At 49.3% G+C, this 67,151-nt stretch overlaps 4 protein-coding genes across 4 annotated transcripts in view; 2 read left to right on the top strand and 2 right to left on the bottom strand.

The window, feature by feature from the left end:
• LOC105474322 (keratin, type II cuticular Hb1) overlaps positions 1–4,155 on the bottom strand; it is a 7,001-nt gene extending 2,846 nt beyond the window's left edge. The window contains exons 1-4 of the mRNA XM_011728894.3: positions 2,617–4,155; positions 1,625–1,833; positions 772–832; positions 1–12 (exon numbers count right to left, since the gene is read on the bottom strand). The exon at positions 1–12 is cut by the window's left edge and continues 84 nt beyond it. Of these exons, the coding sequence (XP_011727196.1) occupies positions 1–12; positions 772–832; positions 1,625–1,833; positions 2,617–2,985 (651 nt within the window). The 5' untranslated portion in view covers positions 2,986–4,155. The remainder of the gene's footprint in view (positions 13–771; positions 833–1,624; positions 1,834–2,616) is intronic.
• An 8,177-nt stretch (positions 4,156–12,332) lies between these two features.
• On the top strand, positions 12,333–20,573 carry LOC105474323 (keratin, type II cuticular Hb6). Its single transcript, XM_011728895.2, has 10 exons — positions 12,333–12,563; positions 13,382–13,754; positions 14,559–14,767; positions 15,560–15,620; positions 16,378–16,473; positions 16,687–16,851; positions 17,114–17,239; positions 17,513–17,733; positions 19,684–19,715; positions 19,854–20,573. The coding sequence occupies exons 1-10, from the start codon at positions 12,556–12,558 to the stop codon at positions 20,033–20,035; spliced, it is 1,473 nt and encodes a 490-aa protein (XP_011727197.1). The 5' UTR covers positions 12,333–12,555; the 3' UTR covers positions 20,036–20,573.
• Positions 20,574–25,737: 5,164 nt separating this feature from the next.
• On the bottom strand, positions 25,738–32,652 carry LOC105474320 (keratin, type II cuticular Hb3). The gene is made up of 9 exons (XM_011728893.2): positions 32,209–32,652; positions 30,406–30,614; positions 29,349–29,409; positions 29,120–29,215; positions 28,299–28,463; positions 27,908–28,033; positions 27,325–27,545; positions 26,747–26,778; positions 25,738–26,254 (listed from the first exon to the last, which is right to left on the bottom strand). The coding sequence occupies exons 1-9, from the start codon at positions 32,590–32,592 to the stop codon at positions 26,067–26,069; spliced, it is 1,482 nt and encodes a 493-aa protein (XP_011727195.1). The 5' UTR covers positions 32,593–32,652; the 3' UTR covers positions 25,738–26,066.
• Positions 32,653–52,673: 20,021 nt separating this feature from the next.
• LOC105474399 (keratin, type II cuticular Hb5-like) lies at positions 52,674–65,536 on the top strand. Its single transcript, XM_071070578.1, is given in 9 exon segments — positions 52,674–53,096; positions 55,697–55,905; positions 57,640–57,700; positions 58,749–58,844; positions 59,497–59,661; positions 59,882–60,007; positions 61,611–61,831; positions 64,613–64,648; positions 65,377–65,536. Coding segments are annotated over 9 exon segments (1,497 nt in total).
• The last annotated feature ends 1,615 nt before the right edge of the window (positions 65,537–67,151 follow it).

Below are 67,151 nucleotides of genomic sequence, written 5' to 3'. Positions count from 1 at the left end.
GCAGTCCACATCCTGGAAAGGTGGGGAGTGTTGGAGCTCAGAGGACCCTGGTAATCTAGCCCCCAGACTTGTCTCTCTGCCCATCCATTCCATGCAGCCAGGGGAAAGCAGTACCCAGTGTCCCATTCCCATGCCTCTCCTTCCCTTCTGCCCTTCCTGGGATGAGCTGGCATCCTCTGCCCCTCTGAGGACAAATCCTGTTTGCTTTGGGCATGACTCACCAGCCTTTCACCCCTCCTTGCCCTCCTGTCTCTCCCTTCTCCCCTCTCCTGCTCCAGGAAGCCTGCCCAGACTGACCCCGCTGCTCTCACACCTTGACCCTTTCCTGTCCTTCAGTAGTGCTCCAAGAGCCCAGTTCCTGCTGCTGATTCTGCTCCGTCCTCCCTTAGACCCTGGGATTGTATCTGTGCCTCAAGGTCCGACTCCCCAAAATGCTAGACAGACTGCACTGTCTCTCAGCAGAGACACTGTATCTGCTATGGCTCCAGGGGACTCAGCAACAGACCACAACCTCTGGAGCAGAGCAGGACACACAGAGGACAGTGCAGCGACCCCCTCACCCAAGGCAGGTGCTGATAGACGTTCCAAGGTCATTGCCCTATTTCAAGACCCTGGATGCTCCATCTAATGACCTGCACCTGGGCAGTCCTATTCTGCTGTGGAAAGGTCACTGTGCTCCACACTGAGGTTGAGACCCCCTGTGTGTCCCCAGGAAGAGCCTGTCATTCTGAGATCCCACAGATCTGTGCTTCTCAATCCTGTGTCACTTGCCTTCTTCAGAGCCACAAACTCGTTCTCAGCTGTTGCTCTCAGAGAAACCTCCTCCTCATACCTGAGGCAGAGCAGAGGGCAGAGAGGGGAGGTCAGGGCAAGGCATGTCTCTGCAGAGCCCCCATCACGTCACACTTCATCACAGCCACGGGGACAGTACTAGAAACACCCCACACAGCCCGGGCCTGGCAGACTAGCTGAGTGCTTTCCAGTTGGATGTGGGATGTGTCTGGGATTCTCTCTCCACTTCGAACTGGGGAGGAAGAGGGCTCACCTGGTACCTCCCAGTCCTGTTCCCAAAGGGTCTCTGAGGTCCCCCAGGAGACAAATAAGACTCAGCCCCCAACCCCATCCTGGGAGTAAACAGCATATCCTCCCGGGGCCTGTAGCCCCAACCTCCCTTCACTGGTGTGAATCCCAGCTCAGGTGCTGGACCTGCAGACCCTCGGAGCTTAGAACCCAAGGCAGTGGGAACACCCAGAGCCCCAGACCTGTCACTCGTGAGAGACCCTGGGCTCACATCTGACAGGTGCTACATGTGTCGGGGCTGAGGGTCAGGAGAGAAGCAGAACCCTGCAGAGGCTTCCTCCCCACCGAGCGCAGGGGAGAGCTGCTGGGTGATGTGGCTCAAGGAAGAGAAGGCTGAAGTGGGATAGAGACAGGTAGTGGGAGTCACAGCCCTCCTCTTACACAGGTGTCTGGGCAAAGATTCCACAAATGAAAAGACCCGGCCACCCTCGGTCATCCTAGCGGTCATGGCCACTCACCCTACCTGGGAGTTCTTATTGTCTAATGCAGTGTATTTAACCTAAACCCCATTCCTGTGCCCAGCATCCCTCCTGCTGTCACTCACTTCTTCTTGTAGCCCTCCAGCACCTCCTGCACGTGGTTGAGCTCTGAGGCCAGCCTCCCACTGTCAGCCTCCACGCACTCGGCCTCCCGCCGCAGAGTCTCGATGTAGCCCTCGAACAGGGGCTCCAGGTTGCTCTGGCAACACTCGCGGTTCTGGAAGAACTGCAGCTTTGTCTCCAGCAGCTTGTTCTGCTGCTCCAGGAAGCGCACCTGCCATTCAGGGTGGGAAGGAGGGGCAGATGGTTTCTGGTGTCCCCAAAGACAGCTCTGGGGACCTGGTGGAGGAGGGATACTTTAAAGGAAATCCCCAAATCTGGAGCTTATCTGCGATTGACTAGAGGTGGGCAGTGGGAGACAGAGTTTCTGGATTTCCTGGTCATGATCTGTGCCTAGATTTCCCACTCAGGAATGGAGCAAGGGCTGGGTGGTGTCAGTGCCTGACCCCAAGCAGATGAACACAGTGGAGGCTCAGCTCCTCACTCTGAAGCCAGGTGAGGCAGCATCCCTCGCAGGCAGAGTACCCAGGTTTGGATCTCAGATGGGATTTCTGGGGATGGTGCCAAGAAGAGGGTGTCTAAATTGAATCACCACCTGGAAGGGAGCTCAGCTGTCCCAGCTCTTCCCCTATGTCATCTGGAAGTCAGTGCACCCTACTTTCTCACCCTGGGGCTGCCCAAACCCCTCTGAGTTCAGCAGCAGCGGTCACATGTCCCGCACCTCCAAATCCCTGATGTCTAGCTTGTGTCCCAGAGCAGCCTGGCCACACTTTTCCTCCACTAGCTCCCCCTATCTGAACTGTCAGCTGAGTCTACATCTTGAGTGCCTGTGTGTGTCTCTGTGTGTGTGTGTCTGTCTGTGTGTCTGTGTGCCTCTCCCATCAGACTGGGATCTCAGACAGTCAGAGGTCTTTCTGTCTCTGACTCCATCCTCAGTGCCCAGCCTTGGCTGTGTAGGTGGTGGGAGTTCAGGAAGGGTGTGATCCAGGACACCCACCTTGTCGATGAAGGCCGCGAACCTGCTGTTGAGGGATTTGATCTGCTCCTTCTCCTCCTGCTTCACACACTGCGCGTTGGGGTCGATCTCCAGGTTGAGGGGCGTGAGGAGGCTCTCGTTGACGGACACGGTGGTGATGCATGGGGGGCTGGGCCCGCACACGCCCCCAGAGCGGTAGCCGAAGCTGCGTCCGCAGGAGCCGGCCCTATAGCCTCCGCACACGCTGTGGCTGCCAAAGCCCCCAGTGAGGCCGCGGTAGCAGGAGATGCCACGGTAGGGGGCGGCGGTGATGCAGCAGCGGCCAGGCCGGGGCCCGCAGGCCGAGATGCAGCTGAAGGCGCGGCCACCAAATCCTGATCCGCAGGTCATGGTGCTCCTGGATGTTTGAGTTGCAGAGGACAGGATAGGGTACCTGGAGTCCTGATGGAAACTCCAATGTGCTCCTCAGGGCACCGCAGCCCTATTTATGCGCAGATTCTGAAGGGGCTTGGCTGTGAAGATGGTGTTGGGGCAATTTGTGCTTTATGGGCTTGGGTGGTTAGCCAGGTCCAACGCCTCTCTAGACTGTGCTTTAATGGTGGAGTGGCCTGCACCCTTTTCTTTGTAAAGGATGTCAGCCTTGGGCTCTAGGGGGAGTCAGCATGTTTCATCTTCAAAGTGTCTTGCCAGCAGGGCACTCCTTCATCTGTAGGTATTGTGGAGGGAAGGAGAAGGCAGAGGAGAGGAAGAGAAGGAGGAGCAGGGCCTGGGGAGGGGAGGAGAAGGGAGGCCAGGTGCTGGGAGAAACTGGGAGGAGGAGATCTGTGTGTTAAGTGTGATGTGGGAAGAGGGATTTCAGGAAAGGCTGAGGCATTCATAAATACCCTCCCTTATTTCCATCCCAGCTGTGGCTCAAGTGCTCCTGAGACACAAATCTGGATTTCCCCGTCTCCAGATTTTTCAGTTGGCAGCTGAAAACCATCTCACTTTCCTACCATGGGAACAATCAGCAGATTTTGAAATATTTGTCTTTTATCTTTCTTATGATGAGAACTTTGAAACATTGAGAAAAATTGGAATAATACAACATGCATGTATTGATGCTCCACCTGGTTACCCCGATTCAACAGTTAACATTATACCGTATTTGCTTTCGCAGTTGCCCAATTATCTGAGTGGCAGAAAGCATGGCATGTAACCCTTAAATACATTAGTAGGAATTTCTTAAGAATAAGGAGAGTACTATTTTCTTATGCAGGAAAACTAACAATAATTCCAAAGCACCACTTACTATTCATCTCAGATTTAATTTTCCTAACTGTCCTAAGAATTTTAAAACTAGATTTTACATACTTTAATTTGTGGCTCTTGCCCTTGTATTTTCTATAAACTGGAAATTAAATCTTGAGCTGGGATGTCCAATTTGGTAGACAACAGGCAGATGTGGCTACTTTAAGTTAGTAAAAATTAAATAAGTTAAAAATCTAGTTATTCAGTTGCACAATCCACATTTTGAGACCTCAGCATCTACCTGTAAGTGGTGCCTACCTTATTAGACAGTGCAAATAAAGAACACTTCTTTATTATTTATTTTTATTTGATTTATTATTTATTTTCACATAAAATTCTGTTGGACAGCACTGGGCTAGAGGCTCGATTAGGTTTAAATTAAACATTGTTGGGTAGAATACCTCATAAAAGATGCTGTATAACTCTTAGTATGTCACCCTAGGAAGCACGAAATATCGGATTGGTGATGCTAAATTGAATCACAGCTGGACGCAGTGGCTCACACCTGTCATCCCAGCACTTTGGGAGGCCAAGGCGGGTGGATCACCTGAGGTCAAGAGTTCAAGACCAGCCGCAGTGGAGGAATTTAAGACCAGAGATGGTGAAATCCCGTCTCTACTACAAATACAAAAATTAGCTCAGTATGGTGGGATGTGCTTGTATTCCCAGCTACTTGGGAGGCTGAGGCAGGAGAATCTCTTGAACCCGGGAGATGGAGGTTGGATCACTTGAGTACATTTCCCCCTGTATTTGGAAAAACTGTGTAGAGAATTAGAATTAGAAAGAACTGTGTAGAGAAACATAGATCCTGGTTTGATAAGAATATGTTTCTTTTCAATTGATCACCTACTATGTGATCATCATTATATATCATAAATGATCTCTAATTCTCACATCAATCATATGAAGTATGTACCATTATCCCCATTTTACAGATGAGGAAACCAAGGGTCAGGGCGGTTAAATAACTTGCCCAAAGTCTCCCAGCTGGTAAGTGACAGAGCCAGGAGTTGCAATGCCTTCTTACCTATAAGCTGTGACAACCCCTCGACTTCCTAATCCTTGGATAAGTTCAAGAGGGTAGTGAAAGTTGTTTACAGGGGAATATCTGTGAATTTAGGGTGTGGGAGAATCTATCTAAGGAAGACAGGCAGAGTCAGAGTGGGTTGGGATGGTTAGAACCATGAGGGGCCCTTTAGGGACATGTGGCACATGGCGATGTGAGGCTATTTAGGGGCTGGGAAGGAGTATGAGTTAGATGTGCAGCACTCTATGGCTAAGAATTGAAGGACGGGATGGAAAACATCAGTTTTAGTTATTTGCATACCTCTGGTATATGACAATACTTTGATAGATTGTACTATGTTCTACTTACCCAATGAACCACCCCCACTCCAATAGAACAGGTCCTAGAAAAATTAGCTCATAAAGTACAGAGGTTTGCATTAAATTGAGGAGAAGAAAAGGGAAGTGAAATGACCTGGCTTGTAGCCCCCTGGAGCTGCTGTGCTTCAAGGGCAAAGGCAGAAAGAGTAGCCTTAGGGAAAGAGAACAGGTAGGATTGATGGGAAAAGAGAGGAGAAGAAAAAAATAGAAGAGAGTAGGGCTCAGGGTATTTGTGCAAAACATTCAGAGTGTGGCCTTGTGACAGGACAAATGTGGCAGGTCACAGATGGTGTTGAGCTATCTGGTCACCCCAGAGAAGAGTATGGCACTGCTATTCCTTTGTGAGTTCAGGGCAGCTGGGCCAGCACTTCTGAAGCTCTTTGTACCCTCATCTGCAATTCTGGGCACTGCCCACAATTGCGCAGTGATGTCCCCAGCAAACCAGCGGTTGGATGTCCTGAGGAGCACTATGAGTCAAAGTACATCTCATCCACACTTCACCTTTTCTACCAGTATAACTCCTTATAAAAACAGCATGTATAAACACAAGCTAATTACTAATGGCTGGTCCTTACTAAGCAATTTTAAAGATGTAAGAAGCAATTTAAAACAAGGTATGAAAAATTCAAACGTTGACACCATTTCATTGAACTTCAGGAATTAATTGCTGCTAATTTTTGAAGACCTAAAAAGACATTCAACTTGTTTTCTTCAGAGAAAAAAAACCTTGTCATGGGGAAGGGAGGAGGGGAGGGAAGATGGCAGAGAGGAGGGGAGGGAAGATGGCAGAATCTCCACTCTATGGTCTTGGCTCTGGCAAGGTAAAGAGGAAAGATTTTAACTTTATGGAGGTAACAATTATTTTTATTGTGAAATATTTCAACACAAAAGAATGTATAGGTGGTTAGATCTGTACCAATACCTACCACTTACAGGAAAAAATAGAACATGTGTGTATTTCAGGAGCTTCCTATGTACCTCGTTCTGATTGTACCTTACTCCTTCCTGGCCTAGGGTGACTCTTCTCCTGCATTCTGTGTTTAATTATTCCCTTGCTTTTCTTACAGTTTTAAAACCAATGTACCCATCTTGCAATGACATATTGTTTCTTCTTCCAGCTTTTGAACTTCACATAAATGGACTCATGTTGTATGGATCCTTGTGCACCTGGTTTCTTCCATTAAATGCTGCTTCCTGTAGCTGTTCTGTGATCATTTTCACTGTGGATTTCACTCATTGCATGGCTATACCACAGTTTATTTGCCTTTCTACCTCAATAACTGCACGGTTGTTTTCAGAGTTCTGTAGATCGAGCAGAGCTGCTATGAACATCCCTTCTCATGTCTTCTGGTATATTTGTGCAAGAGTTTTTCTGGGGTATGTGGCTTTTTTTTTTAAAGTTATGTAAGTAGTAGGTGTTTCATGTAGAAAACTATTTTATGACTATTCTTCCAAACTTAATAATAACATCTTTTGATGTTCATCTTACACCATGCTAGATACTATTTTAAGAGTCCAACATGCATTAACTCATTTAATTTTTACAGTTACCCTTTGAGGTTGGTGTTATTATTCTCATTTTATAGATGAGGACACTGAGGTCTAGGGAGGTTAAGGCTCAGGTTGTGTGTTAGTAGAAGAGCTTGCACCCAGAGCCTGTGTGTCTGATCCCAAAGGAAGGGATGCATTTGTCCCATTGCGCTCCCTTCTGTACTCCATCAACCATCAGTAATAAGTATCACACAGTAGCTGGTGTTTGTACATAACATACAAACACAAATACTCATCTTGCCCCATGCCCTCTGCAGGGCCATGGAGGTTGCTCTCAGGGTTCAGGGCCAGAGGGTATAGGAGAGCTCACCCTTGTTCTTGGCGAGCTTCCAGTATTAAGAGAAAAGCTGGACACATACCCAGATCATGAAAAAAAATGCAAACCCTGCAACACATCAATATGTACAAAAGTTTTCTTTGTGGATATATTCCAAGGGCTTGGCACATAGTAGGTGCTCAATAAATATTTGTTGAATGAATGAAAAGAATACCAGCTGCATATTAAGTGCTAAGTAATGGAGCCATCAAAGCTTGGTGGTTTATTGTGCAAAGCTATGTGGTAGGATAGGGTGGGGACACAAGAAGCAGATGATGTGGTCATTCCTGGGGGTGGGGGTGGAGAGAGGTGACCTTCCTTGCTGGGGCCTGAAGGAAGAATGAAGTGAGTGAGATGTGTCCTTAACCCAAGCAAAGTCCTTGGCTTGGGTTATAAGGGGGTGGTAGGGAAAGTCAGTCAATGAGAGCAAGGATCTTGAAGGCCTTGGGGCAGACTAGAGACCAGAGGCCAGATTGGAGAAGGAAAGAGAAAAGTGAATCAGAGGAGATTTCTAGGAAAAGAGGCAGAAATAAATACTTGGTCTTAGACTATTATTCTCAAGGGCAACTTAGAAGAAGAGAAGGAGAGTGCTGCATGGGTGGAGAAGAAAATGAGGGAGAGATCTTGGGAGATAGTCAGGAAGAGGAGGAAACTGGAGGACAGTGGAGGAAAAGTGGGAGAAGATCTGGGGAGTATGGTGGAGGGGTCACTCCAGGGATGAAAGAGCAGAGGAGGAGGTGGATGGGGGAAGCAGCACAGCACCAAGGGGAAGTGTGTGTAGACCCACTGGAAGAGGTGGGCACCATAGCTCCAGATTTATAGTAATGAACCCTCACAGGGCAGGGACATGGGGTGAGGGAGGTGCAGGTACTCAGCTGGTTAGCGGGATGAACGTCACCAGGATGGAGCTTTTGAGTCAGGCTCCAGCCCCACCCAGGCATCCCACAGAGGCCTTCTGGCCCTTTTCCAGTGGGACTCCTCTCTGGTGAGTTCTGATGTATAATTGGCCAGTGTCCTGGGCTCTCTTGGCTGAGAAGGCAGGGCTCTGACTTGGGCCTCTCCCCAATCACCCACCCAACTGGCCTGGGTCAACTCCATTATCAACATCTCAACAGCCCAGGTGTTGTGTAAGCAGTCTCCCCACTACCCCTCAACTTCCTTCACTGGACCCTGGCCTGCATCTGCTTTCTATGAGTAGAAAGCATGAGCCAGCTGCAAGGTTAGTAAGGGCATGGCCCTCTGGACACCTGTAAACCCGGCATGCAGATGCTCTAGATGTCAAAGGCTGCCTTCCAGCCCACAGCTGTGTAGCAGAGTCTCAGGGATGACACTGTCCCTGCTTATGAGGGCTGTGCCTCAACTGGCTTTCTCCCTCTGTCTCCACTGTCACAGCATCTCAAGATCCTCTCCACTCCTGCAAGGGCCCACAGGATCACCTGTTGTCCACCCACTAGCCCTGTCTCATTGTCTCTCACTGTCTGAAATGCCTCCATGCACATCTTCTCATCAACACTGTCCTGTCCGCCTTTTGCCTAAAGCTTGTCCTCACCCTCTCCAGGGAGCCTTTCTTGCCTTTCCCATCAGATTAGCTGCAATTGCACATTGTCCTAGAAAGGACACTGTCAGCAGTCATTGCATTCCTCAGCATCTGACACTATGTCTGAAAAATAACCCTCTTTAGACTTCTGGCCTTTCTCATGAATTTGAATATGCTCTACCAGACCGGGAGCTCCAGAACCCATGTCTCCTTCCTCCTCTTAGTGCCTCCTTCCCTCCAAAATTAAGACAGGATTGAGCATAGAGCTAGGAAATATCAGTCACAAAATCCCTGAGTCCCCCAGCTGGAAAATTTTATCTACTCTAAGCGGTCAACTATCTTGAGGAGTCTGCCTTATAATACCCTCCAGGGAGCAGAATGAACTGAAGGGAGCACTGAACAAGAACTTCCTAATGTTAAAATCACCTAATTTGCCCATTCTTTACAGGTGCCCCTTGAAATAAAGTTCCACTTGGGCTAAGAGACTCTGATCTCCAGATCTGAAGGTCTTTTGTTCACCTTATCTCCACAAAAATGGTGGCCACTGCAGAATAAGAAGTGTCTTTCTTTTACATAAAGCCTCCCTAAATGGAAGAGATAATGCAAGCTCCTTTAGAAAATAATGACTACTTGTCTCCTTCTGGGAAGTTCTTCCTCAACGCCAACTTCCATTTGTCCATCTGCAAAGAAAGCTTGCCTTCTCTTGTTCTCATTGGAGCACCATTGTACTTGGATGAATTATCAAGGTCGTATCTCCCAACCTCAACCCCATGAAATCCTCTGGCTACTGACCAATAAGGAGGTTTTAGGATCAGGCAAAAATAAAGATGAGTGAGTGTGCCATCATTTGATTTATGACTGAGGATTTCTAATGGTCTGTTAAGTCCAAATAATAAATACACACTTATGAATTATTCACAGATTCAGAATTTTCAGATTATCCAAGCTTCTCTTCTCATCCAGTAGTATGGTTGCCCAAGGATTGGTGATGTGTTCCTTTGCAAAGAGAAGAGATTCTTATTGGACCTTCTCTGAGGCAATCAGGCTGGAGCAGAGATGGAAGGAGGGGCATTTGTTTTGATGTTCTTTTCGAGGACAAAATGAGTAACCATGGCCAAAGGTCTAAGATCTTCTGCCCCTTGGACTGGCTCCCATTGTAGAATACAGTAGATAACATTTATTGAGCATTTTCTATGTGCTGTTAACCATTGTCCATGCATTATTTCATTTAATCCTTCTACAAGTTCTTTAAGATAGGCAGAGTTAATGGAAACTGGACACAGATGGCTTAGGCATGTGGGTGAGTATATCCCATCAATGCTGCAGATATGTCAGCAGCAGCAGCAACAACAACAACAACTAATATGATTACACACTTAGAGTATGCCAGGCTTAGTTCTAAGTGATTTACATGGATTAACTCTTTTAATCTTTACAACAACTTTATGAGGTGGGCACTATTATTTCCTTCATTTTAGAAACCATGAAATGAGGTACATGGAGGTTTAGTAATTGCCTGAGTTTACACAGCTAGAGAATGGCAGAGCTAGAATTTGAAACGAGGCAGTTTAGAATCTGAGTCTGTGTGCTTAACTAATATGCCATGTATTCAAACTTTTTATTTATTTATTTTTATGTTTTCTTTTTATGGGTACATAATAGTTATACATATATATGGGCTACATAAGATATTTTGAGATAAGCATAAAATATGTACTGATCAAATCAGAGTACTTGGAATATCCATCACCTCAAACATTTATTATTTCTTTGTGTTGGGAACGTTCCAAACCTACTCCTTTAGTTATTTTGAAATACACGATAAATGATTATCGTCATTCTATTGTGCTACTGAACACTAAATCTCATTTCTGTTATCTAACTTATTTTTGTATTCATTTACTAACACCTCTTTATCTTCCCCTCCCAATTACCCCTCCCGGCCTCTGGTAACCATCATTCTACTCTCTCTCTGATGAGATCAATTTTTTTAGCTCTCACATATGTGTAAGAACATCTGAAATTTGTCTTTCTGTGCCTGAATTATTTTCCCTAACATAATTTCCTCCAGTTCCATCCATGTTGTTGCACATGGCAGGATTTCATTCCTTTTTATGGTTGAATAATATTCCATAGTGTATCTGTAACATATTTTCTTTATTCATCCATTGATAACCACTGAGCTTGATTCCAAATCTTGGCTATAATGAATAGCACTGCAATAAACATGGGAGTGCAGATATCTCTTTGATATATGAATTTTCTTTCTTTTGGAAGTATACCTAGTAGTGGGATTGCTGGATCATCTGGTGGTTCTATTTTTAGCTCTTGGAGGACCCTCCATACTGTTTTCCATAGTGACTGTGGTAATTTACATTCCACCAGCAGCGTACAAGTGTTGCCCTTTCTCCACATCCTTGCCAGCATCCTTTTTTTTTTTTTTTGATAAAAGCCATTTTAACTGGGTTAAGATGATAATCTTATTGTGATATTGATTTGTATTTCTTCGATGATATGTTGAGCATTTTTAATATACCTGTTGGCCATGTATATTCTTCTTTTGAGAAATGTCTATTCAGATCTTTTGCCCATTTTAAAATCAGATTATTTGGTTTACTTGCTATTGAGTTGTTTGAGTTCCTCATATGTTGCAGCTACTAATTCCTTGTCAGTTGAATAGTTTGCAAATATTTCTTCCATTCTGTAGGTCATTTTCTCACCTTGTCGATTGTTTCCTTTGGTGTGCAGAAGTTCTTTTAGCTCTGTGTGATACCATTTGTTCATTTTTTGCTTTGGTTGCCTTTGCTTTTGAGGTCTCAATCAAGAAATCTTTGTCCAGGTCAATGTCTTAAGCATTTCCTCAATGTTTTCTTCTAGTAGTCTCAGTTTCATAGTCTCAGGTCTTACATTTAAGTCTTTAATCCATTTTAATTTGGTTTTTGTATACAATGAGAAATGGATATTTCAACTTTTCAGCTGCAACTATAGTAAGAAAAAATTTTACATAGTGACTGGGTATGCATATACATATACATATGCCATACAACTGAAATAAAAAGGGCATGTAACAAGTTATTCTCGTGACATATGGTGCAATTTACTATTTTCTGGTCTACTCTGCTTTGATTTTCTCATAATCCATTTCATTAAAATAAAATTCTGGTTGGTTCAATTAGTGGGTCAGAACATGAATTCTGAATAAACACTGCCCCTGAGCCCACTGCCTCCTAATGATTGTAATGAAGCCCTTCTGCTCTGTGCTCTGGAGTCTGCTGAGCTTGTACACATCTCTGTAACTCTAAGGCAGTAGTAGGAGGGAAAGCCTTAACCTATTTCCCAGGAGAGTCAAGTGCCTTCCCCCAGATTACACTGGGATATTCAGGGCAGAGCCTTGGTTCCTACCCAGCCCTCGTGAGTTCAAGACCCACACTACTTATACTAGATGGATGGCACACACAAATATAGATCTGTTCTCTGGCACCTGCCAAGGGTACTGACAAACTTCCATGCAGGAGTTTCAAGGAGTATAGTGTGGAAAGCAGCAGAGACTCAGGAGATGATGGCAGGGGCTGGATGCTCTCCTCATGTGGCTCTACATGATCTCATAATCTGAGCCAGACACTATACAGATTCATAACAGTGGTGCTCACCCTAGACCTTCTAGGCCCTGGAGGTTACACAGAGGCCTAAGAGGACATCCAGACATTCAATCCTTGTCTAGGGCCTTGTGGGAAGTAATTGTGCTTTCCTGGGACCAGTGGGCTAGTGTGTGCCCCTGAGGCCTCATGGGACACTCTGAGGGAGGGAATGCCTTCGCTCAGCCAAGCTGGCCAATATGGCCTAAAAAGGTGGCCTGAGGACTAGTATACATGCTAGTTGAATGTGCAGGTGAGAACCTGTGAGTGTGTGTGTGAGAGATGGTGGGTAGAAAGGTCAGCATGTGAAAGCATTGTGTGTGTGAGTGTGTGTGTTAAAGAGAGAGGGAGGTTGTGAGTAGGAAGGCCAACATGTGAGTGCATTGTGTGTGTGTGTGTGCACCAGAGAGTGGGAGAGAGAGAGAAAAACATGTTGATAGGTATAGATAAGGGATTTGGGAGTACGTGTGGAGGAATTGGGGTCCTGAGAAGGTGACTAAGTTAGAGATTCTGTAAATGTGGGGCTTTTGGGGTGCAGAAACAGGCCATCTGGTTCGGAGAAACCATCAAACGCCCCCCAAGTTCCACATCATGGGATTCCCCCTCCCAACTTTCCTGGCTAGTCCTATCAGCACCACGGACAGCGCATCGACAATGTCAAACCCGGCAGGACAGAAAGAGCAGCAGCCCCACCCCTTCCCTTCCATTCCAACCTGAGTCACTGCTCACTCCTTCGTCCAACGTCAGTTTCCTCAACTGTGTATTGGGAGGTTGAGGTGGGTGTGGGGGACGTGAGTTGGTCCTTTGAAGAGGAAAACTGCAGTTTAGGGCAAAGTATCATAAACATCTGGCTGCTTCTGGGCACCAATTAAGCACATTAAGTGGGGAGCGACAGCAGCTACACAACCCAAGCCCATAAAGCCTTCTAATTGCTCCGACCCACGTGGTCACAGTTTCCCCGCTTATATAAAAGGCCTACAGAGGTGCAAATAGTGAACGCCTGACGCCCCGACCACTGTACTCTCCATTTGGACGTCTCCATCCTCAGAACCTCCTCTCTTCCCCAAAAAGCACCATGACTTGCGGATCTTACTGTGGTGGCCGCGCCTTCAGCTGCATCTCGGCCTGCGGGCCCCGGCCTGGCCGCTGCTGCATCACTGCTGCCCCCTACCGCGGCATCTCCTGCTACCGCGGCCTCTCCGGGGGCTTTGGCAGCCACAGCGTGTGCGGAGGCTATAGGGCCGGCTCCTGCGGACGCAGTTTCGGCTACCGCTCTGGGGGCGTGTGCGGGCCCAGCCCCCCATGCATCACCACCGTGTCCGTCAACGAGAGCCTCCTCACGCCCCTCAACCTGGAGATTGACCCCAATGCTCAGTGCGTGAAGCAGGAGGAGAAGGAGCAGATCAAATCCCTCAACAGTAGGTTCGCGGCCTTCATCGACAAGGTGGGTGTCCTGGATCACACCCTTCCTGAACTCCCACCACCTACACAGCCAAGGCTGGGCACTGAGGATGGAGTCAGAGACAGAAAGACCTCTGCCTGCCTGAGATCCCAGTCTGATGGGAGAGGCACACAGACACACAGACAGACACACACACACACACAGAGACACACACAGGCACTCAAGACGCAGACTCAGCTGACAGTTCAGATACAGGGAGCTTGTGAAGGAAAAGTGTGGCCAGGCTGCTCTGGGACACAAGCTAGACATCAGGGATTTTGGGGTGGGGGACATGTGACCGCTGCTGCTGAACTCAGAGGGATTTGGGCAGCACCAGGGTGAGAAAGTAGGGTGCACTGACTTCCAGATGACATAGGGGAAGAGCTGGGACAGCTGAGCTCCCTTCCAGATGGTGATTCAATTTAGACACCCTCTACTTGGCACCATCCCCAGATATCCCATCTGAGATCCGAACCTGAGTACTCTGCCTGTGAGGGATGCTGCCTCACCTGGCTTCAGAGTGAGGAGCTGAGCCTCCACTGTGTTCATCTGCTTGGGGTCACTCAGCTCCCCAGAGAGCAGGCACTGACACCACCCAGCCCTTGCTCCATTCCTGAGTGGGAAATCTAGGCACAGATCATGACCAGGAAATCCAGAAACTCTGTCTCCCACTGCCCACCTCTAGTCAATCGCAGATAAGCTCCAGATTTGGGGGTTCCCATTAAGGCACCCCCCGCCTCGTGAGCCCCCACAGCCGGTTTGGGGCACCAGAAACCATCTGTGCCTCCTTCTCACCCTGAATGGCAGGTGCGCTTCCTGGAGCAGCAGAACAAGCTGCTGGAGACAAAGCTGCAGTTCTTCCAGAACCGCGAGTGTTGCCAGAGCAACCTGGAGCCCCTGTTCGAGGGCTACATCGAGACTCTGCGGCGGGAGGCCGAGTGCGTGGAGGCTGACAGTGGGAGGCTGGCCTCAGAGCTCAACCACGTGCAGGAGGTGCTGGAGGGCTACAAGAAGAAGTGAGTGACAGCAGGAGGGATGCTGGGCACAGGAATGGGGTTTAGGTTAAATACACTGCATTAGACAATAAGAACTCCCAGGTAGGGTGAGTGGCCATGACCGCTAGGATGACCGAGGGTGGCCGGGTCTTTTCATTTGTGGAATCTTTGCCCAGACACCTGTGTAAGAGGAGGGCTGTGACTCCCACTACCTGTCTCTATCCCACTTCAGCCTTCTCTTCCTTGAGCCACATCACCCAGCAGCTCTCCCCTGCGCTCGGTGGGGAGGAAGCCTCTGCAGGGTTCTGCTTCTCTCCTGACCCTCAGCCCCGACACATGTAGCACCTGTCAGATGTGAGCCCAGGGTCTCTCACGAGTGACAGGTCTGGGGCTCTGGGTGTTCCCACTGCCTTGGGTTCTAAGCTCCGAGGGTCTGCAGGTCCAGCACCTGAGCTGGGATTCACACCAGTGAAGGGAGGTTGGGGCTACAGGCCCCGGGAGGATATGCTGTTTACTCCCAGGATGGGGTTGGGGGCTGAGTCTTATTTGTCTCCTGGGGGACCTCAGAGACCCTTTGGGAACAGGACTGGGAGGTACCAGGTGAGCCCTCTTCCTCCCCAGTTCGAAGTGGAGAGAGAATCCCAGACACATCCCACATCCAACTGGAAAGCACTCAGCTAGTCTGCCAGGCCCGGGCTGTGTGGGGTGTTTCTAGTACTGTCCCCGTGGCTGTGATGAAGTGTGATATGATGGGGGCTCTGCAGAGACCTGCCTTGCCCTGACCTCCCCTCTCTGCCCTCTGCTCTGCCTCAGGTATGAGGAGGAGGTTTCTCTGAGAGCAACAGCTGAGAACGAGTTTGTGGCTCTGAAGAAGGCAAGTGACACAGGATTGAGAAGCACAGATCTGTGGGATCTCAGAATGACAGGTTCTTCCTGGGGACACACAGGGGGTCTCAACCTCAGTGTGGAGCACAGTGACCTTTCCACAGTAGGATAGGACTGCCCAGGTGCAGGTCATTGGATGGAGCATCCAGGGTCTTGAAAAAGGACAATGACCTTGGAACATCTATCAGCACCTGCCTTGAGCGAGGGGATGGCTGCACTGTCCTCTGTGTGTCCTGCTCTGCTCCAGAGGTTGTGGTCTGTTGCTGAGTCCCCTGGAGCCATAGCAGATACAGTGTCTCTGCTGAGAGACAGTGCAGTCTGTCTAGCATTTTGGGGAGTCGGACCTTGAGCCACAGACACAATCCCAGGGTCTAAGGGAGGACGGAGCAGAATCAGCAGCAGGAACTGGGCTCTTGGAGCACTACAGAAGGACAGGAAAGGGTCAGGTGTGAGAGCAGGGGGGTCAGTCTGGGCAGGCTTCCTGGAGCAGGAGAGGGGAGAAGGGAGAGACAGGAGGGCAAGGAGGGGTGAAAGGCTGGTGAGTCATGCCCAAAGCAAACAGGATTTGTCCTCAGAGGGGCAGAGAATGCCAGCTCATCCCAGGAAGGGCAGAAGGGAAGCAGAGGCATGGGAATGGGACACCGGGACTGCTTTCCCCTGGCTGCATGGCATGAATGGGCAGAGAGACGAGTCTGGGGGCTAGATTACCAGGGTCCTCTGAGCTCCAACACTCCCCACCTTTCCAGGATGTGGACTGCGCCTACCTCCGCAAGTCAGACCTGGAGGCCAACGTGGAGGCCCTGATCCAGGAGATCGACTTCCTGAGGCGGCTGTATGAGGAGGTGCGGGCCCAGGGGCCAGGCAGAGACCTGGCGGCCAGCAGAGAGGAGAGTTGGGGGGTGGGAGTATTGGACAGGATGTGGGTAGAGGTTGCAGTCCCTGAGGCTGTGTGAGGGGGCAGGGCTGGGGACCAGAGAAAGCCTGAGAAGGTGGAGTCAGGACATGGTGGGTGGGGCTGTGTTCTCAACTAAAGTCACGGCCCCCACCTCCTGCAGGAGATCCGCGTTCTCCAGTCCCACATCTCAGACACCTCTGTGGTTGTCAAGCTGGACAACAGCCGGGACCTGAACATGGACTGCATCGTCGCCGAGATCAAGGCACAGTACGACGACATTGTCACCCGCAGCCGGGCCGAGGCCGAGTCCTGGTACCGCAGCAAGGTGAGTGGCACAGGACACCTGCCTGCTAGACATGGCAGTGGGAGGGATGTGAGGTATCTATTAAATAGGCTTCCTTTTCTGGGGATGCTGGTCTCTGGGGATGAGAAGAGATGGCTGCCACTCTGAGGTTAGGGTGGCAGGGCAGGACTGCCATGTGTGGTTGCACAGGCTGAGCACTGTACAACCTGCATAATCATCCGTGGTGCCCTGAATGGATGGGAAGTCCCACCCTGAGCCTCATGAGCATCTCTACTTCCCCCAGTGTGAGGAGATGAAGGCCACGGTGATTAGGCATGGGGAGACCCTGCGCCGCACCAAGGAGGAGATCAATGAGCTGAACCGCATGATCCAGAGGCTGACGGCCGAGGTGGAGAACGCCAAGTGCCAGGTATGGGGCATCTGTGACCAAGGTCAGAGAGACCGAGGGCCTAACCATTGTCACACAGCCTATGTGTGCCCCATCTGGATCTCAGCATTCATTCTCCAGCCCCTTTGTCCATGTAGAGTCCCTGGTTGTGGTCTCTCAGTGAGTCCCAGGTGATGAAGGCGAGAGGCTGTGCTCTGGGGTGCTCCCAGGTTGGTGGGGAGCATGGTCTCATCCAGGTAAGCATCAGAGAGACCCAGAGATTCTGATCTACCTTGTTCTCTCTGTTGTCTTCAGAACTCCAAGCTGGAGGCTGCAGTGGCCCAGTCTGAGCAGCAGGGTGAGGCGGCCCTCAGCGATGCCCGCTGCAAGCTGGCCGAGCTGGAGGGCGCCCTGCAGAAGGCCAAGCAGGACATGGCCTGCCTGATCAGGGAGTACCAGGAGGTGATGAACTCCAAGCTGGGCCTGGACATTGAGATCGCCACCTACAGGCGCCTGCTGGAGGGCGAGGAGCAGAGGTGGGTCCCATAGACCTTTCCCTTTCCCAGCCGTGCCAGGGTTCTCAGCGTGCCCTGTCTTCACACTCCCGGCAGCGCTCAAGTTTTGTTTCTTAACCTCCCCACCCTGCAACCAGATAGGTAATTTGTGTAAGTCCCCTAAGTATGATCTAGCGCTGCTTGAGTCTCTCATGTTCACCTAGGCACTGATCTGAAATTGTGGTCTTGTTAATCTCAGTTGAGATCCAGTAATCTGGCAGCAGGTATTCCTGTTACTGAGAAGCCTAGTTAAGGCTTGGGGCCAGCTTGCCTGGGTAGTGCTCCTTCCCTTCCAGCTCTAGCTGCAAGTGCCTCTCAGGATTTCTTCTGTTTTTCCTAGTCTGGCCCTGGCTCCAGCTCCAGACCTGGGAGTTCAGATGCATCCCATAAGGACAGCTTCAGATAAATGACACCATCAACTCACATTTTTCTATTATAATGGCAATGAACATCCCAAAGGGGTCTTCTATTGCGGCAAGTGGGAATGAGTTAGACACAGAGTAAGGACTTACTCGTTGGGGCAGTTATGCCTTGCTCTCAGGATTTTTGCTTGCTTGCTTGCTTGCTTCAGAGGTGGGGGGAGCAGAGAAGACCTACTGGTCACTCAGCCTTCCTATGGCTGAAGGCCAGCTATACAGCTGGAGGGCAGCTATACAGCTCCTGCTCCCAGAAGGACAATGCTCCCAGAATGTGAGCGCAGTCTTTGCCCTTGGTTTCTTTCCCCTAGTTAGTCAGTTGGTTTCACTCCAAGCTCTTTTTTTTTTTTTTTTTGTGGACAGTCAGGCCCTTGGCCCTGGGGAGAGGCGGGTGAAGAGGGAGCATCTTGTGTATTTGGGAAATGGGGAACACAGGTTTGGGACCTAGAAATTAAAGTGACCACATGATGAGATTTCCAACAAACTCGAGTTGTTCCATTGGAAAGCTCAGAGGCAGGGGTCTGGCTGGGCCTGGGGAATTTCATAAGTGAAGAATTCTGGGAGGAGGAGTTTTCCAAGTCTGAATTTGGAAGTTGGAGAGACACATGGAGATGGCATTGGAATCTGAGCGGCCCACTCCTCCATCACACAGGGCTCTTGGAATGAACTCAGGAGCTTTGGTGTCTGTTGCCTAGGGAACCTGGGCATGGGACGATTTGATGGTGGCTGTGGCTTCTCTTATCTGAAGCTGATTTCACCAATCCTTGGCCAGTGTGCTTTCAGGGGAACTCCATTTTCTTCCCTTAGGGGAAGCTATGTGGGAGGGAAATGTGGGCTGGGTGGAAATGAGTGTTTGGGGTGACAGCCCTGCCTTGTCATTGGACATGTCCTCCCTCTGGGCCTCAGCCTTTCCATCTGCTGGATGAGACGACGGTGGTGGGCAGTCTCTGAGCCTGTTCTAAAATCCCATTAGTTTATCCAACAGTTTTGTATTGAGCCAGGCATTATTTTTAGGTGGTGGGGAACGGAATAGACAACAAAGTCTACCCCCCTGACGCCTATAATCTAATGACACCAATCAGACTGGATTTCAGAAGTTAAATCTGCTTCCCTCAAATGCACCTGCAATTCAGTCAGAGCCAACTTCCAGGCAGTGGCAGCTAATAGCTCTTAAGGGCTATGAGCCAGGCTCTAAGCACTGGACGCCTCTTATTTGATTCATTCCTCATAAGAGATCTACGAAGTAGATTTTCCTGATAAGGAAGCCCAGGCTGAGGATGGCTGAAGCTGGGGTTGCACAGCTCAGGAGCGGTGGAGAGCCAGGCACTTACAGGCCTTCTGTCTCCAGACCCTCACAGTGACCCGGGGCTACGCTGGCTCCTGGTTGAGAGCATTTCTTGCCCCCTCCCTTTGGCAAGTGCCCAGATGGAGGGCCACAGATGTACCCCCTCCACCTCAGTCGCGGGGGCCCAGCGCCTTTTCTGAGGCACTGACCTCTGCCCTTCTCTCCCCGCAGGCTGTGTGAGGGCGTTGGCTCGGTGAATGTCTGTAAGTAGTGGGGTCCGTCCCCTCCTCCCGCAGGGCGGGTCTAGGAGCCTCTGGGGAAAGGGCGCGTGGGCTCACAGCGAGCCACCCACTCAGGCAGCGGCTGCGCCTGACGCACGCCTCCGTCTCTTATTCCTGCAGGCGTCAGCAGCTCCCGCGGTGGCGTCGTCTGTGGCGATCTCTGTGCCTCCACTACTGCCCCTGTTGTCTCCACCAGAGTCAGCAGCGTCCCCAGCAACAGCAACGTGGTGGTGGGCACCACTAACGCTTGCGCCCCCTCCATCGGGATTGGCGCCTGCGGCGGCAGCTGTAAGAGGTGCTAGGAAGCTGCGGCCTCTGCCAGCGCCTGTAGCCATCATTCTCCACCCAGCCAGTCCTCGGGCCACCGGAACGCGCTGCCCTGGCCGGCCTCCCAAGAGCCGCCGCCAGCTGCGTGCACTCTAAGCGCCCTCCCCACCGCTCCGCTCTGGGAGCCATCCCTCGTCGCAGGAGTCCGGGGAGGCCCGGCCAGCGCCGTGGTCTCTCTCTCTCTAGCCTTTCCTGGTAGTCAATTTGTTGTCCCGAGGATTCATCCTTTTCTTCCGCCTACCTTCTGTTTTTTTGCTGTATGCATTGGTCTTGCCTGACCTCTTCCCCAAAGCTTGGAGGAACGGGGGAGGCCCGGGAATGTCCCTGTCTGCACGACCTGGGACTCTGCCCATGCGCTTCTGCCTGTGGAATGGAGACGTGCACCCTGGATGGTGGTTCTGTGACTCTGCGAGGGACAGGCCCACGTGTGGCCCGCAAGAGCTTCTGAAAAACTAATGACTCTGCTGCCTTCTCCTTTGTCTTTGTTTCACTCTGTGTTTCCAATAAACTCATTGTAGCGAATCAAGCCTAGTGTCTCAGAGTCTTGAAAATGCCAGGGCCCTCCTGTGATGGGGTTCCCTGCCAGAGCGCCTCAGGACCCGTTTATCCACTAGTTTTCAGTAGCTGAAAATGACCACAGTGGGTGCCACCCATCTGTCCTTGAGCAGCCCAGGCCTTGGGGAAAATGAGAGAAGACTCAGGGAGCCAGGGAGTCTTATGGGATCATGGGTTTCTCTAGACCAGGATTTCTCAACTTCAGCACTATTGACAGTGTGTGGGCTGGGTCATTCTTTATTTTAGGGCTGTTGTGTGCATTTGATAGGATGTTTAGTAGCATCTCTGGCCTCAATCAGCTAGATGCCAAGCGTCCTCCACCACCCTCTTGTGACAACTAAAAATGTCTCTAGATGTGGCCATATGTTTTCTAGGGGTTCTCAACCAGGGTGATCATCCACTGCCCCCACCCCAAGGCCTTCCTGGAGGGGAAAGTTCATGGGGAAAAAGACAGGTGAGAATGGAAGGAAGGTATGTGAGAGAAGGGAAGTATGTGAGAGAAGCACTGTGCGGGGAGAAAGAGCCTTGGGTTGAGAGTCAGGAGAACTGGGCTTCTCATTCCAAGCCTCAGTGGCCATTTGCCACATGTGTGACTTTGGGAAAATTGCTTCCAGCCCCTAATCTTCAGCTGCCTTGGCTGTGGAATGGAGAGATTGGACAGTATTCCTAAGATCCTTCTAGCTCCCTACGTGGGATTGTGTTTGAAAGGGCTATGTTAATGCCCTTTGAGTGCCAGTTCAGTCATTTACTAGTCTGTAACTGTGGGCAAATCACTAAGCCTCACTGAGCTTTAAGTTCCTTCAAATTTAGAGTGGGATGATGATATCTACTGGGCCGTAGGGAGGTGTTTCAGATATCTATTACACATAACAAGTCACCCAAATGGAGAGGCTTAAAGCAGCAATACTTTATCATGCCTCAGGCTTCTGTGGGCTTACTGAGCAGTTCTACTTTACAAGATGCTGTTTGGAGGGCTAGAATGTCTGAAAGGCCAAAATCTCACATGGCTGGACTTGGTGCTGGCCTCCAACTGGGAGTTCAGCTGACGTGGTTGGCCACGGTGTATCAGTCAGGGTCCAATCAGAAAATAATAATTTGAACAGAGAAAGTTTAACATAAAGCATTATTAACCATAACAGAGATTGGCCAGTAAAAAGCAAGAACTCTAAAGACCACAGGAGCTGCAGCCATAAGGAGCAGCCCCTACCCCCAGGGCTTTTCTTCGGCATCCAGAGATGGCTATCCTGCTTTCACTAATTGTCTCCTTGAGCACATTTAGGCTCTGCCTGATGCCTGGGCCCCAAAGTCAATGTCACAGGTTTTGAGTTTTGTTTCAGCAGCATCTCTCTGCCAGGTACCAACTTGCCCTCCACTTATCTATTGCTATGTAACAACACATCCCCCAATTTAGTGGCTTAAAACAACAATATTTTTCATAGTTGTGTGAATTGCCTGGGTAAGTCTTCTGCTTCATATCATTGACTGGGGCTCTGGCCCTGCTGAAAGGTCCAGGATGGCTTCACTTGTAAGGTTGGCATTTGGAGCTAGCTCTGGTCAAGAGTTCAGGAGCTGATGGCTGGGGCTTCTGTTCTTCCCTATGTGCTCCAATCCCTTTAAGGCCTCCTGGGCACGGAAGCTGCAGAAGGTGCTTTCCATCAGATTCTATTGGTCAAAGCAGTCATGCGGCCAGCCCAGGATCAAGGGGAGGAAAAACAGACTCCACCTTTGATATGAGCAGTGCCATGCACAGAGAGGGAGGAGCTGTTGGGGGCTCATCTCTGAAGATAGCTACCACAGGAAGATTAAATAACACAACACAAATAAGTTTGGGGTATAGTGTGGCATACAACAGATACTAAACAATTAGTGTTTATGACTGCTCTTGTTGTTATTACTATCATCATGACATCATAACAGTGCATTATTCCCAGCCTCTGAATAGCAGGGGAAGAATGGGCTGGTAGGAAATACTGGGAGCTGAAGGTTTGGCATCCTAGATTTGTCAGCAGGAGTGTGTGGCCAAGCTCCTTCAGCTTTTGGAGCCTCTGGTAGTTTACCCACTTGATAAAGGCAGGTGATAGCAGCAGCCCACTGAGTGAATGAGAGCTTCAGCTGGTGTACAAAGAAGGGTGGATGTCACAGCACTGTTACTCTGGGTACTGGCACTGCCACACTGGCCCTATCTCAGGCTTGTCAGCACAGAGGGATCCACCATCCAGTTAGCTCACATTCCTTAGCAGCCAGCAGGAAGTTTCCATAGAAGAGGCAGCTGGCTCTCTGTGAAGCATGGAAGGCCTCATGAATTGGCTCATAGCATCTACCTCTGCAAGAGGATGGGAAAAGTGCCTGGAAGGAAGGAGGAATGAGAAACACCCTTGGGTGAAGAGTTTTCATGGAGTGGAGTTGGAGCTGGGGTAGGAGGGGCCGTGGAGGAGGATGTAGAAACGATGTGCTCATTTTCAGCTTTTAGAGGCATTGGAGAGCAGCCCCCACTCTCCTTGGCGGCCTTCCTGATGCATCAGAGCTCCTGGATGGCCCCATGCTCCATTTCCAGCCTCATCTCTCTCTCACATACTGTTCTCCATGTCTGGAGCACCTCTCTCCTCCTGGTTAACTCCTTACTTCAGTTCACTTCTTGCTTTCAAATGTAAGCTTTGCAGGGACAAGCATCTTTAACTATTTTCTTTTCTTATAGGAACCCAAGCTTGTGTAACAATACCTGCTACACAGCAGGAGCTCAATAATGATTTGTTGTTGAAATAATGAGCTCCTGGTTTTCCTTTAGGTCTCAGCTTCAGTATTATCTCCTTTAGGAAATAATCAGCTTTGCCTGCTTAACAATCCTCTGGCTGTGATTCTTTTTTTCTCCCAGCACCAAGGCTCAGGGTTCTTCATAGCCACCCCCTCCTTGGTGGAGAGGTGGCAGTGGTGGTGGAGAAGATGGGGCTCAGGGACTCAGGACCAGACTCTCCAACAATCTTTTCTAGCCCCTTGAGCTGGTTGGGTGGAAGGGAGATGAGTCACCACCAGAGGCATGGAGCCTCTGGGTTCCCCCAGGTGGCACCTCCATGACTTCCCGAGGCTGGCAGTCCTTACAGTATCCTCCTTAACCCCCGAGAAGGGAGTGTTAAACCCCAGAGCAGAAATCAGAGCCCCTTCCCAAGAAAGGCAGAACTGAAAAGGCCCCTGGAAAGCCTCTGGTCCAACCCCTTATTTGACAGGTGTTCAGGGCATCTTGAGTCAGTGTAGGGGAGAAAGGTCGGGGGCAATGAGGAACAGGAAGCTGTGACAGGCACTGAGCGATCAGTCAGAGCTAGACATACAGGGGAAGGTACATTGTATTTAAGTCTGGACTTTGTTCCGGGGACAGTGGTGACCCACTGAAAGCGCAGCCTTGTGTTTGATGAAGGTCTCTTTGGCTGCTGTGAGGTGGGGCATGGAAGGGAGAAGAACAGGACTCCAGGCAAAATGGTGGTGGCTGGGTGTGCTGGCAGCAATAGGGAGAGAGGAAAGAGGGGCGTGGAGAGGTATTTAGGAGGTAGAAAAAGAAGTCCTTGGGGCTTAATGAATATTGAGGGTACAGGCATGGATAAATCATAGGTTCTGGTTTGGGCAACTGTGTTGATGATCTTGGTAAGAGAGACTGGAGGAGACTCCGGTTGAGAGGGTGGGAAGCAATGAGTTAAGCTGGAAGGTGTGCTGAGTTCGAAGCATCTCTAAAACTGACAAGTGGAGTTGTCTTGTAGGAACTGGAGCTGGTGGGTCTAAGCCGAGGAGGGAGGGTAGAAGGAGAATCATCAGGGCTCTGAAGCCCAGGTGGGGGATTTTAACCAGGGAGGACATTAACTGTGGGTGGTAGTTGAAGGTGAGAGACTGATGCGACTGCCTAGGGAGAGTGCAGAGAGGTGGGAAAAGGCCCCGGGGTAGTTGGATGTTTGAGGCAAGGTGCAGGGTGAGGTGTAAGTCAGTGAGCAGAACTGCCTGGGAGGAGCTGAGAGCCTGGCCTGGGAGATAAGGAGGTGAAAGGCCCGAGGCTCTGGAATTGGGAAGTGGTAAGGAGAGAAGGCACTGGGCAGCCCCTGGAGCTTGGGTGAAGGCTAAAGGGCCCTGGGGGTGCTGGAGATTCCAGGGGGAGGAATGGAAGGGGGTGGGTCCTCCAAGGACATCCTGGTGAGATGGGTGGGAAAGGCCAGGGGCTGGGTGAAGGGGAGGAATGAAGAGGGCCAGCAAGGAAGGCAATGCACAACACTGGAGGTGGGCTGCAGCCTTGCGAGGACAGTTCCAGGCCTGATTCCTTGAGGGTGGGGTGAGGTGCTTCTCAAAGTCTTCCAGAGCTTTCCAGAGCTTTCCAAGTGGAGGACAGGAGAGATTGGGCCAAGCAGCGGGCAGAGGAGCCTCTTAGCCTTGGTGTTGAAGCTGTGAGGTATCTCTGTTGAGGGCAGTGAGTGGGGCAGTTGAGGGAGTGAGTAGATGGAGTCCTCATGTCAGCTGTGGAGAAGGCTGCCAGGTTCTGAGGAGGTGTGTGCATGGGGGAAGGGTGGGCCAGGGGCAGGTGCCAAGGCTCTCATCTTTCCCTGTTTGGTGGGCAGCATGAGGAACACGTGGCAATGGGGTGGGGTCCAGACTGACAAAGGGTGGCCCCTGAGGGTGGCTCCTGGCCCTTTTGGCAGTTACTGCTATGGTACCTATGTGGTAGGATGGCTGGGTGGCAGAGTGAAGATATGCTAGGAAAAGAAAGTGGGGACTGTGTATGCAAGAAGGCGGCAAAACTCAAACACACACACAAGCATGCATACACGTGCATACATATAAACATGAGCATGCACGTGCACTGCCTTCCAGCTGATCCTCTGGCCTCCTCGGTCACCTGCAGAGCCAATTGGAAGAGCAAAACCCTGTGCCATCCAGACTGATAGGTGTGACAGGTAGAAGGTGCTGTGAGCACAGTCGGCACTGCCTGGTTGGGAGATGACAGAACCATCTGGGGATGAGGCCCTATCGGTGTCCAGGCTGAGAACTGGCCAGAACGACTCTAGTCTTGAGGCCATATCATCAGGCTGGGGTGCTCACCAGCTGGTGGGTGTGGGTGGGCCCCAGGAAAGCAAGACATTACGGCAAGAAAGCAGGTCCCCAAGTTTATTGAAAAAGGGGAGACAAGAGGCCAGAGAGGCAGGGGGAACAGTCTCACAGTGCTCCTTCCAGGAAGGAAGGCCCTTCTCCCCGGGAGGGGCAGAAGGCTGAGACAGGGGAAGGAATGGGTCCATTCCCCAGCCGCAGGCCCCTTTCCAGTGGGATGAGAGGTAGGGAGGAGCAGCTGGTGGGAATGAGCTGATGGTGTATTCTCAGAACACAAGGGGAAAAGCCAGCGATGTGCTGCTGTTCTCAGTTGAGGGTTGGGCAGTGGCACATCTGGCAGGCAGAAGGGGCTCCCCTGGCTCTCTTTTGGGCCACTTAACACCTCCCCTGGCTGCATGAGCCCCCTCCGCAGGTGGTGTTCAGCTGGCCACAGGGCTTGCACAAGCCGGTGCTCACCACCAGGTTCCCGTTGCAGGGGGCGCTGCAGACGCTGCCTGTCACCGGCCGGGAGCCGGACACACAGAGGTCCCCGCACACAACCCCACCCCGGGAGCTGCTGACACCTGTGGGAACAAGGGCAGGGTCAAGAGACCCCTGCTGGTGGCTGTCCCATCCAGCCACCTTCCTTTGGTCTGTCTGATGTGTCGGCCATCCAGGGAAGGATGCGAGGAACCTCCAGTTCTATTCAGAAGGTGTGGAGGGAACCCTAGCCTGGGAGCCAGCAGACCGGGGTTCTGGTCCTGGTTCTGCCTTGTGACCTTGGGGATACTCTATCTGGCCCCCAGCTTTCTCACCTATACAAGGTGAAGGTTATGAGTGTCATCTGAGGTCCCTTCTTGCAGTGACATCTTATTATTTTTCCCCTCCCTAACACATTGATGCTGTGAGGTTCTTTCTGCCAGCTAACCTTAGTCTCTCTTGTCGCATGACCAATCTATCCTCTTTACTGGGGGAATTATTGGAAACACTCCCCCCAAAGTCTCTGCTTATATTTGTAGTCAAGAAGTCCTTTGTCCCCAGTCTACATGTTCCTTTTCAGGGATCAGGATACTTACAGACATTCACAGCTTCAACACCTTCACACAGCCTGAGTGGGGAAAAAGTAAGGAAAGGGAAGATGAAAGAAGTCAGAATGAGGTCATCGAATTTCCCCTAGGGGCCGACATGGGTCATCTCAGGGCTATTTCTGACCCACATTTATGCCCTTGTGCAACTTAGAAAAAGTTGCCTTTCTGGCAGAAGCAATGTCAGGTCACACTATTTAGCAAGCAGAGTATGGTTGGATTTCAGCTCTCACTTGTCTCTCAGCTGTCATTTGTCTTTGTGCAGTGAACAACCTGAATAATCATATTTGTCAGGTCTGGATAGGCTCAACCTTCAGAAGGGGAAGGCCCTCTTGGGAAGACGAGGTCAGGGGTGGAGTTTGGCCAGCAACCCTGCCCTAGAATAGGTGATGTCCTAGAAACCAGACAGGGTATAAATCTCGGAAGAACTGAGAATGAGACAACTTGAAGATGTGGATCCGGGATCCATAGAGGCAAGAATGTCGCCTGGGCACTGAGACTGAGATAGGGAAAAATCAAAGGTGGGCAGGTCTATGCAAGTGGAGTGCTTAGGGCTGGGCTGGACCCACCTCTGCTCCTCGCCCTCCAGCAGGCGCCTATAGGTGGCGATCTCGATGTCCAGGCCCAGCTTGGAATTCATCACCTCCTGGTACTCCCTGATCAGGCAGGCCATGTCCTGCTTGGCCTTCTGCAGGGCGCCCTCCAGCTCGGCCAGCTTGCAGCGGGCGTCGCTGAGGGCTGCCTCACCCTGCTGCTCAGACTGGGCCACCGCAGCCTCCAGCTTGGAGTTCTGGGTATGGAGAGGAGAAAGTGAAGTTTAGTTTCCTGAAGTCCCAGCCAGTCTCCAATAGGATCATTCAGCTTCTATCTTAAAATACTGTCTCCTCAATCAGCTTCCTAAACCTTTCTTCCCTCCTCACTTATACCACACACACACACACACACACACACACACACACACACCCCACACACACACACAGATACTCACACACCTTGGCCAAGACAATCAGAAATATCTCAGTAGTTTCCTCATCTTACCCTGTCACCCTGAGGTTGCACTGGGAAGACTTTTCCAGAATCTAATTCAAATCCCTCTGCTGAGGGCTAACTCCAGTCTCTTCCTACACTGAGGGGTGGGCTGGGTTCACATACCTGGCACTTGGCATTCTCCACCTCGGCCGTTAGCCTCTGGATCATGCGGTTTAGCTCATTGATCTCCTCCTTAGTGCGGCGCAGAGTCTCCCCGTGCCTGATCACCGTGGCCTTCATCTCCTCACACTGCAGGAAGCAGAGATGCTCATGAGGCTCAGGATGAGACATCCCATTCATTCGGGACAGCACAGACGATCGCACAGATTGTGCAGCACTCGGCCTGTGCAACCACACGTGGCAGTCCTGCCCTGCCACCCCAACCTGAGAGCTATTGGCTTTTCTGTTACCATCCTTAGGGATCGGAATCCCCAGACAAAGAAGCCTTTTCTACTAGATACCTCGCATCCCTCCCACTGCCATGTCTAGCAGGCAGGAGTCCTGTGCCGCTCACCTTGCTGCGGTACCAGGACTCAGCCTCCGCCCGGCTGCGGGTGGCAATGTCGTCGTACTGTGCCTTGATCTCGGCGACGATGCAGTCCATGTTCAGGTCCCGGCTGTTGTCCAGCTTGACAACCACAGAGGTGTCTGAGATGTGGGACTGGAGAATGCGGATCTCCTGCAGGAGGTGGGGAAAGGAAGGACAACTCACCTACCTGGGCTTCTCCTAATCCCTCGATGCCTATCATCCTTTTGGCTCATTGGGAGCAAACCTCTCATGTTTGGAGAAACAAACCTGATGAAGTCGCATAACTTTCTGCACAAATAGGAAATCTCTTTAGAGGAAAACACAACCGTTTCTCAACTGCTTGCTTTTGGAATTATTTAGGCCCATGTGCAGCCAGCATGGTCCAGATGCTTTCCAGGGGCTCAGACCCTGTATGGGGGCCTCTTTCCCTTCTTCTAGACCAGCCCCATGAAGGAAGGCTATTGCTGCCAGAGAAAGTCCTGGGCCAGAGCAATGGGTTCAAGTCTGTCTGATGCTGTGTGGGGTCTACGCTGCAGTCCACTGGCTCAGGGGAAGGATGCAGGGCAGCTTCCCAGGGCACAGTTGTCTGGGGTGCTCACTCTCCTGCCCCTTACTAAATTTGTTCCTTTTTGGTGCTCCATCCCTTTGCCTCCCTGCTCCTTCCCTCTCCTTGCTCCCTGCCAACCCTCCAGCCATGAGCCTGGGTTCATATGCCAGCAGGCCTGGTTCATGCCTGTGGGTGTCTGGGCAGGGGGTCAGGGATCCCATGGGGGGATCTGTGCCCACCATGGCTGAGAGCCCCTCACCTCCTCGTACAGCCGCCTCAGGAAGTCAATCTCCTGGATCAGGGCCTCCACGTTGGCCTCCAGGTCTGACTTGCGGAGGTAGGCGCAGTCCACATCCTGTGTGGGGTAGAAGGGGCTGTGAGGCCGGCTCTCCTCAGAGGGCTATAAGGACCTGGCTGCCATGTGGCAAGACAAAGAGGATGGGTGGTGGGACTCAGGGCGAGCTCAGTGCCAGCTGGGCTTCACTCACCTTCTTTAGAGCCACAAACTCGTTCTCTGCTGTGGCTCGAAGTGTGACTTCTTCTTCATACCTGAGTTGAGGAGGGAGAACAGGACCTTGTCTGAACAGCTCTTGATCTTGGCCATGAGCATGCGTGCAAAGGAGCCTCCTTCCTAGACCTACCCCTGCTCATCTCCTGCCCCCAAGTGAAATGGGTGGGGCTCTGGAGGAACCAGGCTGCTGGCCCGGGCCTACTGGGACGAGCTGGAGAAATGAAGCACCCACTCCCCTGTTTTGTCGGAGGTTGGGAGGACAGGAATCTGGAAGCTGAGTGTGTGAATGAGTGTGGTTGGGGAGTGTGAGGTGCTATTTTTCTCACCCAGGTCTCCATCTTCTCTTCCTTCGAGCCCTCCCCTACCCTCACTCAGCAGCAGGTGGTGGGATCCTCACTCTGTCTCTCCCCTCCTGGCCTGAGCTGTGGGAGGCAGCTCAAAAGATAGGGAGGGAGGGGTATGCTGGGCCTGGGGAGTCCATGGAGAGAATGTTACTGAAGGAAGCTGGCCACCCCTCAAAACAGATTCCTTCTGAGGATCCAGTGCGTATTCTTCATATCATATATCACACTTTGTAGCTGAAGGGCTAGATTTATAACTCTGTCATGCCTGCCTTCCAGCAGACTGCAGGCTCCACTAGGACCCGCACTGTGTGGATTGCGTGGCCCTGCGTCACTGGCACCAGCACAATGTGCTGGCATGTGGTAGGTGATCAGATTGTGTTAGCCGAGTGAGAGAGCAAACTTAGGAAGACACATGTCCAGGACTTTGAGATCTGGTCTCAAAGGAACCAAGGAATACAAGTTTTTGTGAAAAATGGGTGGAGAAAGGGAGAGAGCATTGTTTCCCTGATCTGCTGGTGGAAAGACAAGCTGAGCCTCCATCCCCCACACCCAAGGGACCCCTGTGTCTCGGTACAGGTTATTCTCCACTCTCAGGCAGAGATGCCAGCTGCAGACTGGACACTCCTCCGGGCTCAGGGAGCTGCCACCATGCTCTTTCCTGTGCCCAGCATCCCTCCTGCCCTCACTCACTTCTTCTTGTAGCCCTCCAGCACCTCCTGCACGTGGTTGAGCTCTGAGGCCAGCCTCCCACTGTCGGCCTCCACGCACTCGGCCTCCCTCCGCAGAGTCTCGATGTAGCCCTCGAACAGGGGCTCCAGGTTGCTCTGGCAGCACTCGCGGTTCTGGAAGAACTGCAGCTTTGTCTCCAGCAGCTTGTTCTGCTGCTCCAGGAAGCGCACCTGACACCCAGAGGCAGAACCTAAGAACCTCTTCTTGCAGCATCATAGGGCAAGAGGGGTTCCCAGCACCAGGGCCTGAAAGTCCCCAACTCTCTGACCCAGAGTCTTCCCTGGAAGGGGTTATGTCATCTCTCTCAAAAACGCCACCAGGGCTTAACCAGTTCCCCACCTGGAAGCTCTTCCTGGGAGTTAATCTCTTCTAAGTCAGTTTACCTGGTGTCATGGAAAATGCTTGGAGTCCAGATTCTGCTGCCGCTTGTTAACAATGTGCCCCTGGATAAAGCACTCACCCCCTCTGTAGAGTGGGGAGGTTAAAGCTCACCTTACTATGAGGATTAAAAGAACCCTTAACAGAAAGGAACCCCACACTGAACACTTACTGCTGTTCAATCACACCAAGCCAGGTGGACCTTTTTAGAAAGGCAGACTGTAGAAGTTGAAAAATAAAGCATGTGCCAATTATTCAAACCCTATAACAACAATGCAATTAGAATAATAGTTACCTGGAATATGAGAGTAGGAATGTCCTATGCTCCAACTCCCTCATTTTACTGATGAGGAACTGGAGGCCAAGGAGGTTCCCCGACTGCCTGAGAGCTCACAATGGCAGAGAAGAGCTCAAACCCTGATCTTCTGCTCTGCAGGGACATCTCCTCTCACTTTGATAATTATAGGAAATTTTCACGTTCCTCTCCCAGCCACGAGGTTGGCCCATACTCCACCCAGCTTCTTTTGTCTAATAACTTGGCCACACCCTTAGTAAGTCCTGTCTTATGCTATTCTTGGTCTCTCGTGCTATTAGAAATTCCAGATTTTTTTTTTTCCGATCCTTTCTGGTGGGCATCTCTCTAGTGTGATTTCTCTCTTGAGGTTTTGGCTCTGGAGGGCTTTTTCCAACCTCAGAACATCTTCCTAGTCAGAGCCTTTTCTCCCAGTCTCTCACATCACTGCCACAAGGTGGTTGCCTGGATTCGGTGGAGAAGGTGCCTGCAGACTCGAGTTGGACACTGACTCCACAGATAAGTTCAACCAAATCCAGACTGTGCACTGCCTGCCTCCCCATAAAGCCCGTGAGGACGGGGACCATGTCTCTTGCTCACCCTTGGATCCTAAGCCCCAGGAGCAGTGGCTTGGACAAACTACTCTAGCCCTGGTTCAGCGGCCAAATCACTGTGTGGTATAGAAAGAGCTCTGTGCCGTCCATGAGACCCACTTCCAGACACTCTTCCAGCACCACACTTACTAGCCCTGCCTTGATGGAGACAGCACCTCCTTGGCATTTAAGCAGTTATTTGGCTTCAAATGCCCTGAGTGCCCACAGAGTGATCCTTTGCTCACTAGGTGATATTATCACTCAGTATGGAAGGCTCTGCCTCTCGTTCTGCTTTTGTGTTTTCAGTTAATCTCCCCCATCAGTCTGGCAGCTCCTGGCCCTATTTTTGTTTTCTGTCTGTGTCCTAGAAATATGACTATCTTTCCCTTTGGCCTGGGAACTTCTGTGGGCAAGTTCTTGCTTTTGACTTCCCTGTCAGTGCCCAGCCTGAGTCCTGAACATGAGTGGGGGTTCAGGAAGGGTATGATCCAGGACACCCACCTTGTCGATGAAGGCCGCGAACCTGCTGTTGAGGCACTTGATCTGCTCCTTCTCCTCCTGCTTCACGCACTGCGCGTTGGGGTCGATCTCCAGGTTGAGGGGCGTGAGGAGGCTCTCATTGACCGACACGGTGGTGATGCATGGGGGGCTGGGTCCACACACGCCCCCGGAGCGGTAGCCGAAGCTGCGTCCACAGGAGCCGGCGCGGAAGCCGCCGCACACGCTGTGGCTGCCGAAGCCCCCGGAGAGGCCGCGGTAGCAGGAGATGCCACGGTAGGGGGCGGCGGTGATGCAGCAGCGGCCGGGCCGGGGCCCGCAGGCGGAGACGCAGCTGAAGTTTCCAGGGCGGAACCCACAGCCCATGGAGATGAAGCCACAGGTCATGATGGAGGTTAGGAAGTGTCTGGACAGTGGAGAAGATGGCAGAGGATGGAGCCAAGGTCCCGAGCTCCCTGGCAGATGGCAAGCCCTTTTATGTGCCGGGAGCAGCTGGCGTTAAAAGAGGGAGCACAGAGACAATAGCTGAATTTTATTGGCTTGGCATCACCCTGGCCTCTTAAGCTAGAACCCTGCTTGCCTCTTCAGTGTGGCTGCATCAACAATCCCTGGCCACCGGCCTTGTTTCATCTTCAAAGCCCTTTACAAGCTTGCTCCTTGCTCCTGCCCCTCCCATTGGAACTGCTGTGGAGCCGGAGAGGGGCTCCTGAAAGCATCAGCCGCATTCCACCTCCAAGCTAGGGGAACGGGTGCAGTGACCGGGGTGAAGCCTGCTCCCTGAACCCTGTTCTGAAAGGGGCAGAGCTGGGCTGTGGGCCCTGGACCCACGGCCCAGCCCTGGGGTGGAGTGGCTGGCCTGTCCCAAGGAGGAGGCTGCCTCCCAGACAACCTCTTGCTGTAGGCTTTCCTGTCTTTATCTCAAAGGCAGGTTCCTTCCCTCGTTGTCAAGATTGGCCTCTCCTATCCTATTCCTGCCCAGAGCCTGGGCAGGGATGGGAGTGGGGGTAGAGATTTGGGTCGGGGGAGGGCATGGTCTTTGCACTTTGGGTATTCCTAGTGCAGGGACACCATCTGGGACACGGAAGAAACTGATTCAGAGAGTTCTGGTCAGAGCCAGGCTATACTTCAGAGTTCCAGGTGTCATTGCTGATGGGATGGGGAGTGTGGAGTGTGGAATACCTCAGAGCTCCAGGGACTGAGCAGGGGAGGCTTCATGGAGGAGAGTGGGGACCTGGGATTGAGGAGGATTGGGGTGGGGTAGTACAGGGTTGAGAGATGACCAGAAAAGAGTCCGGCTCTGATTTGCAGACTAGACTATGTGTATTCATTTATTCAGGAAATACTTATTTGGTGCCCACCAACTAGACACTAGCCACTGTGCTAGGTTCTGGAAATCCTGCAGAGACCTGGGGTGCTTGGAGGTAGCATGCATGTGGGGGAGCCAATATTTGGCTAGGGAGAAAGACGAGAAGCCGTAGGTGGGGGGAAGGCCCCCACAATGTCCAGGCTGACTGATGTTCTTTAGGGTCCCAGGAGGGAAGCTCAGTGATGGGGTCTTGAGGTGTATGTTATCACCAGGAAGGAGGGAAGCTGCGGGAGGTGAGGGACGTCGGCAGGGTCCTTAAATGAGATCACTGTCTCACCTCAGAGAATGTACTGGGTGGGAGAAGGGTGCTAGCTCATGCAGCTGTTCCCAAAGCCAAGCTCTCTTACTTTGGGCCCTTGTTCCTTTGGGTGAGGATAGGCAATGGCTTTGATGGATGGACAGTGGGACCAAGCCAGGAGGTTTACCTTAACCCAGAGACCTGAGCCCATCAACACTTCCAAACACACATCTCTGGACTGCTTTTGTCAGGAGAGGATGAGGAGGACTCCACTGATGGACCTGTGTCCTGACCCAGCCACAATCCAACACTGACCCAGTCTGGGCTAGTAGTAACCCTCCTGGGACTCTCATCTTTTGCCCTTCCCACTCCCACTCAGGGTGAGTGGGCCAGTTATATCCTAGAGTGGAGATCTGGGAAGAGGGGCCCATATTCTCTGGGCCTGAGGGAGGGCAGGTGATGGTGCTGTTGAAGTCTCTTTGGGAGCTGGACATCTGCCATGGATCCAAAAAAAGGACTCTCCTAGCCCCTCCTCTTGGGTCCTGTGGACAGCCTTCCAGAGTCTGGGTCTGTGGGCTGTGTGATAGGGGATCCTGGTATGAAAGACACACCAGGGGAGCACAGCCTGGGGGTACCTGGGGGCCTGGAGGTGGCTGATTGCAACTGAGTGGCTAGAGGGATTTTGAGGGCATCTTTGAGGGAGCCTGGGCTGGCTGGTGCTGTCATGTTCAGTCTTGGTTGGGTCAAACACATGCTAGACAGCCAAGAAAGACCAGGCTCTTCACCCACTCTGGAACCAATGAGCACCTGGAATGCTCTCTACACATATCCAATGATTATGGGGGATTGTTTCTTGGTGAAATGCTGAGGACTGCAGGTCAGTGAACCCTCTGTGAAGCATTTCCCCATCACCATGCTGGAAACTGCGCTGCTGTCTTCTGACCTGGCTCATCTGTCTCAATCCAGCAAGCTTGGATCGTGTTGGACCCCTCCACCGAGGGGCTCTGTATAGACATATGACCTCCTTGGGGTGGGGGAGCCATGACCATGCCCACCCCTGCCCTGATTGGAGCTGAAGATAGCATGGACCCTGGAGATAAAAAGACCACATTTCGAAGCCCAACTATGTCTCTTACTAGCTTTGTGCCATGGCACAGGCATTTTCCCCCGGGTCCTTACTTGTGAAATATAAATGGCAATCCACAGCTTGCTGGGGGTTGGGAGGACTGAGCGAGTGCCTGGTGGTGGGAAGCGCCACCCCCACCTCACTTTGTGCTAGCAGGGTAACTGGGTCTTGGTTGCAGGCACCTGGCAGGGCCTTGCAAAGGGACAGTGTACACAGCTAGTGAGATGCAGAGTACCATTCCTGGGTAAGCAGAAAACAGTTTTACAAGGCAATCATTGCCACCTCAGAAAGCCTTAATTAGAGCATCTATTTGTAAACGGCTCAGAACAAAGGGAACTGCAGACCAGGAGTCCCTTGAAAACAGACTTAGACAGGAAACTGACAAAGAGACAGCAACACCCAAATCCCCAGGCTGCCTCCTCCCTCCTGGGCTCCAGGCTGTGATTGGTTCCTGCCCTAACCATGGGCCCATAAAGGGTCCGGCAGAGCCACAGGCTGTTTCAATCAGCAGGACCTGGACTCTGTGCGTGCCCTTCACACCTGGCCTGGGTTGGCCTGGAGGAACGACCGCTTGCCCTGTTGATCTGGTCCTCAGATTCCTGCCTGCATCTCTTGGGGTGCAACCCCCTGGCCTTATTCCTGTGTGTTTTTCTGGTGGCTGCCTGCCTGTCTGCTAGGTTTCTGATACCCTGGTGCTCTGACTTTTGTCACTTCTTTCTTGCCTTCACATTTTGTTCCTTCACATTTTGTTCCTTCACATTTTGTTCCTTCACATTTTTTGTTCCCTCTTAATGGGTTTTTGATAAACAACTCTGAGATGAACATTAATAAACACATCTTTGGGCACATGTCTAGTAATTTCCTTAAAACAAATTCCTGGAGGTGAAATCGTTGAGTCAAAGGGGACTGTTCTGGTCTTCTCCAGGTGTGCCAGGCCACAGGTTGCTGACCTGGCTGTGGAAGCGACATTTCCATGGGAAGCCTGCTGCAGTGAAATTGTTAGATCTGGGAGTCCTGGAAATGTGGCTGCAGCTCTCATTTCAGTCACAATGTGTGTGTGACACGTTAGCTAATCTCTGTAAACCTTGTGTCTTCATCTGAAAAATGAGGATTCTAATACTGGCCTTTTGGGCCTTTGTGAAGATGACCTGGGGAGAGGGGTGCATGTGAAGCCTGTGGAAGGTGTGCAATCCAGGAGGGCAGAAGTTGCATGCGGCTTCCTGGTCCAGGCAGGAAGAATTCTTTGATACCTCCAGTTTTGCCTTTTGGCCTTGAACTCACAACACACCTCCAGAGCTGATAAGATATGGCACCTTCACATACTCACTACTATTTACTAAGCAAGTTCTCTGTACTGAAGAGGAAGGAGAGAGATTTAATACACGGCCCCTGTCCAAGGATCCAATAGTGTAGTTGGGCAGATTTGTAAGTATGCACAAGTTGTATTCTGGATGAAGCAGTTCTTCAAGTCTCCTCTTCCTCGTGGGAGCTTGCTCTGGTCTGGAGCAGTCAGAGGCTTTGTAAGAAAAGTCAGACTTGAGCTGGGATTTGAAGGATAGAGGGGTTTGGAAAGGTCAGAAGGGTCGAGGCAATGCCAGGAGTGAATTGAAGAAGACGTGTTCACAGGGCGGTGGATACCGCTGTTGAAGCTTAGAGGATGTCACACCTAAAGGATGAACTTGAGGCACATACCAGTGAAGACTGAGAGCAAGACAAAGGCGTCCATTCTTGAGGCCATGCTGTAAAGTACTAGAATTCCTGGCCAAGAAAAGAAATGTGTGTAAGAATTGGAAGAGAAGAGATAGAACTGGCATTATTTTCAGACAATGGGATCAGTTGTGTAGAAAACCCAACACAGTCAACAAATACAGGGTAGAAGTAACAGGAAAAGTTGAGCTGTGCTGCTAGTTATAAAGTCAACTTGCAAAAATCAAAAGTGCTTTTCTTTATCAGTGACAGCTAATCAGAAAATATATAGAAAATATTGGCCGGGCGCGGTGGCTCAAGCCTGTAATCCCAGCACTTTGGGAGGCCGAGACGGGCGGATCACGAGGTCAGGAGATCAAGACCATCCTGGCTAACACGGTGAAACCCCATCTCTACTAAAAAATACAAAAAAAAAAAAAACTAGCCAGGCGAGGTGGCGGGCGCCTGTAGTCCCAGCTACTCGGGAGGCTGAGGCAGGAGAATGGCGTAAACCCGGGAGGCGGAGCTCGCAGTGAGCTGAGATCCGGCCACTGCACTCCAGCCTGGGCGACAGAGCCAGACTCCCTCTCAAAAAAAAAGAAAAAAAAAAAAAAGAAAATATGGCTGGGCACAATGGCTCATCCCTGTAATCCCAGCATGTTGGGAGGCCGAGGTGTGCAGATCACTTGAGGTCAGGAGTTCAGGACAAGCCTGGCCAACATGGTGAAACTCTGTCTCTACTGAAAATACAAAAAAAAATTAGCTGGGCACATTTGTAGTTCCAGCAACTCGGGAGGCTGAGGCAGGAGAATTGCTTGAACCTGGGAGGCGGAGGTTGCAGTGAGCCGAGATTGTGCCGCTACACTCCAGCCTGGGTGACAAGATTGAAACTCCATCTCAAAAAAGATACCATTCCTAAGAGAGATTAAAAACAATAAAGTATTACATAACTTTATAAAGTATGCACAAGATCTCTAGGAGAACAATATAAAACTCTATAATAATAATAAAAAAACCAAGAAAATCTGATTAAATGGAATTACACTATATTCAGGAATACTTTGACCTAGCATTCTAAAGTTATAAATTGCCCCTAAGTTAGTTGGCAAATTCAATGCAAACCCAACAAAAATTCCAGCTGGATTTATTTTGAGGAACTTGATAAAATTAATTTTTTTCTGAAAGAGTAAAGTTTATTTATAGCAAAGCCAGTTATGAAAAAGGAAAGCGAAGAGGAGTCTGTGGACTCGAGATAAAATAGTAATAATAAAGTGTGCAGCAATATGCCAGTAGACTAATGGAGCAGCACAGACACTCACAACAGGCCTCTTCCCATCAGTGAAACCTGGTATTTAATGAGGGTTGCAACAAGCAAAGGGCCATTTATTCAGTCGGTGAGATTTGTAAAAAAATAGACACACCATATGGAAAGCATAGAGCTGGAGTCTAGTTCATACCATGTCCCATGGGAAGCCTCGGATGAATTAAAGGCCAGGACAGATAAAGCTAAAAGGCAAGCAGAAGGCCATGTAGGAGAATGTCCTTACTTATGGGTGGGGAAAGATTTCTTAAGCAAACCTTAAAAATCAAGACCAACAGGTAAAAAATGGATCGACATGACCACATTGAAATGAAAAATTCCAGTTTAGTGAAAGACTACATAGAAAAAATTAGTTGGTAGTTGATAGCCTGGGAGAAGTTTTATATGTGGAGAAGTTCCTTATACACATGTGTGTGTGTGTGTGTGTGTGTGTGTATAAGAAACGTCTACATATGTAAGGAATGCCTGCAAATCCACAAGTAAAAGAAAGGAAATCCAGTAGAAAACTAGTTAGGGATCTGAATAGACAGTTCATCAAAGGGAAAGCCCAAATGGCTAATAGGAATATGAAGAAATGCCGACTGCCCCCAGTCCTTAGAAAGATGCAGATCAGGCCACGAGATGTATTTGCACCATCAGAATGGCAAGGATCAGAAAGGTGGATGTGGAGGGGTGGGAGGATGAGAACCCTCTGGCACTGTGGTTGGGATCGTGGAGTGTTGTAGACATTCTGCAAAGCAACGTAGAGTTGTTCAATGAATTCAGGCATGTGTAAATGTGTAAATGACCCAGCACTCGCACCCCCGAGAGAAACCCAACCCCACATATGAAAGCAGCCCTTATGCAAAGAACAGGCTATTTATTGTGGCATTATGTGTAGCAGAAGGAAGTTGGAGGCACCCTAGCAGATGAGTTAGAGAGCTTTGCTGGGGCCAGCCTGAAAATCAGGCCCAGGAGCCTTCAGATGTCTTCTGCTGAGCCTTTGGTGCCTGGGGAGATGCATCTTGAAAGTGGAGCTTTTGGGAACTAAAGCTGCGAAGGCATATAATGGGCTGGAGGAGGGAAGACTGGCTCAAAAGATCTGTTTAGAAAGTTAATGTCTGGGGTGGTGGCAGTGGGCTGCCCAGGGAGGGGTACACGGCCGAGTGCTGAGCGCATGTAGGGAAGCCCCTGGGAAAGTGAAAAAAATCCAGGCAGGGAAGAGCCAGGAAAGCCACACTCCACGCTGATCAATGTAGGAGGGTTTCTTGTAGGAAAAGGGCTTTCCTAGGTGGCAGCACTGGGTACCTCCTGATGCCAGGCTAGGGTGCCCTCCCGTGGGAACATTGTGGCAATCCTGGCAGTCCAGGACATCTTTTCTAAGGCACGCTCTGCAGCAGAGCCATGACTCACACGGCTTCTCTGAGCCACAGAACTCAGGGCTTTGCTCTATGAAATGGATGCACATCATGCAGGTGTGATGCAGCTGGGTGAGCTCCAGTTCCAGGGTAATGACAAGCATTTCGGGGCCACGGTTTTCTTCCTGTTCATCTCTGACACTCCTCCCGTAAGCCTTCTGAACGATTGGAGGGGTTAGCCCTGGAGGGCGTCTTGTGCCACCCCACCCTCCGTGCTGTACCACTCCTGCTGGATCCCTTCAGAACAGGGAGGCTCTAGCTAGGCTGGGCAACCTGAAATGGGCCTTATGTTGAACCCTAAGCCAAGCCCCGTGCTTGAGCTTGTTGGTCACCCTCTGCCTCTCTGGTTATGCCCCACACATTAACCTGGTCCCCCAAAAGTCTTGCTCAGCACTTCCCAAGTCCTCTCCACCCTGCACCCCACCCACTCCCCTGAGATACACACCCATCCTGCTCTCCTCAGAAGCCCTCACAGTGCAGGCTTTCAGGGACCTGGGTGCGTTAACACCCCTCTGGGTGCTATCTGGACCAGCAGTGTCCTCTGGAAGCAGTGAGGGGCTGGGGCTGGCCACTCTTCCCCTCATGGGGTCTGAGCAGCAGGGGAAGGGTGGCCACTGCTCTGGATGCTGTGAGTCTGTGGATGCTGCCTGAGGGTGCAGGAGCTCCTTAGAACAGACACAATGAGCTCTCCCTGCTCGGACTGCAGTCCCCAAGTAAGACAAATTTGGCTGTTAAAGTCACTAAATTTGGGGACTTAGTAACTGCTGTAGTAAAGTGGAACAGACTTACCTGGATTCCATAATTTGCAATCACTGTTGAGTATTGGCATCATCTTATTCCAGAAATTAAGAAAATTGAAATTCATTGTAAGGTTTCAGTTCTAAGCTCTATTTAAACTTCTTCTGTCTGCCCACCTCCCCAACTAGGCCACCTCCCCACATGCCCAAACTAGCATATTTATGGCTCTCATGGCCTGGTGGGATGGGGGTCTTTTCATCACACATTTCCACCTTCCTTCTCTTTTGAGATTTGCAGCATGTATTGAGTCAGGGGAGGGATGGTCAGGCAGGGCTCCCTGCCTAGGAGATAGCTTGTTAGGGCAGCAGTCTCCGTGGCTGCCTCTAAATTTAGGTGGTGGCCCACAAGCCTGTTGGAGGGTTGATTTCACAAGGTCCCCTACCCTGGTGCTGCCTTGCAACATATGGCCACATCTTGCCCTCCATGCTGCTGGATGGCCTTCCATCTAAGTTGTCCTCGGAGACCATCTTTTGGGCCTGTGGCTAAGAGGGGTGGTGACCAGGTGTGTGCAACTCTCTTAGAAGAGGAGGGATGCTGACAACCTCTTGTGCTCAGCTTTAGGCCTTGGCTGCAAATTGGGGAACACAGGAAAAATGCATCTGCTCTGCCCTTCCTCACAGAGTACCACAGCAAATATCCTAGCTTATTGTACATAGCCCTCCATAGGATTTTAGGGCTACTTATTCACCTTAGAAATCAGAAGAGCCTGCGTCTCCCTTCCCCATCAGATGCAGGAGACTCTAAGCTGCTCCCTCAGATACCCACTTTCTTCAGCCTGGTAATGTACACCCTCTTCTCAGAACTCTGCACCCCAGAAACACTGCTTCTGCCTCCATGCTGCCTCAGGTGTAGCTGCGCCCTCCCACTTCTTGTCCTGGGTCAAAGCTCTTATTCTGCCCTGAGCTCTCTGTCCTCTCCCTCAGCTATCAGTCTCACTTAGTTTGGAAGCATCTTAGAAGCAGGGTTCTAATTCACAGACAGGGACCTTCTGCTGATCTAGAATTATGAGAGAAACAGGTGTTACTTTGTAAGGTACTAAATACATGAAGTTTCACTTAGAACTCTTCTGTGGGGACAAAAATATTTCTAAAGTGAATTACTGGCTTTCAGGCTGCATTAAGTACATTGGATATAATGTGAAGTTTACTTGGAGGCTCAGGGTTGCAGGGACCACGGTGCAGCCCCCATGGGCTCTCAGGGACCATCTTGTGCAAGCTTTTCCTTTTATGGACTGGGAATGGCATTCTCTCCTTGCTATGTTGCTGCCTCATCTTTGCATCAGCCAGCAGGATGGCGACTGTGGTGCAGCGCTTCACTGATTATGACGTTTTGCATCTGGCCTGCACAATGACCCTGAGTTTGTCCTGCAAACCAGAGATGGGTAGAATAATTTGTAACTAAGCTAAATTAGGACCCCATGGCGTGTGATATTTTCAGGTTCACATTGGCTTGAGATGCCTGTGAGACTGTAAGGTGGAGATAACAGTAGAAGTTACCATTTATTGAGCATGTAGTACAGTATATGTTACTCACTGTGCTAAATACATTGCACAATTATCTCATTTAATCCTCTCAACCAGCTCAGGAGGAGCTTGGTCAATCTTGATGCTTTTAATTGACTTATACTGTATACAGGGAGGGTATTGCCCAGAGAAGGGCACTTGGCTTGTGTTTGCCATTCTGTTGTCTTATCTGCTTATTCCTGACACAAAACTGTGCCTTGGATGGTGATACGGTTTGTCTGTGTCCCCACCCAAATCTCATCTTGAATTGCAGTTCCCATAATCCCCATGTGTTGTGGGAGGAACCTGGTGGGAGGAAATTGAATCGTGGGGGCAGTTTCCCCCATGCTGTTTTTGTGATAATGAGTTCTCATGAGATGTGATGGTTTGATAAGAGTCTGGCATTTCCCCTGCTTGCACTCATTCTCTTTCCTGCCGCCCTGTGAAGAGGTGCCTCCTGCCATGATTGTAAATTTCCTGCGGCCTCCCTAGCCTTGTGGAACTGTGAGTCAACTAAACTGCTTTTCTTTGTAAATTACCCCGTGTCAGGTATTTCTTCATAGCAGCGTGAGAATGGACTAACACAGATGGCAAGATGGCTTTACGTTCAACCTCCAGGAAAGCAGAGTTCACTTAATACCAAGCTCTCAGTTGAAAAGCATTTTGCAGAGGGGTTCCAAATGCCAACAACCATCATCCTTGTTGCAGGGGGACCTGTTGAGTGCTTGTCATTAAATGGGGAATAGTGGCAACTGAGGACTCCCCTCTGCCCAGGTGCTGTGCTGTCACATCCAGCTTCCTCTGGACAGTCAGCCAGAGTGATGTGGGGTTTAGGAGACTGGCCTTGGGCAAGCTGGCTCTTGTACTCACCTGCTGGTGACCAACCCATTTAGCTGAGCCTTAGTGACCTCTGGAGTGAGAATACTACATCTTCCGGAGACTGTTGTTAGCCTGGCCACCAGATAGTTCTAGGTCTCCCCATTTCCAGACAAGTGGCAGGATTGCCTTTCCCTGCCCTTTGGTGTGACTGGCTCCAGTCAGTGAAGTGTGAGCAAAAGTGATAAATAGCCTAGCTCGTCCTAGGCTATTCCAGTCCTGATGCTGCATTGTCAGTGTGATCCCCAGACCTCTCTGTCCCTCTGCCACAGCAACTGGAAAAATTCCGGGGAGTAGTTGCTCCGTCATGGCTGTTCCAGGGACCTGGAGTAAGTTTATTAAGAAGCAAAGCCCTTAGGCAACAATGGTGGATGTGGAGGATGAGTTAGAAGCAAAGCACTGTTGTTTTAAGCCACTGAGATTTTGGGGCTGTTTCTTGCCACTAAATAGCCTAGCTGATCCCAGCTGACACCCTCCCACATTGGGTTAGGGGAAGATTAAATGAACTGATGCCTGGAAAGCATTGAGCACATTCTGCCCATCACACATACTTGATACAAGTTAGTGTTTTCTATGTTTCTTCGTTTAATGTCACCTAGGCATTTCAACCTCGACATACCCAAAACTGAGCTCGGACACTCATCCACAAATACCATGCCTGCACTTCCTCCTGCTCTCCATGCAGTGAGATTGCACCACTTCCCAGTCTCTCTCACAAGCTGCCAACCTGAGAACCATCATCTGGACTACTTCTTTTCTCTCCCCTGGCATCCAATAAATTGATGTGCCTTCTAGATACTTTGTGGTTCTTTCCATTTCCTCCAACACTGTCTTAGCTCAGGCCTATGTAATTTTTCATTTCATTTCATGTATTGGCTTGTTAGCTGGATTTCCTGCTTAATTTATTATGCTCCACAATCTGTTCTTCATCCCACTACTTAGTTGATCTGACCATGCATCCAGTCTCTCCCTCTTCTCACCCATCCATCAATTCGTTCATCCTGATCCACCCACTTCTGTGTGTCACTACCAGTTGAAAATTCTTCACTGTTGACAGGAGAAAGTCCAAACTCCTAGGGGTGGTACACAGGTCTCTGTGTCCTGGCCTGGCCTATTTCCGACCTCACTTCTCATCACGCTGCCGGGGAACAACACCCAGTTCCAACTATGCTCAGCAGCACTTCTCTGAGGGTCATTCTTGATCATGCCTCTCTACCTTTGTACACGTTATCCCCTGGGTCTGGAAACTCAAGACTTGGTTCAGGGGGCCTTTCCTTTCAACAGAGCCAGGCATCTTTGCACATCTCTATTAAGATGTTACAGTACTCATCACAATGTACTGCAGATGTTTGATTTTCCATCTTGTCCAGTAACTGTGAGCCACATGAGGGCAGGGACTCACTGTGGTCCATTTTGGTGTCACCAGTGTCTAGTGTGGTGACAAATAGGTACTGGATAAGTAATATGGATTGAATGGATGGATAAGTGGATGAGGTTGGGCCAAGGACTCATGGATGAGGAGGAAGATAGGCACTCAGTGACCACTATGTCACCCCTATAGGCCACAGAGCACCAGCTTGCATGGCCATGATACCATCAACAGGCACATTCAGGTAGGTACTAAGTAAAGGCTGGCTGCCAAAGATGAATGCCAGGCAGGGCAGCTTGGGTGGGCCATGAATGGGGCTGCCTTTGTTTTGTTCTCTGTTGACAGGGACCTCCAGTCCTGGTGGTTTCCCATCTGGGGAGTATGGCCAAAAATTGTCAGCTTTCCTTCAGGAGCTGAGCATATCGGAAGATCCAAACTGAGATCTACCCATCTGTGTTTTTTGTTTTTGTTTTTTTTGGACACCCTTATAATGTTGCTGATGTTAGTAAAAAATCCAGCTATCCTTAAGCTGGAGGCAAAAGAGAAAGGCCATGTAGTGCATTCATCTCTCAGTCCCTAGAATAGAAGATTCTTAGCTTTTCTTTGGCAGTTTATCCAGCATCTTACAGCTCAAAGGCTTGCTCTATCTTGCAAGGTGAGGCAAAGAATCGCAACATCAGAACTTTGTTCCTCAACGACTATTTGGAAGAGAGTTGCCCTACGGACAAGTGTACACTCTCAGTAGTGTTAAGTGAGCAAACAATAAACTTTTATTGTGTTTGAGCCATTCAGTGGTGTATAGGACTGTGTGCAGGGGCAGTGGGATTGTTCCACCCTAGGTATAGACCATAAGAAGTAAGTTTTTTGTACAGAACTTAACAACAATAATAAAATAGACTAAAAATTAGTCTTCATTATCACCAATCATCAGCAATTCTAAACAATGTCAATGATAATAAATTCTTCTCCATCAGAGCATACTGCTTCCATCCTCCATTCTCCTTTGATGATTTGTCATCTGGGCTATTACATTTTTTTTTTTTTTAAACAGCAGCGAGCTTTGTTTATACTACGTGAATACAATAATGCATTTGGTAATCCAGGACATTCTTCCTGCCCTGCACTTAGGTCCTTCTGGGGAAAGTGCTCTCAGATGCTTATCTCTATATAAAGCTGCCATGCTTTGTGCTGTGTGACCCTGGATACAAGATTAGCAAGATTAGGCCAGAAATTGGGCCAGAGGTAACCATGACCAGCATGGATATCAGGGAGAAAGCCAGTCTTGATGGGAGACTCTGCTTAACAGGGGTGTTACATATGAGATGCAGATCTACTAGCCCAACCCAGTTTTCTATCTTTGAGAATATACAAGCACAGCCCCCTCAAAGAAAGCAGGGGCAGCTGCTCCTGAGATGACACCTCACGTGGGCTAGTGGAGATGCCATTGATACTGAACAATGATAAGCCTTCTTCCATTAGTCTTTGCACACCGTGGAGAAGAAACTTGATGCTACTGCTGAGATAGATGTCCTTTCTCCCTAATGTCCTCCGTTAGCCTCACCATATTCTCCCATCATCTAAATTGCTGAAACATGGGTCTTCCTTGAATCCTGAAAAAGCATGACGAATATAGGGAATTAGCAGGTTAACATGGAATGTCAACAAAAAGAGATAATTGTAAATTCATAGGCTGTTGGGGTGGAACTCATGACTTAAGGACAGACTATGAAGAAGGCATTTGAAAATGTTATGAAATCAAGGAAGGAAGTATTTAAGTGATGATAAAGGAAAGAGAAAAAGAAACAAAACTGCACAGAAAATTACCTCACCAGAGAATGGAGATGATGCTTTGGAAACTACAGACTGTAAGACTTTAATATTGTTGAATGAAGAATTTCCTGTATCAGAATACATGCCAGATACAGATACCTGAACACGGATGTTAGGGACAGAGCACCTGCAATTATTGACGTCCATTCCCAGCAGTTTTGTCTCCCAGAGGGCAGAGGAATCCACGGGACTAAGTCCTTTCCTGGTCCAAAAAGGTCTAATTGCTGACATGACAATAAATAAACCTAAGAGAAAGATAGCTTGTTCCCTGCTTTTCCATCACAGCAATGGAATAGTGTTTTTGGACATATGAATATTTACCGTAACTCTAGAAAAGTGTGTTTTACAATTGAATTTCAAGAAATTACTGGTAAGACACAGAGACCCTAGGAAGAAATAGAAAATAAAATTCTGCAGGTACTTTCATAAATAATTTTAATGAAAAAGGAAAGAGCTAGGCATGTAAAGAAATCAGTGTTGCTAAAGAGAGATATTTGAATCCAGATTTTTTTTTTTTTTTGATGGAGTTTTCCTTTTGTTGCCCAGGCTGGAGTGCAATGGTGCAATCTCGGCTCACCGCAACTTTCACCTCCTGGGTTCAAGCGATTCTTCTGCCTCAGCTTCCAGTAGCTGGGATTATAGGCTTGCACCATCACGCCCAGCTAAGTTTTTGTATTTTTAGTAGAGATAGGGTTTCTCCATGTTGGTCAGGCTGGTCTCAAACTCTTGACCTCAGGTGATCCACCCACCTCGGTCTCCCAAAGTGCTGGGATTACAGGTGTGAGCCACTGCGCCTGGCCTAAATCCAGATTTTAAAAGGCTACCTTTATAACAGCCTGAAGGCAGGCTATGTAATATCAATTCCAAAGACAACAAAGTAAGTTGACTTTTATTTTCTGCAAGTAATTCTTGAAACCAGAAGCAGCTCAGGGATGCACAGGTGAGGAATGGGGCACAAGGTGAGGAGGAGGTCTATTGGTTGAGGAAAAGAGTGTGACATTAGCAAATAGAAGAAGCAAAGGAAAGCACTCAGGGCCTGATTTGCTTCTTTTTTCCTCATAAGAGTGAAAATAGTCACTCTTGAAAAGCAGGAGAATGTCATGTGGTGAGCTAGAGGTCAAAGGCATGACATCGAGGCTTCATCTTGATGCCTTAGAGGCCTAGGGCTCAGATAATATCACATTCAAGGGGACCGAAAAAACATGCAGAAATGATGGAGAACAACTACCAGAAATCTTGGGAGAGCGATGTCAGCAGGATAGTTCCAGCCCTTGACCTCCCCAGAGAAATACCAATTTAACAACCTTCTATGGACAAAAATATCTTTATGAGAGCTCTAGAACCCAGGTGAGAGGTTATAGCACCTGTGTAGAGCAAAGAAATAAGAAAAGATGTAAGGTGTATTGAAAAAGCGTAAGAAGGATAGCTTCACCGATGTCACCCTTCCCCCAAGCTTATATAGCACAGTGCAGAAAGAGAGAGCGGAGAGAGAGAGAGAGAGAAAAGAGAAAGATCCTCTCAGCCTGGGAGTTCTGCTGTGAAAGGGAGAATGAAGTGAACTTCCAGCTTTTCTACAAACCCTGGCATTAGGCCCATATACCCATAGATTCTGGCCCCTGGCATTAGGCCCATCTGTAGACCCTGGCACCAGGCCCAACTGAGCATCCTAGATCCTGGCACCAGGCCCACTCAGCTGCAGACCCTGGCACTAGGCCTATCTGCCCACAAACCCTGGCACTGGGCCTACCTATGGGCCTTGACACCAAACCTGCCAGTTTGTGGACCTCAGCACTAGCCCCACCTGAGGACCCCATCACTATGTCTGTTTATGGATTCCAGACCGTAGCACCAGGCCCACTTGTCTGAGGACCTTGGCACTGAGCACACCCTCCTGTAGACTCTGGCACCAGGCCCACCCAGATTGCTGACTGGGGTGACTGCTGAAGGGCTTTCCCTGCCAAATCCAGCCTAAAAAGAATGGAAGAGGTGACTGCTTCTTCAAATGCACAGACATCAATGTAAAGCTACAAAGATAATGAAAAATCAGAGAAGCTTGATGCCATCAAAGGAACAAAATAAAGCCCCAGGAACTGAGCCTAATGAAATGAAGATCTATGATCTGCTTGACAAATAATTCAAAATAATAGTGTTTGTTTATTTATTTATATATTGATTTGAGATGGAGTCTTGCTCTATTACGCGGGTTGGAGTGCAATGGCGCAATCTCAGCTCACTGCAAGCTCCACCTCCTGGGTTCAAGTGATTCTCCTGCCTCAGCCTCCTGAGTAGCTGGGATTACAGGTGCCCACGACCACACCCAGCTTATTTTTGTATTTTTAGCAGAGACAGGGTTTCATCATGTTGGTCAGGCTGGTCTTGCAATCCCGACCTCAGGTGACCCACCTGCCTCAGCCTCCCAAAGTGCTGGGATTACAGGTATGAGCCACCATGCCTGGCCCAAAATAATAGTTTTAAATAATTTCAGTGAATGACAAGAGAACACAGATAGACAACTAAGCAAAATTAGGAAAGCAACACATGAATAAAATGAGAAGTTCGACAAAGAGATAGAAACCACAAAAAAGAACTGAACAGAATTTCTGGAGCTGAAGAACACAGTCACTGAACTGAAAAAGTCAGTAGAGAGCTTCACCAACCTACCCAATCAAGCAGAAGAATGAATCAACAAGCTCAAAGACAGGTCATTTGAAGTTAGTGAGTCAGAGGAATGAAAGAAAAAGAAAAAAAAAGAGTAACAAAAACTGTGGGATTTTTACAGGACACCATAAGCAAACCAATATACGCATCATAGGAGTTTTAGAAGGAAAAACTCCTATGATGAAATATTTATTGAAAGATGAAATATTTATTATATGTATGAAATATTTATTGAAAGAAATAATGGCTGAAAATTTTCCAAATGTGGGGAGGAAAATGGACATCCAGCTTCATAAAACCCAAAGACCCTAAATAGTTGAAACTAGAGAGGTCTTCGCTGAGATACATTGTAATTAAATTGTCAAAAGTCAAAGACAAAAAGATAATTTTGAAAGTAGTAAGAGAAAAATGACTCATTACTGTCAAGGGAACTTTCCTCTTCACTGACCAAGACTAGTAACAGATTTCTCAGCAGAAACTTTGCAAGCTAGAAAGAGTGGGATGATACACTCCAAGTGTGCAAAGTTTTTACTTTGCTCCAAGCAAAAGTTTTTATTTGCCACCAACCAAAAAGGTCTGTATTTGGCAAAATTGTCTTTTAAAAATAAAGGAAAGATAAATACTTTCTCAGACAAACAAAAGCTGAGGGAGTTTGTTACCACTAGCCCTGCCTTATAAATGCTAAAAGGAGTTCTTCAAAGTGAAACAAGAGGATGCGAAACAGCAACATGAAAGCATAGAAAAATATAAATCTTACTGGTAAAGATAAATATATAGACAAACGCAGAATAATATATTGTATTGGTAATATGTAAATCACTTTACATATCAGCTCAAAAGTTATCAGCTCAAAATAGAACAGTATAACTCTAAAAAGTGTTGGTTATACAAGGTGAATAAGTCCAAGAGATCTACTGTACAGCATAGTGCCCATAGTTAAAAACATTGTATTGTATACTTAAAAACTTGCTCAGCGAGTAGATCATATGTTAAGTGTTCTTATCACATAATAAATAAATAAATAAATAATAAATCAAGAGGGTAGAAGGAAACCTTTGGAGATGATGGATAGGTTTATTGCATAGATTATAGTGACTGTTTCACTGGTGTGTACATATCTCCAAATTCATTAAGTTGTATAGATTAAATGTGTATAGCTTTTTGTATGACAATTATTCCTCAATTAGACTGGGTTAAAAATGTAAGCACACACATAAAACAAACAAACAAAACAAAAAGGAAATGTTGGTACTTAGGGAACAAGAGGGAGACTCTGAGTTTGGATAGATAGTGATCTCTTGATTCTTAAGCCTGGAAAGAGGACAAATGCCAAGGTGACTCTCAAGGATTTCCAATAAAAGGGAGACCACATGGTTTCCTTAGGAAATGTTGAAAGTCAGCCGGTCCAACCCTTGCTTGTACAGTTGAGAACACTGGGGACCAGAGAGGGTAGGTGACTTGTGCCAGGCTGCATGAGTCAGCAAAGCCACGATGAGCATTTGGGGCACCTGCCTTGGCACTTATCTCACTGTGCTACTGCTTATCTTTGTTGCAGAGACAACTTTAACCTACCAGAAAATGTGGAGGCGTTCTTGACTCTTCCCCTTGTCTTACATCTCAAATCCAGTAAGTCAAGAAATCTAGTTGACTCTTTCCTCAAATTCTATCCATAGCTGGCCACCTCTCATGCCCTCCAGGGATTCTCATGCCCTCTTCCCTGGCAGGAGCCTCTGCCATCTCCTAGGATTGACCCTTCTCCCTCCTTCCACTGTCATGTCGCCTACAGTCTGTTTCCCAGGCAGCTGTCAGAGTGATCATTTAAACAAGTCAGGTCATGTCAGTCCTGTGCGCAAAACCTTCCAAGGCTCTACACGGCACTCTGTGTGGGAGCAGATGTCCTTACAACAGCTCACTGGCCTTCCATGACCTGTGTGGAGACCCCTTATTGCTGTATCTCTCTGACCATGCCCATACTCACTCCCTCACTCTCACTGCAAAAACCACACCAGCCTCCTTGCTCTTGGTGGGAACACCAGGCCTGTTTGTTCCCACTGTGGCTCTTTGCGCAAGCTCCTTCCTTGGCACATGTGGCTTGCCCTTACCCCCTTAAAACCTTTGTCCAAACGTCCCCTTCTCAGTGGAGCTTACTCTAACCACAGTTGAAATTGTACCCACTCTTTCTCCCAGCTCTCCTGACTCCCCTTAACCTGTTTCTTTCTTCTTTCTGTAACACTTATCACCATCTAACATATAATTTATTTATCTAAGTTTACTATTCACCTCTCCCACTGTAATATGAACCCACAGAAATATGTGTTTTTTGTCTATTTTATTTTCTGGTATATTCCCAGCTCATCTAAAGGTGGCTGGCATATAGTGCGTGCTCAGTAAATGCTGGTTGACTGAAAGAAACAAATAGAGACCAGCACGAGACAGGCCCTTCCAGAACATCAGCTTTGAATTCCAGTTTCTGTTTTGCTTCCCTTGTTCAGTGTGTCCACCATGGAGAAGCCCTCTCACCTTCAGACACACTCAACTCTTCCCCATGGGTTAGGGTTAGTGTGGGAATTGTCCTTCCGTGGCCAGCAAGCGGCGAGGTAGCCACATGGCCAAAAGAACAAATGGATGGAGGACGTTGTTTCTTGACAGAGTTCAATTTATAGGGCGCCTCCCCAGGCCTCCTCTGCTGTCTTGGTTCCCCTTGGAGCTCTGTGCTGCAGATGCAGAAACAAGGCCCCCATCTCAGACTGATGCTTCCCGGGGCTGGGCCGGAAGCTGCTCCCTCTGTGTCCATCCTTACACTCTACTCCTAGCATGTGACTCTGTCCTCTGTGTCTTTCTCTTGTGAGGAATGTGTGCATGCATGCATGTGTGTGTATGTGGATGTGTATGCGTGTGCACGTGTGTGAGAGAAAGGGACCAGGAAGACTCCTACTCTCTCCTGAGCTGTTTGGCTCTTTTCTTGTGCCCCTTCCCGAAGCCTGTTTCTCTGAGAGAGAGTTCCGGAAGATTATTTTTTATTCTTGTCTTCACACACAGAGAGCTCTACTCAGGGGCCTGGGGCTGAGGCGGTTTGCCATAATTGCCTCCAGACTGCTGCTGTGCTGTATAAAAAGGTAGGCACTTTCCCCATTAAGTCCCATTTCCATCCTGTTCTTGGTGTGACACAGAAAGTGCCCTATAGGAAGGGGTGGGAGGCAGGGGTGGGCAGTCCCTGGCCGAGGGCCCTGCTTTGTGAAGGATCTCATGCACTGCTTAATTTCTCTAGGAATTAGGGTTATGCTGTGCCTGGAGACTCTGCACCCCCGCCTCTGTTCTCCCTAAAGATGTTGCCATCCTCTGGGACGTGGCTTCGGTCTTGCCTCCTCTGTGACCCTCTGGCCAGCTATAAGTGACCTTCCTAGGAAGGCTAAGAACATGCTATCTGTGCCCCTTACCTGGTCACCTTTCCTTCTCTGGCTTTGACTCTTCCCTGCCTGTCTCTCCAGTGAGGTCAGGTTCTTCACAGGCAAACTGTCCACCTAGCTTTATTTCCCCCAGCCTGTAGTTGAGGGCCTGTTCTGGTGGGACCTTGTCTGCCAAATGAAGGCACCTGCTCCAGGCCAGCTCCTGAGGCCAGTGACTGGGCCTGGCACATAGTGGAGGGTCAGTTAGTGTTTGTGGACTAGATAAAGATGCTCTGCAGATATTGGCCACTCCCTCCTGAACATACCTGGTATGTACTAGTTGCTAGAGGGGATATAAAGGTGTATAGACATGACTTCTGCCTTCAAGGGGAGGCAACACAAAGTCCAAAGGCTACCCTATAAGACGAATTGTAGCTAACAGCAATCATAGGGAAAGGCTTGAAGGGTTTGCCCCACAAGTGCCTAACCTGAAAGGATGGGCTGGGTGGGACTTTCGTGGGACATAGGACCCTTGGAGTTTCAAGAATGTGCTGGCCCAAGCCTTGACTTGCCTGGTGGGATGAAGATTCCTGGTCCTCTCACAGGTTGGAGGGGAATTAGGGGCTTGATAGACGTGTCTAGGCCTGTGAGGTTGGAATGGCAGGGGCAGGCTTGTTGGGATGCAGGGTCTCTTTGATATGCCTATTAAAAGAGGCAGGTTTCAGTTTCCCTCACAGTCTGCCTAGCGGGAGATTCCCATGCTCATAAATGGCATTAATAACGTTCTCTGCCTTTTATGTTGTCAGGAGGCCTGTCCCCTGCCCAATAAAAGGCGGGAGCGATAACAGGCCTCCAGTGTGAGACCGTGTCATCCTTCAATCCTCAGACCAGGGGACTGTCCCGCAGAGCAGAGGCATGGCGAGCCAATCCTACCGCATCAGCTCTGGCCGCAGGGTCAAGAACTTTAGCTCCCGCTCTGCCATTGTGTCCAAGCCTGGGGATCGCAGCTGTGTCAGTGCCACGGCCCATCATGGGGGCAGTCCTGGGGGGCTAGGCTACAGGCGCCTGGGAGGCTTTGGCAGTCAGATCCTGTGTACGGTGTGGTCTCCCCGAATCACGGTGAGTTGTGGATGGGCCCTACACAGCAGAGGCAGGTTTGGCTACCCGGCAGGGGGCCTTTGTAAGCTCAGCCCGCCCCACATCACATCTGTCACCATCAATGAGAGCCTCCTCATACCCCTCAACCTAGAGATCGACCCCAATGCCCAGGGTGTGAAGCACGAGGAGAAGGAGCAGATCAAGTGTCTCAACAACAAGTTTACTGCCTTCATTGACAAGGTGGGTCTGTGTGTTGTTTCCTGGGACTGTGGCTTAGGAAGGGGAAAGAGACTTGGAACCTGATGATGGGGTGGTTCAAACTCTCCTGTCACTGACTAGCATGTGGCCTTGAGAACATGGCTGAATCAGGGTCTTTCAAGTTTTGCCATGTGAGTCAAATGCAGTAATGAATCTGAAACTACCAGACAGAACAGGAGGGTTTGCTGCTGCCGCTCACAGGCAAGCAGCAAGCATGATGTGTGTGCGCCGTCCATCTTTCTGATATCACCGGCACACAGTAGGAAGGTGTGGGCAGAGCAGGCAGCTCTGCTTAGGCATGTCTCACCTCCCCCTTAGAGAAGATGCTGCCATCCCTAGCATGGAGCAGGAGCCAGGATGCAGAGGGGTGAGAGGATCCTTTCCTGCTCCTCCTTGGAGGGGACGTGATAGGAAGGCCGTGAACCCTTAAAACTTCTGTCCGAGGCACTTTATACCCTGAAGCACATGGATAGATTAAAGGCAGTGAGTGAGAAACTTAAAGCATGGTCCGGAGAGAGGCTGTTGAATTGCACTTTTCTGATGCTGCAGTTTCGGAGTCCTCCTGGTTGAGTGTATAGCTCTGGTTTCCTTTAACCTAATGATGCCCTCCCGAGGAGCTCACAGTCTTTGGGGGAGGGCAGCCACCAAAGTTTAAAGGAGGAGAAGCTCATCTTCCAGGGCTGAATGGTGTGCATATCTACATCCTGGGACTGCATAAGAAGGCACAAACCAGGGCGATGGTGGTTGGAAGTTCTGCTCTCAGATCAATGCTACATCAGAAAAGGGCATATCTGCACACAGAGGTGCTGGGCGTCCATTGTTAACATACCGCTGGCTGTCCAGATTACTCTTCCCTTCCATCGGCACAAAGAAGCTGACCATAGAGTTAGGCAGGTTATTCATTGCACAAGGACATCTAGCAAGAGCAGGGGAGGTTGGAATCCAGCCCAGGCTTTGCTGGCAGAAACGTGCGCCCTGGCAAGGGGCTGGAGGCATCTTTTCCTAATTTGCTCAAAAGCACAGGGAGTGCCCTGAGAATGCAGGCTCAAAGGGGTCTCTGCATGTGGCCTTTTGGGCATAACCCATGAATGCTGCTCTCTCTATTGAGAGGCGTCAGTTCTGGGTCTGGAGAGAGGAACTTATACCACTGCACCAGGCTGGCTTTCCCCTCCCTTGGTGTTGCTGATGGCCACCCTCTTCCCTTCAGCCTTCTTCCCGCAGGTTCCAAACTGCATTGTGCTCCAGACTACAAAGTGCATTGATATGGTGGGTTTAATCCTGCCAGAGGGCTGTCCCATGACCTGGGTCTGCATGTTAAAACCCAAGGCAGATGCCTTTTGGATAATCAGAATTTTGGTTCCTTGTCCCACAAGCATGGACAGTCAGACAGTTGAGGGTTTGTACCAGGCTTGTACTCTCAAAAGGTTGGTGTTGGAGAAGAAATCACCTGCTTTAGGTCTGGTAACTGCAAACTTCAATGGGGGCGGTCACATGAATGATGCTAAACTTGAGAGGTGTGCCCACCTAGAAGGGCAGTAGCTGCTGCTCACTCCAGCCACAGGCCTACCTAGCCTTGCCAGAACTTCTGGTATGTCAAGAGGGTCAGAGAGATCCAGATTCTTACTTGAAACCACTCAGTTATTAAATGTTGGCAACTAATCAGGTCTCTATAAAACAGTGTGCAAGCCAAGTAAAACATACCTGTGGGCCTGATAGGGCCTGCAGCTTCCAGTGTATCACTGCTAATGTATTTCTCCTGTCTTGTTTTACAATGAAATTCAGTGAGAATGAGGCGAAGTGGTCTGGTTGGTAGCAGAGTTAGAGTGAGAGGTCTCCTAATTCCTGGCCTGGGATCCCCCATCCTGGGCTTCAGTGCCCCAGCATCAGAGTAAGGAAGGGCCATGGTGTGTACATTTTAAAATTGCTGTTGTACAAATGCCCATAAACGTATCAGCTTAAAACAACACAAATTTACTACCTCAAAGGCTGATGTTAAGGTGTCAGCAGGGCTGCATTTCTTTTTGGAGGCCCCAGGGAAGCATCTTTTTCCAGGGACATTTAGGTTTTTGGCAGAATTGAGGTCCTTGTGGTTGCAGGATTGAGGTCCCTGTTCTCTTGCTGGCTGGCTGCTGGAGGTTGTTCTCAGTTTCCAGAGGCTGTCCACATTCTTTGGCTTGTGGCCCCCTCTTCCTCCATCTTCAAAGCCAGTAATAGCGAGTTGAGTCCTTCTCGTATTTCAGATCCTTCAGTGCAGGCACCTTTTGGGGGGAACATTATTTGCCTACTATGCATAGTATGAAATATTTCTGCAGGATCAGATGTTAATTTCATTCTGTGTAGAATAAATGAATGTTTATAAATAGTGTGCTCTTTCTGGGAGGGGGGATGGGTGGAGGGAAGTAACTTGGGGACTACTTGTGACCTGCACTTTCAGACTTGGCCAATAATTTGGCCTCCTGGGGAAGGTCACAGGCTGCTGCGGGGCAGGGGCCATCTTCAAGGGCAGAAAGGGCTCTGGGGGACCAGGCAAACCCTACCCTCAGGCTTCCCCCTTAGTCTCTTTCCTCCTTCCTGAATGGCAGGTGCGCTTCCTGGAGCAGCAGAACAAATTGCTGGAGACCAAGCTGCAGTTCTACTAGAACCGCGAGTGCTGTGAGAGCAACCTGGAGCCCCTGTTCCAGGGCTACATTGCGACTCTGCAGCGGGAGGCCGAGTGCGTGGAGGCTGACAGCGGCAGGCTGGCCTCAGAGCTCAACTGCACACAGGAGGCTCTGGAGGGCTGCAAGAAGAAGTGAGCATGACAGGGCTGGGATGGTTCTAGGCAGTGGAATTGGTCTTAGCTGAGACCACATAACTCCTCCAAAAGCCAAGATTGCTGAAGGCCAGGGTTGTCCTGACGAGCTATCAGACACTTCTGCTTTACCCATCTGCTTTGTCTCATGTCAGCTGCTAGCTCTTGCAGCCCTGGGCTGGGGGCTGGGAAAATATTTATAGAGAAGAGTTCCCAGTCTGGGAGGGATGGGACACACATCAGGGCACAGACTGATGCAGATGAAGAGACAGGAACAAATGAAACAGGAGGAGCAAGGCCAGCAGGGCTGGAGAGGAGGAGCCCGGAGCAGTCAGAGCTAGGACGGAGGAAAAGTGAAAGGCTCTGGAGAGATATCTGAAAATGAACTGGCTGAAGCCATTCCAAGTATCTGATGAACTTGGACTCTTCCTTTATTTATTCTGCAGATAAACCATCAGGTTCTTGTTCTGCAAGGCTCCACAATTCAAATACCAATATAAATCTGGGTTTTCCTGAGTTGTTTGGCTTGTCCATTACCTAGTCTAAACTCACTGGATCACTGTACTTACCTTGTAGATACAGACAGAGTGAAGGGTGATTTTGACCTCAATCAATCCTGGTAATTCTAACCCTCCTTGGGATTCTTGGAAGTTCAGGTTTTACCATCTGGCTGGACCCAGCAGTGGGTCCTCACCTCCTTTGGGGTGAAGCAAATGTAGACACAGTCCTCAGTGTGCAGGCATCAAAGTCTGCCTCCCACTCTGGTGGAGTGCAGGCTGGTAATTATAGAGCTGAGTGCTTACTGTAGCCCCAAATGACCGTGTAATTCAAAACTTATGAGAACAGGCCGGGTGCAGTGGCTCACGCCTGTAATCCCAGCACTTTGGAAGGCCGAGGTAGGTGGATCACCTGAGGTCAGGAGTTCAAGACCAGCCCGGCCAACGTGATGAAACCCTGTCTCTACTAATAATACAAAAAAAATTTAGCTGGGTGTGGTGGTGGACGCCTGTAATCCCAGCTACTTGGGAGGCTGAGGCAGGAGAATTGCTTGAACCCGGGAGTTAGTGGTTGCAGTGAGCTGAGATTGCGCCATTGCACTCCAGCCTGGGCAACAAGAGTGAAACTCCGTTTCAAAAAAAAAAAAAAAAAAAAAAGTTATGAAAACCATGCTCTGGGAACTCTGGTCTTCCTTGTGGGGGCAGGGCTGCTCCGGGGCTGTAGTCTCACAGGTAAGAGAAAGAGGGCTGGCTGGTGGAGAAGGGTGGGGGAATGGCTTGAACAAGAAGTTGCTTCTAGGAATTCAAGTCCTTGGATATTGGGGCAGAGGGAATAAAACCTCATGCGGGTGGCTTCATAGAGCTCTATGTTTTGTACAGTGTAGAATTTAAAGGCTCTGTGGAACATCGGTCTGTTTTAAATAATTCCACAAATGTTTACTGAGTGCCTCACTGCACCTCAGGTGATTTAGACCAAGATACAAAGAGATTAAATGACTTGCCTCGGGTTTTGCAGCAACTTCAGTTAAGCTGGGACCAGATACCAGGGACCTGGACTTCAAGTCCAGTGTCCTTCCAATGGGTTCTTTGTGGCTAGGAAATAGAAGTCCAGAGAGGCCAAGCCTCTTCTGCAAAGGCACAGAGAAAGGAGAAAACCAGGGAGTTTGGCACACCTGGGCTCTGGCCTGGCCAGGTCCTCAGTCCCAGGGGCCTTTCCACCTGGCTTGTCTCTCCTCAGGTATGAAGAAGAGCTGGTCCTCAGGGCCACAGCTGAGAACGAGTTCATGATGCTGAAGAAGGTGAGTGACTGTTCTCACATGGGAAGAATTAAATCCTGGACACTGGATGCTCTGATGCTGTGGGCCCTGTCAGGTTCCCATCAGCCCAATTGTTGGTGGTAAGGCACTGGAGCCCCTGGCACAAGAAGGTGGGTTAGTTTGGCCGCAGAAGCCATCGTGGAGCCCATGCAGGAACCCAGACGGTGCCAATGGCGGCTTCATAAAAAGAAAACTTCACCACGCTCCTGCTTGGCTTTTTTTAACTCCCGGATTGGCTGCAATGTTCAATTTTAATTCTGTGTTGCTCTCTTGCGGGCATTGCGTCCCCCTGTTATCCCAGACTAGGGGTTGGTTCTCAGCTTGTTAATGATTTAAAAGTGTGGCCGTCATTCAGCGCAATTGGTGATGATGGAAAAGCCCAGAGAAATAAAACTGTGAATGATTTCCCTTTTGTTTCATGTTGCTGAGTGAAAGTGCATGTGAATGTTCTTTAACAAGCAATTGCTTGCTTGCCAGCCTCCTTATTTGTAAATATCACAGAGTGGAGAGGGGGCTGGTGACAGATCTGCCAATAAAGGCTTGGCCTTGGTCCCAGGCAGGAGACTCAGCTATTTGAGTGCTGGGTGTTTCCTGACCTGGGCTCTGAGGACAATCTACAGAGAGGCTCTGTGATTGTCACAGGCTTGTGCTCTGTGGGTCAGTCTGGCTGGGAGGCAGCAGCCTGATGTTCTGGGCCGTGGCATCAGGCTTCCTTCTTTGGCAAGGTCCTCAGCTCTGGAAGGGGTCAGACCTCTTTCCACTTCGTTTCCACAGGTGGTCTCTTTTATGCAATGGGAGGTAATGTCATTGGCAGATAACAAAGGATCTGTCCCTTCTAGGGGGTCCTTGAAGGTGAAGATGAGAAGTCTAGGTTAGACTTGTAAGTGCAGGGTGGCTGGGCAGGGGCAGGCCAGAGGCAGAGAGGTGGGCCAGGAGGTGGTCTCAGGGCCCAATAAGGAGTGCCGAGGCTCAGGGGTACAGCAAGGGGGACAAAGGTCACTTCCTATCCTCTCGTGTCTGTCTCCACCAGGATGTAGACTGCGCCTGTCTGCGCAAGGTGGACCTGGAGGCCAACATGGAGCCGCTAAGGGAGGAGCCAGTCTTCCTGCAGTCCCTCTACGAGGAGGTAAATCTCTCCCCATCTCTGGAAGAGCAAGTGAGAGAGGTGGCAGGGGAGGATTTCCTTTGAGTGTGGCCTGTCCAGGTTCCTAGGTTCTAGGGAAAACTGTACATTCTTGACTTTCCTAGGCTCGGATATTTTTCCTTCTGTGACCAGAGGGGATTTTTATCTTGTTTGGGTGGAAGTAGGTGATGCTCTTCCTTTAAGATGATTTGAAAGAATGTGGTTAATTCCCACGTCGTGAAGTGGAGCTCTGACACTTAATTTGTTAATTCAGGTAGTGTAAAAACCCAAGCAGATAATCCAGGCCTCTACCTCTGGCCACGATCTGGCTGATTAGATTTGCGCACAGAGCTACAGCTGATCTGGATTATTCAGGCCCCAAGGTGGGGTGGCCCAGGGTGGCGGCATGCACATAAATCCAGCCCTGTTGATCCCTGTATTAGTAGAATTCCACGTTACATTGCTTTGAGGCCACGGTCCCAATTCCAGCCTTCTACTCTTAGAACTACAATTTTAAAATTTTCCTGACTTGCTGGTAGTTTTCTAATTTCAGAGTTGGGACTTTTTTTTTTTTTTTTTTTTTTTTTAAATTTCCTGAGGAGATAGGATCAGAAGGGGATTTGGAGTTGAGGGCACTGGTTGCTGTCTCCTACAGGAAATCCACCTCCTTCAATCACAAATCTCTGACATGTCTGTGGTGGTGAAGATGGACAACAGCCGGGAGCTCAGCATGGACTTGGTTGTGGCCGAGATCAAGGCTCAGTATGATGATATTGCCAGTCGCAGCCAGGCGGAGGCTGAGACCTGGTACCAAACCAAGGTAGTCTGGAGGGCAGGACTGCCCCACTGAGACAGGAGGATAGCTGTGAGCCTCGAGTTTCTCTGGGAAACACACTCCTGCACTCTAGAGGGGCTGCCACTGAGGTCCCGGGTAGAGCAGGGCCAGAAGGCAGGAGAGCTGCGGAACAGCAGCCTGGCTGATTGGGTCGGGAACAGCAGCCTCTAGCCATTGTTTCTGCTGTTTGCCTCTCAACCCACAGTGCGAGGAGGTGAAGGCCACAGTCACCCAGCAGGGTGAGAACCTCCACAGAACCAAGGATGAGCTCAACGAGCTGAACCGCGTGATCCAGAGGCTGACGGCAGAGGTGGAGAACGCCAAGCAGCAGGTTGGGGGACGCCGAGACCCCACTCCATACACCTACCGCTTCTTGTCTGGTTCCTGCTTCCCTCCTATCTTCAAGGACTGCTGCCATCTTTGGAGAGGCGTGTATTTGAACTGTGCCAGAGTACACTACTATCATCAGCATGCAAGGGCTCCTGTTCTAACACCTGCCATTACCAAACTTCCAAATTCTTGTGGATCTGATAGGTGTAAACTGGCACCTAATTGTTATTCTAATTTTCATTTCTTTGGTTAACCAGTGATAGGAAATCTTTCTATCACTTACTAGTTATTTGTATTCCCCTTCTAAGAACTGTCTACTCATATATCTGCCCATTTTTCTATTGTGGCTCCCTTCTTTTTTCTTGGTGATTTGCAGTATTCCTTTGTCCATTCTATCTGGATTGTAAGCCTTTGTCAGTACACATGTTGCAATTAACTTTCCCTCAGTCTATCACTTGTCTGTTTGTCCTTTGTTGAACCCAAATCTTTAACCTGGATGTGCCCAAATCCATTTTAAGTTCTTCCTTTAATGGTTTAGACTTAGAAGGTTTTGAGATAATAGAGGTAGTCTCTTAAATTTCTCCCCCATATTAGTTTTATAGTTTTACCTCTGGCATTTAGGTCTGTGATCCATCTGAACTTTATTTTATTTTTTTTTTGTATACACAGTGAGTAGGGTTCTAAATTAACTTTTCTACATATTGTAAGAAAATAGGTTATGTAATCCATCCTTTCACCAGTGATTTGTAATACTACCTCCAGCATAACACTGAGCTCCCACACGTGGCTGGCTCCGTCTCTGTCTTCTCCCTTCTAAGCTGCTGTTCTTCATCACTGTGCAGGATGTATCACTAGTAATTTGTTGTGGTTAAGAGCTGAGTAGTGAAATATGCAAATGGTTTACTTTTTAGATGTGAAATTAGAGAAGATTCGAAGTTGTCCCTGTAATAATAATGCTTTTGTTCATTTGATTCTGATATGCTTTCTTAAGTGGGGTGAAGGGAGGGGCTGCAGTTAGCGTGTTGGTAGTTGTTGCACATGGGAGCTTCTTTCAGCAAGATGATCTCAGCAGGCCAAAGAGTGAGACCCTGCACAGTGGCCTTTGAATACCTGAGCTTGGCGCTAATTAATTGCATAGCTTAGGGCAAGTCACAGCCTTTTGGAGTCTTAATTTCTTCATTTGTATAATGGGAATAATAGTGCCTGTTGTGGCAACCTTGCAGATTAACTTTGAAGGTCAAATAAGATAACATCTATGAAAGTACCTTGTAAATGAACGATGGTATATACAAGTATAAGGTAATATCACTAATAATGATCATTCCTATTTCAGTGCTAACATTTCCTCCCTCTAATGGCTCACCTGCCAAACTCAAGTCAGTTTTATGATACAGTGTACAAAAATGAAGGAAAAAACATCCAAATGGGCCATGTCCCTGCCTAGTTAATTTTCCATTGATGTATTTCTTTTAAATAGTATTAAGTTCAAAAGTTAACCATTTTGAATGGAGATAAAATAGGATGACCAAGGCCACTTGAGACCCACCAGAATCCCCACAACCTGCACCCTTTTCAAACTCCTTCCCCTCTGTCCATCTCCACAGCGCTGCAAGCTGGAGGCCACGGTGGCCCACTCTGAGCAGCAGGGTGAGGCAGCCCTCAGCAATGCCCACTGCAAGCTGGCCGAGCTGGAGGGCACCCTGCAGAAGGCCAAGCGGGACATGGCCTGCCTGCTCAAGGAGTACCAGGAGGTGATGAACTCCAAGCTGGGCCTGGACGTGGAGATCACCACTTATTGCAAACTGCTGGAGGGCGAGGGGATCCAGTGAGGACGGGGGCTCCAGGGTCCCTTCACGTCCCTACTCAGAGCTGGACTGAAATCCTCCAGGAAGAGAATGTTCAAACTGAGAAAGACTCTAGAAATCATGGACTCCAACCATGTCCCCACTTTGCAGATAGGGAAACTGACACCAGAGAGGGGAAGGGGCTTGCCTAAGAGCACAGCCAGTTAATGGCTCAGCTAAAATGTACCGGTCTCCGGGCTGGCCACTGATGCTCTTCTCCCTCCTGCACGGCCCCTCGGGCTGGAACCTGAAGCTCATTCCAAGGCCACTACTTTACCCTCTTGGCTGAAAGGACGTTTCTGTAATCGGCTTCCGTGGGTTCTTAAAGCTGGAATCATTTAGAAAATTAGTTGAAGGCCATTTGATTTGGGATGTGAAAAGAATCCTATCAGCCTAGATAGCCTGGTGTTCAGGACCAGAGAATAGAACTGAGCAGCACAAGTTCTGTCCTTGCAAAGGAAGACAAGACAGACATACATCAGTCCTCCAGGGCCTGGGGTTAGTGGCCCAGGGAAGCTGTTGGAGAAGGAGGCTGCCTTCTCAACAGCTGAGGAGAAGCTGTGCTAATTTGAGCCAAGAATTGAGGGCAGATGAAGCCAGTGTAGGGCAGAGTGATGTGTATTTACACCTGGGATGGTTGCGTGGGCCTCTGGACTTGGGACGGCCACATCATTAGAGCTTCTAACTGGGTCCCTTCAGGGTGGGGAGGATAGACTGGGTAGTAGAGTATAGAGGTGGAGAGTACAGGCCATGAGCTCACTCTGGGTTCAAATCCCAGTTCCACCACTTATTAGTATGTGACCTCTTTATACCTCAGTGTCTTCAGCTGTAAAACAGAGATAATCACAAAATCCACCTCATAAGGCTGTTGCAGGATTAAGTGAGTGTTAATGGAACATAGCAAGCCCCAGTGGGAGGAGGTGATTGTCAAGAGATGATGGTCAGGCCAGGCTGCCCCCATGGAGAGGGAACTCATAGGCCTGGTCGGCTTTAGAAACCTTCCGTGAAGCGGCACTGAGGGCAGCCTGGCCACGCTGCTGGACTCGCTCCATGCTTGACTCAAGCACACACACTTTTCTGTCAGCTTCCTCGGGGCTCTGGGTGAAGTCACAGGAGATCTCTCTGCATTCGGACACTTAAGGCCCCAACTCACTCACTAGCATTCAGTGAGCAGCTGGCACTTGCACTGATTTTCATTATGATACTAATAATGAACGGATTAATATATCAGAATTATTAGCACACATCCCCAATGCATGTGATTTTAAAGTTGATTTAGCATATTGTGCTATGTGTACTGTGGCCATGGACCTTTTAAGAGACTGCCTCCTCTTGGCATTTAAAACACTTAATTTAATTACATGAAGTAATGCTCATTGCTGCTAACACAGAAAATAAGAAAACAAAAGCATCCAGAGCCACTCAACTCAGAGATAGCTGTCGCCAGCATTGTGGTTCGACAGGCACCACCACGGGCACTGTGGGTTCCTTGAAAGGGCACAGTCCTAAGGCTGTGGCAATGCCAGACTGAGTGGCAGGAAACTGAGCCAGATGCATACATCCTCACTCAAAAGATGAGTGAAGAAGTGTTTTGAGCTGGGCAGAATGAGGCAGGGTAGAGCTTTCCTGGGGAAAAAGGTTTGAAGTGGGAAGCTACAAAAAGGGAGACAGAACAGAAAGTGCAGAGGTGTGAGGGAGGAGGGAGTGTTTATAAAAAGCTCACTGCAGTGGCATAAATGTCTCATCATAAATGATACAGACATATTTCTTGAGACAGAGTCTCACTCTGTCGCCCAGGCTGGAGTGCAGTGGTGCAATCTTGGCTCACTGCAGCCTCCTCCTCCCGGATTCGAGTGATTCTCCTGCCTCAGACTCCCAAGTAGCTGAGACTACAAGTACCTGCCACCATGCCCGGCTAATTTTTGTATTTTTAGTAGAAGCAGTGTTTCTCCATGTTGGCCAGGCTAGTCTCGAATTCCTGGGCTCAAGTGATCCACCTGCCTCCGTCTCCCAAGGTACTGGGATTACAGAAATGAGATGTTTATAATGTTGGTAGGAAACATATTGGATTTCCTTACTATGTGCCAGTCTGCATTTTAGGCACTTTCCATGTGGAACTCAATCAGACTTTACAATAATCCTTTCAGACGAGTATTATCATCCCCATTTTATGCCGGGGAAATTGAGGCACAGAAAGGTTAAGCGACCTGCCCAAGGTCACCCAGTTAGTAAGCGGCACAGCCAGATCTAAGTCCAGGTAGCCTGGCTTGAGAGTCCAGGCTCTTAACCACACCATACTCTTCTTCAGCCTCCCTCTGCATTGAATGAAATCAGGTAGATATCTGGGGTATCATTTAATATCCTGGGATAAAAATGAATCTGTTTGTGTAATAGGCAAGCTTTTTCCTGCTCAGAGACATCTAACTAGGTAGCAGCAGCTTCCATCACCACTTTGGCTTTGCTGGCATTTCCAGCCAAGGGACCAGGAGGATGCCCCCCTCATCTCTACTTCTCAGTTCACCAAATTCCATGGCCAAAAGCCAAACATGGCATAAACTGGCCTTTTGGATCCTGAAACCTAATATACTCCTGTCCTTTGGGAATCCCAGCAAGCAGGACCAACACTGATGCTGTCTGCAGCAGGTGGGTAGCCTACCCCTGCCTCTTAGGGCCCCTCCCCTCCTTCAGCATGGAGGAGAATAGGTTTGGTGCAAAAGCAGAGGAACTCAGCACTAACTGTACACTCTCTCCTCTCCCTGCAGGCTGTGTGAAGGCGTGGGCTCAGTCAATATCTGTAAGTTGGGTGTGTGTGGGCATGGCTCTCTGAGGTGTCAGTAATCTTAGTATTAGATTGCATCTAACTGATGACCAAGCCTCTGTCTATGGAGTGATAGACAAGGGACTCCTGAGCTGATGTCTCTGGGATCCAGACAAACTGATGACCTCAAATATTTGACCATACATGGATCCATCTGGAATATCATGAAGTCTGAGTTAATGAATGGGGCAAATTCTGAACCCCTATTTGGTTCTGCAAAAGTAACTTAAGCCTTTTTGTTACACACAGAATACTACTCAAGTGGTATCATGTTCTAGTAAGAAAAAAATGTTAGGTTTATATTCTGATCATGTGGGTCTCTGCAGGCAACTTGTAAATCTCTATCTAGTAATCCAATGTACACACAGCCCCTGGGCCAGGTGTCTGATTCCCATCCTTCCGTTCCCCTCACCTCTCTAGCAATCATATTTCTAGATGACTCCTCTACTGTGATCTATCAGTTTTTGCTCAAAGATTGTGTGAACACCTCTCAACATCAGCCTGGTCCAAGTAGAGTTTGGAGTGCAATTTGCTAACCACACTCCTGAAGAAGCAGATGGCAACGGGTTCAGGTTTGCCCATAGTTTTAAAAGACTCATGTTGCTGGTCCCTCAGAGAAGGAAGAGAATTAATCATTGGTTCTAAAGGATTCTGGGTCATAACGTGTCTGAGATGGAAGAGAATTCTGACCTGTGTCTCTGTCCGCAGGTGTGAGCCGTTCCCAGGCGTGGTCTGCGGTGTGGTCTGCGGGGACCTGGACTCCGCTGCCTCCCTTCGCTCAGAGGGTGTGGCCATCAGCAGTGGTGCACTGTGTTCCCCCTCTGTGGTGGGGGCCTGCTCCAGTGCCCGATCTGTGTGGTTTGCGTAGAGGGGGTGGGACTGTGGACTGACATGTTCTGATGGGGGCAGTGTGGGTTGGGGAGTGGAAATCTTTTCTCCTGCATGCCCAAATGTCAGTTCAGTAATTTCTCCTTACAGAGAACCCACAACTAACTCTCCTGTTTCCTTCTTATTGGAGTTAGCGATTTACTCTTTGGGTGTAAACCCTGGGTTTGACGTTATTTTCACTTCCATTTCTTCTCCCCCTCCCTGTGGTCCAGGAAAGAAATAGAAAGGTTTTTTTTGATATAAATTGTTCAGTCGTTGTCTTCCCCAATTAACTTCGGCTAACAGATGTTTGTTAAGTCCTGAGTGTGCCAGATCCTCTTGGAAAGGAGCCAGTTAGAGTGTGTGGAAACACCTCTGTGCTTTGCCCTCGGATGAGAGGGGCTCCAGATGCTGCCTCAGCATGGAGGGGCTGTGGGGGTGTGGAGCTGGGCTTCTCACTGGCTCTGAGAGATTGTATATTCCCAGAGTTCCCCAACTATTCATATGTCCAGATTGAAAGACTGACGGAGGCTAATCAGCTGGGTTTATACTGTTGGTTGCCTGGAAGTTCACTGTATTTGCATGATTCCTGTATGGCTCCTTCTTTCTTTTGGTGTGCTCGATTAAATATCAATGACAAAAGACTTTTTCTTAGGTGCCAAATTAATGCCTGCCTCCTTCATTGTCTTTCCAACCCACTCAAAGCCCTGACTGTCTTGGTGCATCTCACAATGTGGTCCACGGACCACCACCTGCATCAGAATCCCCGTGGGGTAGTTGCTAAACGTGCAGATCGTGGGCTCCATCTGGAACTCTCAATCAAAAGTTCTAGAGATGAACCCAGGAATCTGTATTTTAACAAACTTCCAGGTGATTCCTAGAAGAACTAAAGCTTGAGAACCACAGGTTTATGTTGGTAGAGGGAAGAGGAGGGTCAAATAATTCTGGCCATGGAAGTAACTGTCCCTCCGATTCTCACTGGATTGGTCTAGCCCCTTTGCATTTCTCCTTTGTCTATGCTAAAAGGTCAGAGCCACAGTCTGGGCCACAGCCACACACACACCAGGGCAGGTTGTGGGCAAAGGTACAAAAGGGGTGAGGAAGGGAGCCTGTATTTGTTAGACACCTGCTAAGTGTCTGACACATTATATATGTATTTCATTAATTTCTCACAGCAACGAGAATATTATCCTCATTTTACATATAAATAAATTAAGGCTCAAAGAAGTAGCTTTACTAAGTTACCCAGCTAGTCCAGAATTCCAACTCAGGTCTGGGGAATGCCGCTGCTCATAAATGTTTCCACAGCATTTCCCTAATTGCTCCTCAGGCTAAAAATTCTGGCTCATCAGATGCTCCTGGAGGAGTTCTGCCTGATGCTCCTTCACCAGCTGTCTGACACTTTGGAGACGAGATGGAAGGTGACACATAGGACCTCCTAGAAGCATCTGTAGAAACATCTCCCCATACCCTCTGCTCTCCAAGGATCTCGGACAGATCGTGTTGTGGGGCGGTTAATACAAGCTTCTTGTATAGGAACCCAGGATCAAAGCTCAGACCCGTGGTTGGAAGGCATTTGCCCTTCCAACCTGGTCAGAGGCAATTGATTGGTGAAC

Source organism: Macaca nemestrina, chromosome 10 (assembly GCF_043159975.1).
Source record: "Macaca nemestrina isolate mMacNem1 chromosome 10, mMacNem.hap1, whole genome shotgun sequence".
NCBI classification, from domain to species: Eukaryota; Metazoa; Chordata; class Mammalia; order Primates; family Cercopithecidae; genus Macaca; species Macaca nemestrina.
The sequence above is the reverse complement of the archived record's forward strand: the minus strand, read 5'-3'. Positions and strand labels throughout refer to the sequence as shown.

Excerpts from the sequence above, each read along its gene's own strand:
- LOC105474323 (XM_011728895.2), top strand. Across the intron at positions 14,768-15,559 it reads CTGGAGGGCTACAAGAAGAA|GTATGAGGAGGAGGTTTCTC; the intron begins GTGAGTGACAGC and ends GCTCTGCCTCAG. Across the intron at positions 19,716-19,853 it reads CGTTGGCTCGGTGAATGTCT|GCGTCAGCAGCTCCCGCGGT; the intron begins GTAAGTAGTGGG and ends TTATTCCTGCAG.
- LOC105474320 (XM_011728893.2), bottom strand. The coding sequence starts at position 32,592 with ATGACCTGTGGCTTCATCTCCATGGGCTGTGGGTTCCGCCCTGGAAAC. Across the intron at positions 26,779-27,324 it reads CTGGAGGGCGAGGAGCAGAG|GCTGTGTGAAGGTGTTGAAG; the intron begins GTGGGTCCAGCC and ends TTCCCCACTCAG. Across the intron at positions 26,255-26,746 it reads TGTTGAAGCTGTGAATGTCT|GTGTCAGCAGCTCCCGGGGT; the intron begins GTAAGTATCCTG and ends TTGTTCCCACAG.